The sequence below is a fragment of the Perissodus microlepis genome, chromosome 22 (genome assembly GCF_051167445.1).
Source record: "Perissodus microlepis isolate ML-2025 ecotype Zambia chromosome 22, ASM5116744v1, whole genome shotgun sequence".
NCBI classification, from domain to species: Eukaryota; Metazoa; Chordata; class Actinopteri; order Cichliformes; family Cichlidae; genus Perissodus; species Perissodus microlepis.
The window spans coordinates 32,754,429-32,826,517 of record NC_140481.1 but is presented as its reverse complement, the minus strand read 5'-3'; the positions used below and the strand labels follow the sequence as shown (position 1 = coordinate 32,826,517).

At 42.9% G+C, this 72,089-nt stretch overlaps 1 protein-coding gene and 1 pseudogene across 1 annotated transcript; both read right to left on the bottom strand.

Moving 5' to 3' along the window:
- Nucleotides 1-20,251: 20,251 nt before the first annotated feature.
- LOC146363610 (uncharacterized) lies at nucleotides 20,252-32,750 on the bottom strand. The gene is made up of 6 exons (XM_084918998.1): nucleotides 32,708-32,750; nucleotides 27,085-27,508; nucleotides 26,147-26,556; nucleotides 24,174-24,535; nucleotides 22,832-23,093; nucleotides 20,252-21,747 (listed from the first exon to the last, which is right to left on the bottom strand). Exons 1-6 carry the CDS (start codon nucleotides 32,748-32,750, stop codon nucleotides 20,273-20,275), a joined length of 2,976 nt encoding a protein of 991 aa, XP_084775124.1. The 3' UTR covers nucleotides 20,252-20,272.
- A 4,765-nt stretch (nucleotides 32,751-37,515) lies between these two features.
- Nucleotides 37,516-50,543, bottom strand: LOC146363609 (uncharacterized; annotated as a pseudogene).
- Between the last annotated feature and the right edge of the window lie 21,546 nt (nucleotides 50,544-72,089).

Sequence of the window (72,089 nt, the reverse complement as noted above, 5' to 3'; positions counted from 1 at the left end):
TAACGCAGTAACGCAGCGTTCCTACGGGAAAGTAACGGTAATCTAATTACCGTTTTTGCAATAGTAATCCCTTACTTTACTCGTTACTTGAAAAAAGTAATCGGATTACAGTAACACGTTACAAGTAACGCGTTACTGCCCATCTCTGGTGGTGAGGTTAAGCTTCATGCAGGCATTGAGACTTCATCCGTTAAACGGGATCGTAGGTCGGTCTTAATGTTCTTTAGATGTGAGAAAGACTGTTCACATTGTCAGTACAGCAATTCTCACACGCTGAGTGTGTGGTTTGTGACGGGAAGCGCGTACCAAGTTTTGACAATCAGCAGGTCCGTGGGTTGAAGATTTTTCATTTTCCCTCATTTGTGTTAGTTCGCCAACTCTGCAAGTTTTTTCAAATCTTCATTCAGTGACTTGATCTTATTCACCCACATGTCTGAGGCCTTCAGGTCAGCAGCTTGTAGCTCAAAGTCTCTGACAGAAACACTGGGGATGCAACTCAAGTCGGCGCTGTCCACTCATGTGGATGGGTGATGAACTTAAAAGGATGAGTGCGCTCACGAAATTCAGCTAGCTGAATGCAGATTTCACTTCAAGGTTGTGTAGTAAAACTGTCATGGCTGACTGTTAGTTTCAGCTGCAGGGAGTTTAAGTACAACGTGGACAGTTGCTAGCAAGAAGAAAAAACATTATTCTTGGTCCACATCTCCTAAGTAAAACTCAACTCAATCTATCTACTATTTTAATATTACTCTTCCAGTTATTTTTTAATAGAGCTGTACCAGTCTGGACAGTTACTCAGGGTGTTTTGCAAATTCTAAGCATTGTTCTGATGGTCAGATGAGGAATTTATTGACAGTGGGGGTCTGTCTGTCATAAAATGAGGAGTAAGAGCTGCCTCAGCCAGATAAACAGGAAGTCACAATTACTAGTATGGGGGAGGGCAACACCCCCAGACTGAACAATAGAATTAGTGAAAAACTACGGAAGAGGGGTGACACAGGGCAGCCCCCCCACGTACTCTATATATGTGTGTGTAAGAGGAAAGATCCTCAGATCCACTTGATGCTTGCTGTGACTGCATGTAGTAGGATCTCCCAATGCGCATTGGTAATAAAGCTCTGATGAAAAATACTCCAGCCTCATCTGACACGTCTTCTCCAGCTGTGATATCAAACGGATCGGTGAGGTCAAGAAGAAGTGAACCTCAACACCATCATGCCCTGAGGTACTGTAGCCACTGAAACAGCTGGCTGTGTTTGGACGTCAAAGAGAGTCATGTTTAAATCAGACAGATATCATTTATGTAGGCCCTCGAATGAGTTATGATGTGATATGCATGAGGCCTCAGGTTATGTTGTAAAGCTGGGAAAACCAAAATGTCTTTTGACTGTGGTCAGAGTGAAAGGATTACTCTCCTGCTGCATATTGAAGGTTTGTGTGAGAACAGTGAGCTGTCTGGAGCACAGAATGTGAAGACCAGCACAACAATGATAAACAACAATGCCTGTGTGTGTCATGGTCCCCGTGTCTGCCCGGCCAGCTCCATGAGGCCACATGTGTTTTGTGTACATTCTCCTCTCTCCTCCCCGCCAGGGCGAAGCTCACTGCAGGCTCCCGCCCTTGGCACACACACCTGCATCTCGCCAGGCTCTAATTATGGGCTGGGCTCTTAAGGCCGGGATGCAGACAGCCTCACCGCTGGATGATTGTGCTAGACACGTCAGTAAACCTCAGCCTGGTATCCTTAAGCGTTGTGGACCTGCTGTGATCTCTGTGTAACCCTCTTTTCTCCTGTGCACAGTTTCCCCGGACCCGTGACCAACCTGTTGTTTGAACCGTCGTAAAGAAGAAGAGCTAGCGTGTATGTGACTCTTATCCCGGACTTCCCTTTCGGACCCAGGACCCCCGCTCCCCTCACTGTATATATCTGCACCTGGTGATTGTGTAAATAAACGTTGTTTTCCCCTGAACTCTGCTCTGCGCCTGAGTCCTACCACACCGCATGACAGTGCACATCAGAGCCAATGACAGGCTGTCATGTGACTGAGGACAGGTGATGCTGTTACAGTTACTTCTAAATCACATCTATTTACTCAAAAAAGCTTCATTTAAAAATAAAATAAATTATGGTTGCACAGTCCTTCCTTATGAAACTATAATGAAATCAACCCAGGCTGGTTCCAGACGGCAAAGCTGACTGTTCAATTAAGGCCAAACATTTGATGCATTTCCTCTCACATTAAAGTGACTCACAGTTAACAAAAGAGAGCACAACAGAAACACCTGCTAGTTTGGGAGTTTCTCTATAAAGATACATTTTTTGCCAAGTTATTCTCTGAGTTCGTCTTCATGAAAATAACAGCCATTTAATAATCTTGCTGTAACTGAACTTGGTCCCTGGTCATTTTCCATAATTGAACATAAAGGATATTTAACGCTTCATAAACTTGAGTAATTTACGTTGTGGCAGCTGCAAATTCTTTAAATGCTTTTGTCGTGCACCAAGTGAGAGCCTCATCGTGACTAAACTGAAAGCAACATTTCAAGGATGTGTTTCACAAACCAGACTAAACAAAGTCAGAGTCCAGTGCTCATATTTGTCATAGAAACTCTCATTCTTTGGTTCCAGGAAAGTTGATCAGTGTTTGTCCAATCAATTTATTCTCAGTTAAGCAAGTGAATTAGGCCTAATGGAAGGTGAAATCACTGCCGATACCATGATTCACCTTGGCAACAGGTAAATAAAGAGGAGAAAGCCTGTCATCTCACATTTGCAATAAGGTTTCATTTTACCACTGGACTTTGTTATTGGTTTTCATTGGATGGATCCCAGCTCTGCACTCCTCCAATTAGTATGAATGTCTGAATTTTAAACTGCTCAAATAGATGACAGACACCAGAGGTCCACCTGAATTTAAAATTCATACAAGGACATGCCTGATAATATCATAAACACAGGAAATGACTTCAGTCTGTTCAATAAAAACCAGAGATGTACCTGTCTTTACTGTAAAGTGACATTTTTTATGTATTCTTTTTTATGATGTCTTCTTTTCAGTTGATGAAAGAGGTTTATTTTCAGTCTTATTTTTTCTTCCGGCCACCAAAGTTCATTAATAGATACCAAAAAGTTGTGATTTACAATTCCCACAAATAACAAGTGGGAAAATTATGTTTGCTGATAAAGTGTTTGAGAGCTGCCTGATGGGTCTGAATGTGACTGACAGCTCATTGTCATGTGACTTTGGTCATCTCTGCTTCATCGGTGTCACCTCGCGGAGTGTTACTGCTCTGCCTGCAGGATTTCAGGCATGTCAGTACAGGTCACATCTACAGTCCCACCACACAATGTAGATTTCAGGACTGACAGGATCTACAGCTTCATGTTGGTGCCTGATCACACAGAAGTTGTTAAAATGGTGAATGGAATCGATTGGTTCTTATATAGCCCTGTTCTACACTATCTGAGCACTCAAAGCAACTTTTGTCATTCACCCAAGTACTTTTTGTATTCCGTAGTCCTGACTATCTAACAGGCACTGTGATAGTTATGATATACAAAGATCACTGAAGCTCTGATGCAATCGGAAAAGCCCTTGAAATTCCTTGCATTTGCATATTTTCCTTAATGACTGGAGAAATATTAAACTTCCCTCTGTGTTCTAACTCATGTATCCCAGTTTACTGAGGTGTGAGAAATACATCTACAAACTTATTGGAAAAGAAACAGCAGAGAAAAGTGAGTTGGGCCGTTATGTGTGAGGAGCAGCGTAGCTATGCTAACCCTCATGTTGAGACGTTACATACCTGTGTGACAGCTGAACAAAAAAATCATTGAAGTGAATCCAAAGAAAGAAAAACAGGGATTTATCAGCCACAAAGGGGGTGACTTTATAATTTAGGTAGTGCTGTCAGTGTTAACACGGCAATTCAGCATTAACACGCTTACACTCCATTTCACAATCACGGATGTTTCGTAGTCTGTATCCTCCTTTCTTAGATTTATCCCCACTCATGATTGTGTCAAAGTATAGCAGTTTAACCCTAATACAACTCTTGAGTCTGGGGAAATAAACAGTAGGTGCCAGAGATCACTTTTTATGCGGCCATACTGTATTATGTGCCACAGGAATTCTTGAATGTACTTATTCTGTTTATTTATTTTTCACTCCGTGGCAGAGGTGTGGTCCCTGGCTCAGCTGCAAGGGAGGGGTGGTGCAGTGAGCTCAAGGGGGCAGTGCCGGGGAGACAGGTGAGGCCGTAGGTGGTGGCAATTGAACTAATGACTCTTTTTCCTTTATAGTGAAGCGAGAGACCAGGATGGATGGGTGCAAGTTGGCAATAAAAGCTGAAACTGTAAGCGAAACCATTGTGTGTGTTGGGTCCATATTACACACTCCCCATGTGTCTAAAAAGTATGGTTTCGTTTGTGTTGTCTTCCCAACACTGTTGACATTACACCATGACACACATTGCAGGAACTGTTGCTGCAAAAAAGCTGAACTGAATATGTGCACCACTGCTGACTGACTTTTATACAGAAAGGATTATCATGAGGATCTTAATAAGAGAATATATAAATAAAAGATAAAAAGATACCGGTGAGTAGTGGCAGCAAGTCGCGCCAGCGTTCACTCAACCGGAAGGTGTAAGAGCAACTAATAATCAGTGCTAAAAGACTTTATTTATGGCATTTTTGAAAAGTGGAATTACAAGCTCAGTGCTTAAACTGAAATTATCGTAAGACAATAATATTAATATTTGTCCTGGATGATATATACATAAACATTATTTCTAGGAGAAAAAACAAATTCTCAATTCTCAAATTTAAGATTTTCAGACACACAAACAATACATAAGAAATCAAATATGCTTATTCCAATATTTTAAATATTCACATCTATATCCTTCTGTTTTTATAACATAATTTACAGAAAGTGAACTAAAGGAAAATGTTAACAATATGAGATTAGTACATGTGACATAAGAGCCACAACTACTCAAAGGAAGCTGATGCTGTTGAAGATGGTAGAGGAGGTGGTTGTTGTTGCTGCTGAGGTTGTTTGTTGTTGTTGCGGCAGAAGTACTGGAAGAGCATATCGGAGAAGAATGCAACCCATACAGGAAACGCTCAGTAGCTAGTGTATCTAAGAGCAGACCACAGCAACCTCCCTAAACAGGGCCCAGTAATCATCACAGTGGCACAGAAGAAGTCCAGACGCTTTTCTTTGCGCTGATTCTGATTCATCAAGTGTCGGCCGAAATGCTGAACAGAGGGACAATGTAATCCAGGGGTCCCCAATCCCAGTCCCCAATCCCAGTGTCCCTGCAGGTTTTAGATGTGTCCTTGATCCATCACAGCTGATTTAAATGGATAAATGACCTGCTCAACATGTCTTGAAGTTCTCCGGAGGCCTGGTAATGAACTAATCATGTGATGGAGGTGTGTTGACTTAGGGTGAGATCTAAAACCTGCAGGGACACCGGCCCTCGTGGACTGGGATTGGGGACCCCTAATGTAATCAAAGAAAAGAAATAATTAAGATAACTGAAGTAAAAAAGAGTACAAAACATCCACATATACACACAAGCAAACTGTTATATACAAATGTCTATACAAGTGTACATATGTAGAGGTACACATGCACATACATATACGTGCATATATACATATATATATATATATATATATATATACATATGTATATATATATATATATATATATATATACATATATATATATGCACGTATATGTATGTGCATATATATATATATATATATATGTATATATATATATATATATATATATATATATATACATACATACATAGACACATGCACTGTCAAAAAGATCTGAAAGACTTGAAAAGGTCAATCTTGAAGTTCGATTTGAAGATTTTGAAAGAGGAAGAGAATTTTATAAAAGACGGAAGACTGTTTCAGAGTCTCGGAGCGGCGATGGAGAAAGGTTGTCACCTCTTGATTTTAACTAGAAGCCTGGAACCAGGAAAAGCATCTGACTGGAGGAACATAGAGTTTGAGTGGGTAGGCGCAGGCTAAGGTGATCTGAAATGTAACCTGGAGCCAAACCATAGAGGGCTTTAAAAACCAATAATAAAACCTTGAAATCACTCTATATTTAATTTGCAGCCAATGTAAAGATGCGAGTATCTGAGTAATATTCTCTCTCTGTCTCACGGTCATTTTGGTGTCCTGTCTTGTTTTCTATTGGTTCCTTTTTCCTCCTTTTTCCTGTCAGATGGATTTCCCCTCCCAGTCTAAATACTCACCTGGATCCACATCGCAGGCTGGAAGTGACAGCTTGGTCTGGTTCGACTGTGCACAGATCATAAAGGTTACCTTCTGTGTGTTGCATGACCACAGCTAGGTGTGACCTAAATGTCAGATAAAGTTTCTCTTTTTGAAATATGTTGAATTAACCCCAGACGTTTGGGTAGCGTTAACACTCAAAGGAAACATGCTCACTGTGACATCAGCAGATGCCATCGTTCAGGACTGAGTTACTAATATGACTAATGTGTGTGTCATGTATATGATGCTGTTGCTTTAGTTTCATATGTGAGGGGATTTTACTGCAGTGTGCAGTTATGGCTCACAGTCTCACTTTATATAAAATCTGCTGTTTCAGATTCCTTCATGTATACAGTGGACTGTATTTTCTGAGTTTATAGTCTCTCACTGCTGCCACTAGATGTCACCTAAGTCTTTTTGTTTCACTAGCTGGGCCCACGTCCTCATTTTAGCTTGGGCAGCATTTTTTAGTAGAGAACGGCGGATGGCTTAACCAAGAATTGAGCTATGGTTTGGGGAAGGCCTCATTGGTGACTGGCAGCGGCTCCCGGTCCTGACAGATCCCCGTGTACTAATGAGAAAAAAGGGGAGAGAGGGTGGAGCATAAAAACTAGAACGAACAGCTTGTAGAACTGGGGGGGGGGGGTCACATAAGACCTGGAACGGCCATGTTTGGAGGAGTGGTCCCGCTCCTGAAATTCAGATAATTAATCTCCAATTATTGTTCCTTTATCTTTGCCTTCATCCTACAGTCGCCTACGCTGCCCCACACATCTCACATATGGAGCTAAAGGCTGAAATCCATCTGCAACTTAACATAAATACAAATTTTTCAGTGTGCCCATCATAGTCTCAAATTGTTCCTCCCTCAGTGTTACATGAATGTGGTGGCTACTACACAGGCTCAGTCGGTTCAGTGGAAAGTCAGAGATGCTAGCATTATGGGTCTAATCTCTTCTTGGGTTACGAGTTAGTTTGAACATGTAACTGCTGAACAGCCATAAATCATGTTGGCTGAATATGTTACATGTTTATGATGGTGCCCCTTAAACTGAACACACGTCCAGCTGTAGATGATATTGCATTGGTGTTCTACTTTATACAACTTGTTTTATGAATCTTGTTGATCTGACGCTCAGTCATATGAGGTGTGGTTATTGAAGCTGCCTCTCGTTGCATAAACTTTCAGCCGCACCTCATAGTTTAGCCTGTTGTGCATTAACAGGCACTCAGAACAAGAATTTATTGTTTTGTGCATTGAAGTCAACAAACAACTGCAATCTTTTTCCAAAGGCTTAGGAGGTGGTTGAGTCCTCATTGAGGAACGCCACATATCCGTCAAAAAGAAGGGACACGTCACTGGCAGCTACGACACCATGAAACCTGTCCTGTCTGACCTTTAATCAGCTATTTCTGTCATTGGGTGTTTCTAAATTATGATTGAGACATAATAGTTTAATACTGACGATCTGTCAACAACATGTTCTAAAAAAAAGTCCTCAGGTCTTAAACTGGTGGAGTCCTGAACTGCAGGCATGTCCAGAAGATTTATCAGCAAAATTTTCTCTAATCACTGGTGGGAGATGCTATTGCTTTTAAGATGGTAATGCTTCATTACAAGTAAGAATCCCGAGTTGCACTTTGTTTTATGGTACAGAATATGGTGTCATTATTAACCTCATCTATGTGTTTTCAAATCCAAAATAGACAGTTATTACAAGACGTTATGACAAGACAATAAATCTAATGGACCTTTATTTAACATAGTTTTATTTCATTACAGGGTGATTTGTTGCTCACTGAACCGCAGGTGGACTCGTTGAGAAACAGGAACCTAGGCTCCACCCCGAGGCAACCATCCAAACACAGCAACCCAGTGTTGAATTATGGCAGATGGGCTGGATTTAGGGCTAAATTTCCACAGCACATTCATTATATATGTTAAAACAAGATCTAGAGTGTTATTAAAGTTCTTTTACATTTTGAGAGAAGCCAATTGAGTCAATTAGCATTACATCAATGTGTAAATCACCCACAATAATCATTTTATCTAAATCAGATAAAAAGTCTGAGAAATCAGACAGAAACTCTGTGTAAGGCCCAAGTGGACGATAGATGATAACAAATAAAAGTCTTTTACTGCTGGCGTGGACAAAGCTAATAGGTGCGGGTTTTGATGATCGATTTATCGATTAAAATCCATTCTGGCTTGGATGATATTAAAATCCTGAATCGATTTTTTAATAAAAATTTATTTTGCCCGAAATGCCAGAATCTCAGGTTAAACCTCACAAAATTTCAACAACCACCAAACAGCTAAAACAGTAAATGAGAGCAGGAACACGGATTCTGCACAGAGACGTAAACACGAAACACGATTCTGATGTTTCGGCGGGTCCGCGCTTTGTGTTTACGTCCTTTCTGCACTGATTCTGAAGCTGCAGGTTTGATCTCTCTCCAAACAATATTGACTGAGCCAGCAGCAAAAGAAGATCCAAACTATGCTTCACATAAACATCGTCATGAATTCACTCTGACTTTTGCTGTTTTGCTTCCACCAGGATAAAATCACACTTCATGCACAGCTCTCTCTCTCTCTCTTTCTCTCTGTACTTCAAGAACAGTTTTCTGCATTATTCGCTTGCTTATTGTGCACAAGTCTACCGTTGTTTACAGCGCTGTGGGCCATTGTTTGTTTCCTTTTACTTCTGAAAAGAAAGCCTCGTTTCTGCTGTTCAATACTGAACAAATTTAAACTTTTTAAAATTATGCAAAATTGCAAAACGCTCAGCTGTGTCTCTAATAAAACCTCAGCAACTTTGCTCTGCTTCACTTCAGCAGCATCAGCTAATGTTCATATGCTGATTAATGGTTTTCTTTCGTTTTTGATCTGCTGCAGAATATTTTTATAAATCCCAGGCCAGGAAAATCTCCTTCATGTTTTTATGTGTTTTATCCTCAGCTACTTTGACATAAAGGCATCTGTTGTGATGCTCACACCTTTGATAAAGTCTCGCAAATGTCAGCTTTCTTTTTATAGATATAAAAATATGGAAATGTACTGATGAGAGTCTGAGGCAAAATTTCCCCAATTCAAATCGAATCGAATCGTGGATCGAATCGATTCAGGACCTTGTGAATCAGAATCGAATTGATTCTAGAAATCAGTGATGATACCCAGCCCTAAAAACTAAGCATCGGGCTTTCAGATGAATTAAAACTCTGCCTGGGTCTTTGACTGACTAACAAGCTGGTGTAAAAGATTGCTTAACCCTCTGGGGTCCAGGGTATAACTGGCCGTTTCTGACTACTTTTAGTTTTACCTTTTTTACCTTTAAAAATATTTACTTTGCCTAGTTTGGTATCATTCTTTTCAGCACAACCTCAAATATCTGACATTGGAGTTACGTTTTCATTTTGACATACTGTATTATGACAATTGATCTAGGTTCAGACAAAAAAACTTAAATTCAGAGTAGAAAAAGTTATATTTTTTACTGTAAAAATCATAAAAATGTTTAACAAATCATTTTCATAACTTGAAATACAAAAAGAAGTTGTGTATTTCTAAAAGTTATACACACGTTTTGCAAACAACAAAGTAAAATGGTAGTATTTACCTAAAGATGCAGCCAAGGCCTCAGACGTTTTTTATATAACCATTTAAAACTATTTACAGAACAATCAGGTGTTCTGCATCAAATAAGAAGGCACTTAAAACAGTTTCTGACCACTATAAGACAGAGAAGCACACCACAGGGATAAATCCTGCGGATGTGACAACATGAGGTGCATCACTCCTGTTTTCCACCTGGAGACAGCGTTTACATTGCCATCTGCCTTTGGTGGCCTGTTTTAGAGCAGCAGCGGGCCGTCTGACCACCACCAGTAGGCAACGGGTGAAGTGTCTTGCCCAAGGACACAACGACCAAGACTGTCAGAGCCGGGGCTCGAACCGGCAACCTTCCGATTACAAGACGAACACCCAACTCTTGAGCCATGATCGCCCCACTATGTGTTAGTAAACCTCTCTGCATCGAATCATATCTGTTATTAACCTCTGTCTCTCTTCCACAGCATGTCTTTATCCTGTCTTCCTTCTCTCACCCCAACCAATCACAGCAGATGGCCCCGCCCCTCCCTGAGCCTGGTTCTGCCGGAGGTTTCTTCCTGTTAAAGGGAGTTTTTCCTTCCCACTGTCGCCAAAGTGCTTGCTCATAGGGGGTCATATGATTGTTGGGTTTTTCTCTGTATCTATTATTGTACGATCTACTGTACAATATAAAGCGCCTTGAGGCGACTTTTGTTGTGATTTGGCGCTGTATAAATAAAAGTGAATTGAATTGAATTAAAGCCTGCAGACAAATGGTGAGCATAGCTAACATCCTTTAATCAAAAAAAAGAACAAAAACCCAGGCTTGGTGAGAGAAGCCATCGCATGGGGCAAACCACTGGCAGAGTCTCTCCTGAACCCAGCACAGCCCTGCGTTTAAATTCCTTCTACAGAAACAAAAGGCAGTAAACAGCTGTTTCACACCTTTGTTATTCCCCCAAAAGAAAGAGTTCACACTTGCCCTTGCTACCTCTTACAGTTGTTGAAAACAAAAGACTCTACTACCTTTAGAATTGTCTGCTTTGCCCCAACTTCCTGAGATAAAATCACCCGTCTGTTCAATGCCATGAATAAGGTGTGAGACACTGAGACATGCTAAAACCCATTGGCAAGCAAAGCATTATACAATATGTGGATAATACATAAATAAAAGAAATTCCTGTACCAGCCCTTGATTCTTCAATCAAAATATTCCATTCATAACAGAATTTCTTTCCTGACATTCTTTATATCACATCAATATCATTGTACACTTAAAGACGTTTCACACTTTGCATCCTCACTTCACTGATCTCTCACCACCTTTTGTTAATCTTCTCACAATCTAAGCTCCCATATGTAAATGATAACAACAATGATACAAAGGAAAGACCCTCTCCAGAGTGTCAAACTGCGCATGGCAAAGTGAAACAGCAATAGGTGGTCATTCATGGGAAATTGCTGTCAGCCATTTCCAGTCAGGGTCATGGCTTCTCGTGTCTTGTGCTGTTTACAGAGTCATAATTCCATTGCTGATCTCTCTCTGCGCTGTCACTCAGTTGCACACTCTCTTCATCCCTCAGTTTCCGTTCCAACGCAGCTGTAGGTTGAATGGGCAGAGCACGTCATACAGCCCTGTTGTCTTCCTCAACGTCACCGCAGAGTCTCTTCCATCTTTTTTTTGGATTTTACTGTTGTTCAAAAATCTCTTCATGACAATTTCTAGGAAGCCAAATGGTACAGCCATCTGCCTTAACTCCTCTCTGGGTTGTCAGCTGTGCTGGAAATGGTCCCTGCTTCTCACTGGTCCTCTTCAAGCCTTCTCTCCCTGTCTCAGTCTGCATCTTATGGATGATCTCCTTCCATCACTTCACCTGTAATTTAAAAAAGCTCCCCCGGAAAGCCTTCTATTGCCACATGGTCCTTGCCCTGCGTCAACTTAACACAATTAGTAATGCACAAGAAAGTTACACATTGTCTCTTAAAGATTCCAGGGCTTCTGCCCTGGAGTAGCTCCGCTCCAGGCCTGTAACCCTGTGTTAAAAAAAACCCAAAACCATTAGCCAGTGATGTGTCCTGTTGTAAATCACGTGATTACATCATATGATTAACCTTCTGCTGTGGAAGGGTTAGGTGATGTAGATGTTAGCACAGTGCATCTATATGCACACTTTCTCACAGTGACCTTTGCATTGTAAGCAATACAAGGTCATGAATAAAAAACTGGTGGTAAATACATGCAGAGAGTGGCAACTAAAAGTTACTAAAAGACTGCACGGCCCACAAGCTCATGCAACCCTAGGATGTTGCTGTCACCTTTCTCCTCCTTTAAAAAACATACATACATACATCCGCCCTTTTGTCACGTCTGGGTGGACGTGCAATCTTGCGTATTGGTGTCAAGTCAATCAAGCTTTTGTCCCCCAGTCAGTTCCCCTGTTTATTGCTGATAGCAGAGCCTCTCGTGTCACATTAAGTTTCTACTGCCAGCAATATGACGTCATTTCAAAAAAGAAGTTTCAGACTGGATTGCCTCACTGAATCCTTGTAGACATGCCCATATAAGTGGTTTTCTCCAGAGCCCATTGTGATGTGGAGAAGCTCAAATTGCGATTGTTTCTGGTAAAAATGTTGTGTAGCGCTTTCAGTTCCAATCGTGCAGGCCTGCTTAAAGAGGAGAGATTACCAACCACAACTCTCAGTGGACTGTGAAAGTAAAAAAGAAAATAAGAAGGTCTAGTATAGGACATGTCCAAGCATACTTTTTCTTTTTAGGAGGGTAAATCAAACCAAAACTAATTGGCAGGTTCAACTTGGTAACAAAAGAAAATGTATCAGCAAGATAAATCCCCAAGACTTTTATGCATCAGCCACACACCACACAACACAACCGTAATGTCCTATTAGATAATGAGTTTCTTTCCAGGTAACCAGGTGTGTGCCATGGTGAAACCTTCCCCACACATGCAAAACAAGAAACTCAGTAATCTGTTAGTCTCACTCATTCAAACCCTCTCTTCAGCATTCTCTTTACCCCTGCTATACTTCAGAATTTCCTAATATAATACTAGTCCACTAGTTTACATATCATTTTTCATCCCACTAAGTGAACCGGACAAGATGATGAAACAGAAACACATGCTTAAGATGTGTGTCTGACTGTTGTGTACCTCTCCTCTTTGTGGTACAGACACTTTCTCAATTCTCCACTCCAAGGCAGTTGGTTTTCCTCCCCAGGTTCCCTAACCCAATTTGATCTCACACACTAAACAACAGTGTTCTTCCATGTGTCCTCCCTCTCCTCCTTCTGCTTGTGGTCTTGCAGCAGTTAGTTGCAGTCACTTCTCTTCAGCTTTGTCCTGTGTAATCCCACTGTCTCTTCCATTGCCATTTCACTCCAAACGTGGCAAATGTCAAACTCCCAAGGTCCGTTCATGCACAGTCAAGTTGCAGCTTTTTGGAAACACATCTCCATCCATCCAGTCCTGATGATGGTGTTTTCTCCATGCTAATGCTGTTTGCACATACTGCTGCTGCTGGACCTCTAATGGCTTAGGATAATGCTGTTGTCTGTTGATCTGCTGTCAGCTCTTGATGTCAAAAAAACTGCATTATTAGTTCTCAATTCAATAAAACTTTATTGATCCCAAAGATTGGCCTCGAAGGAAATTGGGTTAATGCTGCCGACCTTATGCCAGCGCCATCCTACCATACATACATTACACAAACATCACACGGGGGAGAAAGGTCAGAGAGGTATAACAATGGAAACTGCACAACATGAGGAAAGACGAGGATAAAAAAAGAACTCCCCCCAGACTGAGCTCCAACTGTTTGAGAACAGAAAAAAACACCTCAGCACATGAATCATCACATCTCAAAACACAGCAGACATAAGCTTCGAAGGCATTTGGAGGGGGTGGGGGGGTGAGTGCAGGTCTGTGTCAGTGTACATGCGTATGTGTGTGTGTGTGTGTGTGTGTGTGTGTGTGTGTGTGTGTGTGTCAGCGTGGGTGGCCTTGAAGGAGGGGGGAGAGAGTCACAACACAGTCTTGTTATCTAAGGGAGAATTTTGTTATTCCCGTCAGCTTTTGCCTTGAGCATCCAGCTAATGCCAGGGGGGTCACATGAGATGAAGATGGTAGTTGTTTTGGTTAGTGCGAACAAACTGCATCCAATTTTACAGTTGGTCTAATGTCTGTCACTGGTCACCAGGTCTCTCAATTCCTGTTGCAAAGCCATGAGCTTCTGCAAGATCTTATCCATATTGCAGTCTGAGTAGTCACAGTACTGCCCATCCTTCATCATGTCAGCCTTGTAGGATTTTGAACAGCTGTAATAACTTCTTGTTCTTTGATAATCCAGGTCCAAGCCAGCGGCAATAAGCCAGAACTCTGTTATCGTGGTTCTGAATTGGTAGATGTCATTCAATGTCCTCCATCGAGATTGTCGCCAGACACACGACGCAACCGACCGTTGAGTATCTGGCAGCAAACGTCTCCGCAGGACAATCGGGCTCTCCCAAGCCCCGGCTTGTCAATAAGAGGTTTTAGGGAGAGGTCAACGTCCTTGGAGCTTGCTTTTCAGGATGAGGAACACATGGAAGTGAAGCTGTAAAACAATTCAGCCAAAACTAGGCCTGGGTGTTTCTCGTGATGTTAACCTATTATTTTTCTCTGACCGCTACACGTGGAGATTGATCCAGGTCTGCTTTCCTCACCTACAACTAAAACACTGAGACATTTTGATCATTCTCATCACTGCTTAAACAACACATCTACCTTCTCTGGTTTTTAATTCTCCTTTCTTAAAAACCCACAGAACCGAGATTGTAGTTTTTCTAGGCCGAGAAACACAAAACTCTCTTCGTATTATTATTGCTTATTTTCATTAGCAACACTCCTCTTTTGTTTCTTTTGTGTCCACCTAGGTCAGCTGGTGACCTGCAGTGCCTCTGCATTATCTTCTCCCAGACAACTCCCTTCACACACCTTCACACTGTCTCCTCTTTTTCTTTTTCTTTTTTCTTGTTTTCAGTTTTTCCCCCCAGTTTTCATTGTTTTTGCCCCATTGTTTACAGTTTTTTACACCCCCACATCAACCTGTTAGTTCACTTCTTCAACATCTCTTTTCCTTTCTCTCCCACTGCTCTTCTAACACTCAACTGGTTCATGCTGAGTGAACCTTTTCCCCACACAACCCTTCTCTGTTATCTATCACACCATACTTTACCCACAATTCTAACCATATAGTCAAATATTCAGTTTTGTCCCTGGCCGCCCAGTGGAAAGCCCGCCGCCTTACTGGATCCATTTTCCCTTTACATTCAGAGCGTCCTCTGCAATGGCCTTCTTCCTTTCACAGCAGAAAAGTGCTAAAATACCATCACTCCACGCACTGTAGGACGCAGAAGTGATTATCCCCGACAGTGGACTCGAACCTCGATCCCTGTGATGGACTCGAACCAGACAGCCCTGGGGCCTCAAACACCCAGGATTTTCCCTCCGGACTCTGGAGTCGGCAGGCACTCCACTGCGGCCAGACAAAAAACTCTTAATGACTGTACATAAGTTAGCTACAGCTCATGCATCTGTCCTGCAGATAGGTTCCCTCAAAGTCGATGTTCTCGGTTGTGGCTAAAACACAAGGCTCCATGAATCCTTCATTTTCTCGCTTCAGCAGCCGGTAGGAAACAGGTACTAAAATAATGTGAATAATACATAAATAAAAGAAAGTCCCTTACACTTTTGACATGTCTTGTGCCCTATTGTTCAGTTACATGTCAACAATACACAATCAATCAAACATCTCTGTGCAATATTTAGCAAAGACTTCCTGCAAAACATTTTGACTAAACCTCATGAACCTTACCATCTGGCAATGCTGCAGTGTCATTAATAAACAAAGACCATTATTACTGTTTCTGAAATAAATACATTTATTAGAACATCTGGCTTCCGTGGAAGAATATATATATATATATATATATATATACATATATATATATATATGTTTTCTTAGTGCTTATTTTCTGATTATATCGTTTTATGTATTTTAATAATAAAGGCCTGTAAAGCAAGGCCAGCTTTGACTCATAAACCAAGTGCTCAGCCAGACTGAAAAACAGGAAGTTTAGTGCAGAGCTGCAGAGGCATATTAATAAAATACAGGAAACCAGTACAGGGAGAAAAAGCGGAACTATGTAACACACACACACACACTCACTCACACACACACACACACACAGTTGTTTTTATCAAAACTATGTGTGACATGTAAAGGACCAAAATAACACCTACATGATACACATTTTGGCTTCTAATGCTAGAGATCTGCAACTGGCTTTGGGCTGTGCACGTCTCTCTCTTCCGGAAGATGATTAAATAAATAATTATAAATTGACAACTGAGTCGGGTTTTTCTCTGTCAGTAAAAGAATACAAAGAACCAGATTCAATACTTCCCTTTTTGACTCTGAATAACACTTTTTCTGCTATCGTAAAATAAATCATATCATTTCATGTCACTTCTTACATTTTGTAAATACAAACAGTAAGAATATTAAGTACAGTTTTAATGATAAAATACATTTTCAGCTATCGTTTTTACAGACAGAATGACATGCAAATCTTAACAAATACAGGACCTCCACAGTGAAGGTAATTAGACAAATAATATTATGTCTCCACAAATACATGGAAAATAAAAAGCCTGAATAAATTCCATTCTGTAGAAACTGAATCAACATGTCATCTGACCTAATTAGCTAGGTCAGATGACAGTTAAGTTTTCCCATCATGCCCTTAGGTACTGTGGCCACAGAGACACCTGGCTGTGTTTGAACGTCAAAGAGAGTCGTGGTTAACTCTGACAGATATCATTTGTTGTGGGATGTATGGGGTTAGGCAGTCTTGAATAAGTTACATTCTGATGTTAAGTTGTAAAAGTGCCTTTTGAATATGGTCAGAGTTTATAGAATTGCATTCCTCATTTCGTGGTTTACTAAGCACAATGTGACAATGTAACAGGAAACAGTATTTCAAAATAAAAAAATAAAATTAATTTGAAATAAATCAAATATCTGTAGATTCCCTAATTAACAACATCAAAAAAAATAACAACCATTAAAACTTTACAAAATTGCACACTCTTTATTTGCTTCTTTATGCATTGATAACTGGTTGTGAAAATTCATCACAAAAGCCTAATTTAAAATGAAACAAAGTGCCACACAATTTTGAAGGTTTGTGTGAGATCAGTGAGCTATCTGGAGCACAGGATGTGAAGACCAGCACAACAATGATACAGAACGATGCACTGCACATCCAGAGCCAACGACAGGCTCTGGATGTGGCTGAGGACAGGTGACGCTGTTACAGTCACTTCTAAATCACATCTGTTTACTCAAAAAAGCTTCATTTTTATATATTTGACCAAATTGTGGTAGCACAGTCCTTCTTTATGAAACCATCCTATCTGATGGCTTCATAATGAAATCAACCCAGGCTGGTCCCATTGTAAATGTTTGCAATAAATTAACTTAAGCAGCAAAAGATAAGCTTTTCTTTTCTCTAAGTGTATCCAAGTAATTTTTCATAAGTGCAGATGAAGGAAATTCAAGGTTTAATAAAACTGGGTCATTTAAAATTCAGCAGCTGCAACTTCTTTAAATATTTTGGTAGATTTACAGGAAATGAAGAGTAAAAGGATCAAGTAAAAGCAAATTTTACATTCCCATCATGCCAGTCTTCAGACTCTTCCATACAAAATGCATTGATCAAAATGTCTTTGAGGTAAACTTTTTATAATCTCTTAGAAAAATATTCTATTTTTCTGTTTTCTGCCCTTCTTTGAATCCAGTTTCAATTCAAATCAGTTTTTTATACAAGCTATTTATAAAGCACATTTAAAACAACAAAGAGTTGACCAAAGTGCTGTACAACGTAATAGTCAAACAATGACATTAACATCATCAAACAGACAAGATAATTCGAATTAAAAAATTGGTAACTCTCATGCAGTACAGAAAGCCAAAGAGAAAAAATATGTTGGGGGTGAGAGAAGGAAGACAGGATAAAAGACATGCTGTGGAAGAGAGCCAAAGATTAATAGTAACTAATGCTTAAATGGACAGTGGTACAAAAGCACATAAATGATGTAAGCTAAATGCTTGAAGTCTATAAAAGAGTCCAGCTGTGCTAAATACCCTCATGCATCACAGGCTGAAATGTCTGATTTCATTTTCCATCTATTCCATCTATCATTTTCCACCAGTCAGAGACGCCTTCAATAAATAAAACTTCCTGAATGAAACCACTGCACCTGCATTTGGACAAACCACCCTGGGTTGTGCACCTCATCTGGACCCCTCCCTGTCAAGCTATGTCATACACCTCTAGTTGGGTGGGGACAATGGGACAAACCCAGACTGTGCCAGAGGCACTCTAACCTCGAACATACCTGCTTGTGTTGTGGAAATTTAAACAACAAAATCAACAGACAATGATGAGCAGTAGGCTAACACATTTTAATAAACACAAGTATGCTTGAGAGAGAGCCGCCATCATGGGACTGATAGCAGGGTCTCTACTGGTGAACAGCATAGCTCTGGTTTAAATACAGAAAAAGGGAGTAAAAGAGTTTTACAACCTTTATCTCCTCTTACTGTGTTATCTAAAGATCGCCCCCTGCCTCTTCCTGAGACATGTAAAAACTGGGTGTCTCCAGCTGTCTCCACAACACGCAACTGTGTGCATGCAATAAAGTTGAAACTTAATGGTATCCCACATGTGTACAATTAAGTGACAGAAAACTGATACTACTAAAACATGTGACTAATACATCAAATGAAAGAAATTCCATTACACTCAGTTCCCTGAAGCCACTCCAACACCTCCCTAACTTTCTAACTCCATTCAGAGAACATTAATACTACTGGACAATTATGATTCCATTACTTGTAAGCTGTCCACTACAGTGAAAGAAAGTGTTATGTTTTATGAGCCAGCGACATGTGATTACATCAACATCCAGATAAATATGTGCAGGTGGAGTAATGGTAGATATCGTCCTGGTTAAAGGTGTGTGCAGACACAGCTTGAATGCAAGTGTCTCTCTGCTTTTGTCCTCCTGAAACAGCCAACAACACTGACTGTTGCAGTGCTGTTTCACACATGCTCTGTGACATTTTTCAGAAGTGACCTGCTACATTTTACCGCTGTGACTGTGAACAGGTTCAGTCCTCTAATTAGAATTCTTGTACCTGCAGTAAGATTCGTATTAGTCTTCTTTGAGGTCTCGTTTATTTAAGGGGAAAAGTTGTGTCAGTTACCTGTTGCATTAAAGTGTGATGACAAAAGGTCCTGACCAAATGTCCATATATGGCGCGGTGGGAGTGAGACGCCTTCCGCTGAGCCCTTATTCTCAGTGTGTAATGTAATGTGTGAAACACTGTTTTGGGCTGAGGGACAGTGCTGTAAATCTTGTGCAAACACAAAGAAAGACAGAGACAAATTGTTTGTGTGAGTGAAACAAACACAAGATACTGACAAGAAAGTCTTATATGTTCAGAAGGGCTCAACACAAAGTTTCTGCTTACATCACATTCTTCTGCACCTCTGTGGTTGTAAAAGCAGCTGTATGTGAGTGTCAAATGTTAGTTGTGTTAGATTACCATTGTCAAGTTTAATAATCAAATTGGATATTTATGTTGATTGTTTACATTACAAGGAGATATCAGACCCCATAAAACCACAGACATATAGTCTGGATTATGCAGAATCACTCAGACTTTTGCTTTAAAATATCATAATTTTTATGCGTATATACTCTCTCTGTGTGTGTTTATATACAACTGCAGGATGTCACTCAATATTCTCCCACAGTTTGTGCTTATTTGTTTTGTCTTCCAAATACTGCACGGTCTTTAATTTACAAAATGTGATGAGAGAACTATTGTGAGTTGCAGCAAAATAAAAAAAAGTTGAATAAGTCAGTATTAACACTGACTATTGTAGAGAAATTATTATTATGAGAAATTATTCTCATCCTTAAAAAGTCAGGGGACATTTATTAATCAGTGCAAAAAGATTTTATTTATGATATTTTTGAAAAGTGCCATGATAAGATCGCAGACATTACAATATTTTTATCAGTTATCAAATCACACATGTTTGGATGATACATACACAAACATCATCTCGAGGAGGAAAACACTAAAACTGTTTAAATTAACTTTTCTCTATCAAACCAAAAGTCATGAACCCACAATGAAGACAAATTAAAATTTACATACTTAATTATTTTACATTTCCACATGTATTTTGGTTTGTGACTTCATTTAACGGATGTGAACGTAAGAGAAAAATATTAAAAATATGAGCTAAGAACATGTGGTATTAGAGCCAGAACTAGGGACAGAAAGCTGAAATTGTTAACAATAGCAGAGGAGGTGGTTTTTGTTGTGGCAGTTGTGGTTGATGCTTTAGTTGGGGTTGTTGTTGCTGTACTTCGGGTTGTTGTTGGTGCAGTTGTGGTTGTTGTTAGAGCAGCTGAGGTTGTTGTTGTTGTTGTTGTTGGGGAAGCTGTGGTTGTTCTTGGAGTAGCTGTAGTTGTTGTTGAACCAGCTGTGGTTGTTGTGGGTGCAGCTACAGTTGTGGCCGCAGTTGTGATTGTTGTTGGGGCAGTTGTGGTTGTTGTTGGAGCAGCTGTGGTTGTTGTTGGAGCAGCTGTAGTTGTTGTTGGAGCAGCTGTGGTTATTGTTGGAGCAGCTGTGGTTGAGGGTGCAGTTGTTGTTGTTGTTGTGGCAACAGTTGTGGTTGTTGTTGGAGCAGCTATAGTTGTTGTTGGAGCAGCTGTCGTTGTTGTTGGCGCAGTTGTGGCTGTTGTTGGGGTGGCAGTTGTGGTTGTTGTTGGAGCAGCTGTAGTTGTTGTTGGAGCAGCTGCGGTTGTGGCCGCAGTTGTGGTTGTTGTTGGAGCAGTTGAAGTTGTTTTTGGAGCAGCTGTGGTTGTTGTTGGAGCAGCTGCAGTTGTGGCCGCAGTTGTGGTAGTTGTGTGAGCGATTGTTGTGGTTGTGGTTGAAGCAGCTGAAGTTGTGGGTGTAGTTGTGGTAGTCGTTGGGGCGACAGTTGTGGTTGTTGTTGGAGCAGCTGCAGTTGTGGCCGCAGTTGTGGTAGTTGTTGGAGCGATAGTTGTGGTTGTTGGTGGAGCAGCTGCAGTTGTGGGTGCAGTTATGGTTGTTGTTGGGGCGACAGTTGTTGTTGTTCTTGGAGTAGCTGTAGTTGTTGTTGAACCAGCTGTGGTTGTTGTGGGTGCAGCTACAGTTGTGGCCGCAGTTGTGATTGTTGTTGGCGCAGTTGTGGTTGTTGTTGGAGCAGCTGTGGTTGTTGTCGGAGCAGCTGTGGTTGTTGTGGGTGCAGTTGTGGTTGTTGTTGTGGCGACAGTTGTGGTTGTTGTTGGAGCAGCTGTAGTTGTTGTTGGAGCAGCTGTGGTTGAGGGTGTTGTTGTTGTTGTTGTTGTTGGGGAAGCTGTGGTTGTTGTTGGGGCAGATGTGGTTGTTGTTGGAGTAGCTGTAGTTGTTGTTGGAGCAGCTGTGGTTGTTGTGGGTGCAGTTGTGGTTGTTGTAGTTGGGGCGACAGATGTGGTTGTTGCTAGCGCAGTTGTGGTTGTTGTTGGCGCAGTTGTGGTTGTTGTTGGAGCAGCTGTGGTTGTTGTTGGCGCAGTTGTGGCTCTTGTTGGGGCGGCAGTTGTGGTTGACGCAGATGTGGTTGTTGTTGGAGCAGCTGTGGTTGTTGTTGGAGTAGCTGTAGTTTTTGTTGGAGCAGCTGTGGTTGTTGTTGGGGCAGCTGTAGTTGTTGTTGCAGCACCTGTGGTTGAGGGTGCAGTTGTGGTTGTGGTTGGAGCCGCTGTAGTTGTTGTTGGAGCAGCTGTGGTTGAGGGTGCAGTTGTTATGGTTGTTGTGGCGACAGTTGTGGTTGTTGTTGGAGCAGCTGCAGTTGTGGCCGCAGTTGTGGCAGTTGTTGGGGCGATAGTTGTGGTTGTTGTTGGGGAAGCTGTAGTTGTTGTTGGAGCAGCTGTGGTTGTTGTGGGTGCAGCTGCAGTTGTGGCCCCAGTTGTGGTTGTTGTTGAAGCGATAGTTGTGGTTGTTGTTGGAGCAGCTGCAGTTGTGGCTGCAGTTGTGGTAGTTGTTGGAGCGATAGTTGTGGTTGTTGTTGGAGCAGCTGCAGTTGTTGGTGTAGTTGTGGTAGTTGTTGGGGCGACAGTTGTGGTTGTTGTTGGAGCAGCTGTAGTTGTTATTGGAGCTAGCTGTGGTTGTTGTTGGAGCAGCTGTGGTTGTTGTTGGCGCAGTTGTGGCTGCTGTTAGGGCGGCAGTTGTTGTTGAGGCAACAGTTGTGATTGTTGTTGGAGCAGCTATGGTTGTTGTTGGAGCAGCTGTGGTTGTTGTGGGTGCAGTTGTGGTTGTTGTTGAGGCAACAGTTGTGGTTGCTGTTGGAGCAGCTGCAGTTGTGGCCGCAGTTGTGGTTGTTGTTGAAGCGATAGTTGTGGTTGTTGTTGGAGCAGCTGCAGTTGTGGCCGGAGTTGTGGTAGTTGTTGGAGCGATAGTTGTGGTTGTTGTTGGAGCAGCTGCAGTTGTGGGTGTAGTTGTGGTAGTTTTTGGGGCAGCTGTAGTTGTTGTTGGAGCAGCTGTGATTGTTGTTGGAGCAGCTGTGGTTGTTGTTGGAGCAGCTGTAGTTGTTGTTGGAGCAGCTGTGGTTGTTGTTGAGGCAGGTGTAGTTGTTGTTGGAGAAGCTGCAGTTGTGTCCGCATTTGTGGTAGTTGTTGGAGTAGCTGCAGTTGTGGGTGCAGTTGTAGTTGTTGTTGGGGCGACAGTTGTGGTTGTTGTGTGAGCAGCTGTAGTTGTCGTTGGAGCAGCTGTAGTTATTGTTGAACCAGCTGTGGTTGTTGTGGGTGCAGTTGTGGTAGTTGTTGGGGCAACAGTTGTGGTTGTTGTTGGAGCAGCTGCAGTTGTGGCCGCAGTTGTGGTAGTTGTTGGAGCGATAGTTGTGGTTGTTGGTGGAGCAGCTGTAGTTGTTGTTGGTGCAGTTGTGGTTGTTGTTTGAGCAGCTGTGATTGTTGTTGGAGCAGCTGTAGTTGTTGTTGGAGCAGCTGTGGTTGTTGTTGGAGCAGCTGTGGTTGTTGTTGGCGCAGTTGTGTCTGCTGTTAGGGCGGCAGTTGCTGTTGAGGCAACAGTTGTGATTGTTGTTGGAGCAGCTGTGGGTGTTGTTGGAGCAGCTATAGTTGTTGTTGGAGCAGCTGTGGTTGAGGGTGTTGTTGTTGTTGTTGTTGGGGAAGCTGTGGTTGTTGTTGGGGCAGCTGTAGTTGTTGTTGGAGCAGCTGTGGTTGTTGTGGGTGCAGTTGTGGTTGTTGTAGTTGGGGCGACAGATGTGGTTGTTGCTGGCGCAGTTGTGGTTGTTGTTGGGGCGATAGATGTGGTTGTTGGTGGAGCAGCTGCAGTTGTTGTTGGTGCAGTTGTGGTTGTTGTTTGAGCAGCTGTGGTTGTTAATGGAGCAACAGTTGTGGTTGTTGTTGGAGCAGCTGCAGTTGTGGCCGCAGTTGTGGTAGTTGTTGGAGCGATAGATGTGGTTGTTGGTGGAGCAGCTGCAGTTGTTGTTGGTGCAGTTGTGGTTGTTGTTTGAGCAGCTGTGGTTGTTAATGGAGCAACAGTTGTGGTTGTTGTTGGAGCAGCTGCAGTTGTGGCCGCAGTTGTGGTAGTTGTTGGAGCGATAGTTGTGGTTGTTGGTGGAGCAGCTGTAGTTGTTGTTGGTGCAGTTGTGGTTGTTGTTTGAGCAGCTGTGGTTGTTGTTGGAGCAGCTGTAGTTGTTGTTGGAGCAGCTGTGGTTGTTGTTGGAGCAGCTGTGGTTGTTGTTGGTGCAGTTGTGGCTGTTGTTAGGGCGGCAGTTGTGGTTGACACAGTTGTGGTTGTTGTTGGAGCAGTTGAAGTTGTTTTTGGAGCAGCTGTGGTTGTTGTTGGAGCAGCTGCAGTTGTGGCCGCAGTTGTGGTAGTTGTGTGAGCGATTGTTGTGGTTGTGGTTGAAGCAGCTGAAGTTGTGGGTGCAGTTGTGGTAGTTGTTGGAGCGATAGTTGTGGTTGTTGGTGGAGCAGCTGCAGTTGTGGGTGCAGTTTTGGTTGTTGTTGGGGCGACAGTTGTGGTTGTTCTTGGAGTAGCTGTAGTTGTTGTTGAACCAGCTGTGGTTGTTGTGGGTGCAGCTACAGTTGTGGCCGCAGTTGTGATTGTTGTTGGCGCAGTTGTGGTTGTTGTTGGGGCAGCTGTGGTTGTTGTCGGAGCAGCTGTGGTTGTTGTGGGTGCAGTTGTGGTTGTTGTTGTGGCGACAGTTGTGGTTGTTGTTGGAGCAGCTATAGTTGTTGTTGGAGCAGCTGTGGTTGAGGGTGTTGTTGTTGTAGTTGTTGTTGTTGTTGGGGAAGCTGTGGTTGTTGTTGGGGCAGCTGTAGTTGTTGTTGGAACAGCTGTAGTTGTTGTTGGAGCAGCTGTGGTTGTTGTGGGTGCAGTTGTGGTTGTTGTAGTTGGGGCGACAGATGTGGTTGTTGCTGGCGCAGTTGTGGTTGTTGTTGGGGCGACAGTTGTGGTTGTTGTTGGAGCAGCTGCAGTTGTGGTCGCAGTTGTGGTAGTGGTTGAAGCGATAGTTGTGGTTGTTGTTGGAGCAGCTTCAGTTGCTGGCGCAGTTGTGGTTGTTGTTGGGGCGACAGTTGTGGTTGTTGTTGGCGCAGTTGTGGTTGTTGTTGGAGCAGCTGTGGTTGTTGTTGGCGCAGTTGTGGCTCTTGTTGGGGCGACAGTTGTGGTTGTTGTTGACGCAGATGTGGTTGTTGTTGGAGCAGCTGTGGTTGTTGTTGGGGCAGCTGTAGTTGTTGTTGTAGCACCTGTGGTTGAGCGTGCAGTTGTGGTTGTGGTTGGAGCAGCTGTAGTTGTTGTTGGAGCAGCTGTGGTTGAGGGTGCAGTTGTTGTGGTTGTTGTGGCGACAGTTGTGGTTGTTGTTGGAGCAGCTGCAGTTGTGGCCGCAGTTGTGGTAGTTGTTGGGGCGACAGTTGTGGTTGTTGTTGGAGCAGCTGTAGTTGTTGTTGGAGCAGCTGTGGATGTTGTTGGCGCAGTTGTGGCTGCTGTTAGGGCGGCAGTTTTGGTTGGCGCAGTTGTGATTGTTGTTGTAGCAGCTATAGTTGTTGTTGGAGCAGCTGTGGTTGTTGTGGGTGCAGTTGTGGTTGTTGTTGGAGCAACAGTTGTGGTTGTTGTTGGAGCAGCTGCAGTTGTGGCCGCGGTTGTGGTAGTTGTTGGAGCGATAGTTGTGGTTGTTGTTGGAGCAGCTGCAGTTGTGGCCGCAGTTGTGGTAGTTGTTGGGGCGACAGTTGTGGTTGTTGTTGGAGCAGCTGTAGTTGTTGTTGGAGCAGCTGTGGTTGTTGTTGGCGCAGTTGTGGCTGCTGTTAGGGCGGCAGTTTTGGTTGGCGCAGTTGTGATTGTTGTTGGAGCAGCTATAGTTGTTGTTGGAGCAGCTGTGGTTGTTGTGGGTGCAGTTGTGGTTGTTGTTGGAGCAACAGTTGTGGTTGTTGTTGGAGCAGCTGTAGTTGTGGCCGCAGTTTTGGTAGTGGTTGAAGCGATAGTTGTGGTTGTTGTTGGAGCAGCTGCAGTTGTGGGTGTAGTTGTGGTAGTTGTTGGGGCAGCTGTAGTTGTTGTTGCAGAAGCTGCAGTTGTGTCCGCATTTGTGGTAGTGTTTGGAGCAGCTGCAGTTGTGGGTGCAGTTGTAGTTGTTGTTGGGGCGACAGTTGTGGTTGTTGTGTGAGCAGCTGTAGTTGTCGTTGGAGCAGCTGTAGTTATTGTTGAACCAGCTGTGGTTTTTGTGGGTGCAGTTATGGTAGTTGTTGGGGCAACAGTTGTGGTTGTTGTTGGAGCAGCTGTGGTTGTTGTTGGAGCAGCTGTGGTTGTTCTTGGTGCAGTTGTGGCTGTTGTTAGGGCGGCAGGTTTGGTTGGCACAGTTGTGGTTGTTGTTGGCGCAATTGAAGTTGTTTTTGGAGCAGCTGTGGTTGTTGTTGGTGCAGCTGTAGTTGTTGTTGTAGCACCTGTGGTTGAGGGTGCAGTTGTGGTCGTGGTTGGAGCAGCTGTAGTTGTTCTTGGAGCAGCTGTCGTTGTTGTTGGAGCAGCTGTGTTTGTTGTGGGTGCAGCTGCAGTTGTGGCCACTTTTGTGATTGTTGTTGGGGCGACAGTTGTGGTTGTTGTTGGCGCAGTTGTGGTTGTTGTTGGAGCAGCTGTGGTTGTTGTTGGAGCAGCTGTAGTTGTTGTTGGAGCAGCTGTGGTTGTTGTTGGAGCAGCTGTGGTTGTTGTTGGTGCAGTTGTGGCTGTTGTTAGGGCGGCAGTTGTGGTTGGCACAGTTGTGGTTGTTGTTGGAGCAGTTGAAGTTGTTTTTGGAGCAGCTGTGGTTGTTGTTGGAGCAGCTGCAGTTGTGGCCGCAGTTGTGGTAGTTGTGTGAGCGATTGTTGTGGTTGTGGTTGAAGCAGCTGAAGTTGTGGGTGCAGTTGTGGTAGTTGTTGGAGCGATAGTTGTGGTTGTTGGTGGAGCAGCTGCAGTTGTGGGTGCAGTTTTGGTTGTTGTTGGGGCGACAGTTGTGGTTGTTCTTGGAGTAGCTGTAGTTGTTGTTGAACCAGCTGTGGTTGTTGTGGGTGCAGCTACAGTTGTGGCCGCAGTTGTGATTGTTGTTGGCGCAGTTGTGGTTGTTGTTGGGGCAGCTGTGGTTGTTGTCGGAGCAGCTGTGGTTGTTGTGGGTGCAGTTGTGGTTGTTGTTGTGGCGACAGTTGTGGTTGTTGTTGGAGCAGCTATAGTTGTTGTTGGAGCAGCTGTGGTTGAGGGTGTGTTTGTTGTAGTTGTTGTTGTTGTTGGGGAAGCTGTGGTTGTTGTTGGGGCAGCTGTAGTTGTTGTTGGAACAGCTGTAGTTGTTGTTGGAGCAGCTGTGGTTGTTGTGGGTGCAGTTGTGGTTGTTGTAGTTGGGGCGACAGATGTGGTTGTTGCTGGCGCAGTTGTGGTTGTTGTTGGGGCGACAGTTGTGGTTGTTGTTGGCGCAGTTGTGGTTGTTGTTGGAGCAGCTGTGGTTGTTGTTGGCGCAGTTGTGGCTCTTGTTGGGGCGACAGTTGTGGTTGTTGTTGACGCAGATGTGGTTGTTGTTGGAGCAGCTGTGGTTGTTGTTGGGGCAGCTGTAGTTGTTGTTGTAGCACCTGTGATTGAGCGTGCAGTTGTGGTTGTGGTTGGAGCAGCTGTAGTTGTTGTTGGAGCAGCTGTGGTTGAGGGTGCAGTTGTTGTGGTTGTTGTGGCGACAGTTGTGGTTGTTGTTGGAGCAGCTGCAGTTGTGGCCGCGGTTGTGGTAGTTGTTGGGGCAGCTGTAGTTGTTGTTGGAGCAGTTGTGGTTGTTGTTGGAGCTTCTGTAGTTTTAGTTGGAGCAGCTGTTGTTGTGGGTGCAGTTGTTGTTGATGTCGTTGTTGGGGAAGCTGTGGTTGTTTTTGGGGCAGTTGTGGTTGTTGTTGCGGTGACAGTTGTGGTTGTTGTTGGGGCAGCTGTAGTTTTTGTTGGAGCAGCTGTGGTTGTTGGTGCCGTTGTGGTTGTTGTTGGGGCAGCTGTGGTTGTTGTTGGAGCAGCTGAAGAAGTTGTTGGAGCAGCTGTGGTTGTTGTTGGGGTAGCTGCGGTTGATACCGCAATTGTGGTTGTTGGTGGGGCAGCTGTGGTTGTTGTTGGAACAGCTGTGGTTGTTGTTGAAGCAGCTGTGTTTATTGTTGGGGCAGTTGTGGTTGTTGTTGGGGAAGCTGTAGTTGTTTTTGGAGCAGCTGTGGTTGTGGGTGTCGCTGTTGTCGTTGTTGTTGGTGTGGCATTTGTGGTTGTTGTTGGGGCAGCTGTGGTTGTGGGTGCAGTTGTGGTTGTTTTTGGAGCTTCTGTATTTGTTGATGGAGCAGCTGTGGTTGTTGTTGGGGAAGCTGTATTTGTTGTTGGGGCAGCAGCGGATGATGCCGCAGTTGTGGTCGTTGTTGGGACGGCAGTTGTGGTTGTTGTTGGAGCTTCTGTAGTTGTAGTTGGAGCAGCTGTTGTTGTGGGTGCAGTTGTTGTTGATGTTGTTGTTGGGGAAGCTGTGGTTGTTTTTGGGGCAGTTGTGGTTGTTGTTGCGGTGACAGTTGTGGTTGTTGTTGGGGCAGCTGTGGTAGTTGTTGAAGCAGCTGTGGTAGTTGTTGGGGCAACAGTTGTGGTTGTTGTCGGAGCAGCTGTGGTTGTTGTTGGGGCAGCTGCGGTTGTACTTAGTGGAGTTGTGGTTGTAGCTGGTTGAGCTGTAGTTGTTGTTGATGTTGATGTGACTGTAGTTGTAGTTGTAGTTGGTGCAGCTGTTGTTGTAGTTAGTGGAGCTGTGGTTGTAGTTGGTGCATCTCTTGTAGCTGTGGTTGGTGATGTTTCAGTTGTAGTTTCTGTAGCTGTGTTTGTTGTTGTAGCGTTTGCACCACCTAAGCCAGTTTGAGATTGATATTGTTTTCACGCTATTTCTTTTTTTATTCAATAATAGTCTGTAAGGTTTTTTATAATTAACTTACCAACAAACAGAAATAAGATGACAACGACCCTCACCATCATTTTGGGAAAATGTTACAAACCTTCAAAAGCAGAATCAGCACTTCAATATTTAAATTATCATATATTTCATAATAAAATATCTTTTATAACATCCTAATCATAATTACAACAGCATTCTGAATTTGTTCTCTTATGCTTATCTATAATTTTCTTTATAACTGTACAATCTGCTCATGAAAATTACAAGCTTCTAAAACGCTACAGTGCCATATCTAAAGAGAAACACCTTTTGAAAAAAACAAAACAAGCTAAAGTGCAGCTAATGCCCTAAATGCCTCAGCATGTTTGGACTTTATAAGAACACTTTTGTAGACCTTTTATATTAGCTTTTTTTCACAGAAAATTACTCAACTGGTCAAAGATAATTAATAAATATAAAAAATAATAAACAACTGAATATATTTATAGAATATATTTAACATCTTGTAACAAATAACTGAATCATTATTGTGAAATTAGGACATATATTCAAGATTTATTTACAAGTTACTTACAAGTTACTTGTGGTTCTAGGTAGTCTTTGCTGATGTTATTAAAGTTGTAATGCCCACTGATTCCAACTGTCCAACTTTTTATGTCACACAAAACAGGTTTGGTTCCATCACACCATCAACAAAGAGGTAAAGTATTTACATACAGTGTATCCGGAAAGTATACACAGTGCTTCACTTGTTCCACAGATGATCATGTTACAGTCTTATGGATTTATTATCACCTCAAAATCCTACAAAATTTAGTAGATGATGGGCATTTAGGATGATTAGGAAAAGCACACACCTGTCCATATAAGGTCCCATAGCAGACTGTCCATGTCAGAGAACTAACCAAGCCATGAAGTCCAAGGAAATGTCTCAGACTCAAAAACAGTTTGGGCTGTAAATGATTATGTAAATATTGTATTTTTATCTTATCATTTCAATAAATTTACAAGAATTTAAAACAAACTTTTTCACTTTGGTATTTTGTGTGAGACAACTTAAACATTAATAACTAAAGTCTTTCTTTTTATTGTTTTTATCTGTTTTATCGTTTCTTGTAGTCTTTTATTGATTTGAATATGAACAATGTCAATAAGAAACATTTTTCCTATTATTGTTTACATGACAGAAATAGCTATGTATAGCATTATTATCACCTTGATCTTCAGATCAATTTGTTGACCTTGAAGGAGAGGTCAGAGGTCAAATATGACATGATATTTTAAATCTTTAAAAAATAATTTTATATGCTGAAAATACACACCAACTGTAAGAATCATAGTTTCTAAGTCAATAGGCATTTTGTCATTTTTCAGCTGATAAATTGTTGCTTTTCTATAAAAGAACGAGTCTGTTTTCTTTTCTACTCTACCTGAGCACTCAGAACACTTTATGCAACTCGGTTTATTCGGAATTCATTCCCAACATTGTTGAGATATTGCATTTACAAACAGAATGCTACTACCTTTTTTTATTTGAATAGGTGAGATCAGTGGAAAAAGATTGCTCTGACACCCAGCTTTCCAATGTTTGCATTTTAAAGGGGAAGTCCACCAACAACCACACCTCCAAGTATAAATGTAAGTGCAGATGAAAATAATCATCTTCTTTTAACTAAAAGACTAAAAAATGTTGTAGGATCAGCCTGTTTTCAGCTCTGAGTTTAATAAACAAACACATTTTATGTGAGAATGACTCACAATAAATAGAATAAACTATACACAGTGCTTTGCGGTGGCTTTATTAATGGGTGTTCCAGGTTGTGGGTTGTGTGGTAAGACTTTGGCATGATCTCTGAACCTGGAAAGTAAACTACTCTCAGCAGTCTCAAACAATAATTAATCGAAATGAAAACGAGTGATAATTATCTGTGTCATAAACAGGCTAGTCCATTTAAAAAATATGGTTTCATAAAGCATAAAATCCCACCTCAGCTACAGGCTTTTGTGACAAAGCTGCAGGAAATCATGAGTGATGTTCCAAAATGTCAGAGCTCAGTGGTCGGGTCACATTAGGTCACATCTTATTATGCAATGCCAAAGCTGTGGCACCTCCCACCTGTCAAAGACAAAGTTAGAGACACTGTGGCAGCTGACAGGTTCAGCCTGTTTACAGTTTTCTTAATCATTTCTTTCTCACGTTAACAGAACAAAGATAAGATTACCTTTAATAATCCCAGAGATTTCAAATTCTGGGCGGGACAGGAATAAGTAAATAGGCGCAGCATACCTAATAGAAGAAAATAGAAGAAATTATATGCTATTCAAGGTAGAATTTTATATATATATGCCTCCCTCTTCCCGCTCCAACACACCCACCCATACAAGTAGGGCCTTGGGGTGCGGGTGTGTCACCAGGGTGCATGGGAGGCACCCCCCCGTCCCCTTCTGGCTGCCTGTGCCTCAATTTTATTCCACAACTTAGACATCCACATTACTCACACTCTCATAACACATACATATAGGGCCTTGAGGGTGGGCACGTTAATGGCGTCCAGTGGACGGTCTGTGTGTTCAACCCCACCTCAGGCGCCGGTGCCCGCCTCTCAATTTTAAATCCATGTAGACATTGAGGGTTCTCGGGAGGGGCCGTGCTAACACCTGCTGCTCTCTGGGAGCAGCACCATGCTCTCCCTTGTTTTAAATGCACCTTAGAACAACACGCAGCAACACTACACATGACCGAGATTAGGGAGGTTTGGGGTCTTCACACACCCCTGTTCTCTGCTGGCCATTGGGGCGGGGGGGCTGGGAGGAGGTGTTGGCCGTCCGATTGGGATCTGGGATGCGGGCTCTCCCTGCTCCTGCAGAGCCTGGGGCAGTCTGCTTGCCTCCACCCCAGGGGAAAGGGTAACATCTCCTGGGTCTAGGTGCCGTTTCCCCCTCCAGGGGCGAAGGTACCTGGACCTGGGGGGAGTTTGTTTGGGGAGTGTGATTGTGTGTACAGTGTCCATGTATGTCTATCCCTATGTTGGGTGAGTGCTGAGTATTTGTATATGTGTGCATGAGGGTGGGAATGCATGTTTGTGCCTGTGTGTGCCTGTTTGTCTGTGTTTATATGTCAAGTCGGGTCTTACACTCCACCTCTCTGGGGACTGCCAGGTCCTCCAAAGGCCTATCTCCCCTCACCACACTCCCTGCCAGTAACTGATGCCCTCAGGGGTCGGTGCGTTGGTGGTTCTTGGTGTCCGGGGCTGGGCGCTCAGGTATGTACCAGCTCACTCCCGGTGACTACTTGGCGGGGCCTGGTGCTCGGTCAGGGCTCTTCCGGGGCAAAGGGGACCCTCGGGCCTCCGGCCTCTGGGCCTGCGGCTCAGTTCACTCTGGCAGAGCTGGCTGCCGGCGGGCACGCCACTGCAGCCCCCTCTGGCTTCTGCTCCGTGGCTACTGGGTGACCCCTCATCCGGGGCTCTCCTCAGCTCTTCCCAAGGAGGGTGGCACAGATGCCCCTCCGGTGGTCCTCCTTGGGCTCTCGCACTCTGGGGCCTCTGGATGTCTGGAGCCTGGATCTCCTCCATGCCTGCTTCATGCCCTGGGGGACGGGGCTATGGCTCTCTACATCCTCTAGCAGACCATTACTTGGGGAAACCTTTTGAATACAAGCGCGCTGATCCACACATGTGTGCACATGGGTGTTCACTGTTCATAGACATAAACTACACCTTTATTGGCTGCTATTTCCAAGCACATTGTGCGCTGTCGGTCCTGCGTGCTGCACAACAACATTCAATATTTAGTATTTACTGCTGTTACACTTAGTTAGATTAACGTGATGGTGTTGTGTTTAGTATGTTGTTCTGGTTTTTTTTGCTTGTTTTCTCTTCTTTTTCTCTCAACAGGTGATCCAGGAGATTTTTTTTCTCTTCTTTCTCTTTTTAAGTGCCCTTTCTCACTGTCCCTCTTCCCTTCTGTTTTTCTTTTGGTTCATCTTTCTTTCTCCCTTTCCTATCCCTCAGTCATGTCTGTCCCGTCTGTAACAATATAGATATATATATATATAAATTCCCCACTCGCCCCTGTGGGCGGTCAATCCTTCAAGCTCGGGTCCTCTACCAGAGGCCTGGGAGCTTGAGGGTCCTGCGCAGTATCTTAGCTGTTCCTAGGACTGCGCTCTTCTGGACAGAGATCTCCGCTGTTGTTCCCAGGATCTGCTGGAGCCACTCGCCTAGCTTGGGAGTCACCGCACCTAGTGCTCCGATTACCTCTGGGAACACCGTCACCCTCCACATCTTCTCGAGCTCTTCTCTTAGCCCTTGGTATTTCTCGAGCTTCTCGTGTTCCTTCTTCCTGATGTTGCTGTCATCCGGAACCGCTACATCGATCACTACGGCCGTCTTCTCATGTTTGTCTACCACCACTATGTCCGGTTGGTTAGCCACCACCATTTTGTCCGTCTGTATCTGGAAGTCCCACAGGATCTTAACTCGGTCATTCTCCATCACCCTTGGGGGCATCTCCCATTTTGACCCCGGGACTTCCAGGTTATACTCGGCACAGATGTTCCTGTACACTATGCCGGCCACTTGGTTATGGCGTTCCATGTATGCCTTGCCTGCTAGCATCTTGCACCCTGCTGTTATGTGCTGGATTGTCTCTGGAGCATCTTTAGACAGCCTGCACCTGGGGTCTTGCCTGGTGTGATAGACCCCAGCCTCAATGGATCTTGTGCTTAGTGCTTGTTCCTGTGCTGCCATGATTAGTGCTTCCGTGCTGTCTTTCAGTCCAGCCACTGGTAGGATTTCTGGATATCAGCCACCTCCTCTATCTGCCGGTGGTACATACCGTGCAGGGGCCTGTCCTTCCATGATGGTTCCTCGCCTTCCTCTACTTTCTTGGGTTTCTGCTGCCTGAGGTATTCACTGAGCACGCTGTCAGTTGGGGCCATCTTTGTGATGTATTCTTGGATGTTCCTTGTCTCATCCTGGACTGTGGTGCTGACACTCACCAGTCCCCGGCCCCCTTCCTTCCACTTAGCGTACAGCCTCAGGGTGCTGGACTTGGGGTGAAACCCTCCATGCATGGTAAGGAGCTTTCTTGTCTTGATGTCCGTGGCTTCTATCTCCTCCTTTGGCCAGCCTATTACCCCAGCAGGGTACCTGATCACGGGCAGGGCGTAGGTGTTGATAGCCCGGATCTTCTTCTTACCGTTCAGCTGACTCCTCAGGACTTGCCTGACCCTCTGCAGGTACTTGGTGGTTGCAGCTTTCCTGGCAGCCTCTTCATGGTTCCCATTTGCCTGCGGGATTGCCAGGTACTTGTAACTGTCCTCTATGTCTGCAATGTTGCCTTGTGGTAGTTTGATCCCCTCCGTTCTGACTACCTTCCCTCTTTGTTACCATCCGACTACACTTCTCCAGCCTGAACGACATTCAGATGTCATTGCTGTACATCCTGATGGTGTGGATCAGTGAATCAATGTCTCGTTCACTCTTGGCATACAGCTTGATGTCACCCATGTACTGGAGGTGGCTGCAACTGATCCATTTCGTAGTCAGTATCCGTAGCCAGTCTTGTCAATTATCTCACTGAGGGAGTTAAGGCCTATGCAGACATAGGTAGATCCCGCACTTGATGCTATGGGCAAGAGGTTGGCCTCCAGTGTTGTCCGCCATTGAGTTCCTGATGAAGGCTCTCAGGGTACTGTTGATCTTATATAGTTCTAGGCATTCCAGGATCCAGGTGTTGGGCATTGAGTCATAGGCCTTCTTGTTTTGTCTTCCAAATACTGTAGGGTCTTTAATTTACAAAATGTGATGAGAGAACTACTGTGAGTTGCAGCAAGATAAATAAAAGTTGAATAAGTCAGTATTAACACTGACTATTGTAGAGAAATTATTATTATGAGAAATTATTCTCATAAACACTGAATCTTTGGATAAGTCATCTTGAATGTAATGATTTTTCTCTCACACCTTTTATTCTAATTGTAATTTGGAAAAGAATCTTAATGTAAGACCAAAAAGACACTGAAAAATATCACCCAGAGCCACCATTCTTTGACCATACTAATTATCATTACAGGTTATACTGCACAGAGCTGTATCATATTACCCTGCAGGCTGGTTTGGCATCACATTTCTTTTCTGCTACCTAAACCTGCTGAGCAGTACTGAGTTGGAGAAGCGACAGCATACCAACGAGGCTCCGCTGACAGACAAGACTCAGTACCAAAGGTTTGTTTGTGGTTTCTTCATGACAAACAAAAGGAACTAAGCACGCTCCTGTGGTTACACAGGAACGCTTCATAAAGACACTCATAAATATTTTGTTTTCATTTTTTATTAATATTGAGTTTGTCAGTAAACACAAAAGCCAAACCAAAGCCAAAAATATTGGTAAGCGGTCCTGGGTGTTAGGTCTGCGCTTGCAGGCCCCGCTGATTCAGAGACTTATCACTGTGAACAAAGCAAGACAAACAGTGGTCGATCATTTTACCCTGCGCAAGGGGAGTCCAGTCGGAATTTCAGAGCAGCAACTCTGCACCTAACCTCAGACGACTCCGACTCCTAGTGTCCCCTTGCCGCCTTTTATTCAGTGACAAACAGTTTCACAAACACTCATCGTAAAACCCCTGTGGTGCTGCATAAAACTAAGGCACTGTGTGTGTGTGTGTGCACGTGAGTGAGGGTGTGTGTGTTTGTGTGTGTGTGTGTGTGTGTGTGTGTGTGTGTGTGTGTGTGTGTGTTTGTGTTTGGGGGTGCGTTTGTGTGACCCTGACAAGGATTGACAAGAACTAACATTGCATATGAGAAATATTGCACATAGAAACTAACATGGTGTATTGTACGCTGCAGGTAAGGAAGGAAAGTAGCCTTGCAGGGAAGGAAAGACCTGAATCTCTCATGGTTGGGGGTTGGGGGAGGGTGTGTTTGCACAACAAAAGCAGGAGAACAATGGAGCTGAAGACCTGTGAAAATCTCAGCGGGGTGCCAAGAGGTGTTAGGGTCGGGGGAATTTACGCAAATTTGCGCAGGGCTAGTAAATCTAGTAGTAGGGACTTGCACCAGGGAAAAAAAGGCTCAGTAATTCTAGTGTTAAAATATCATAATTTTTATGCGTATATACTCTCTCTGTGTGTGTTTATATACAACTGCAGGATGTCACTCAATATTCTCCCACAGTTTGTGCTTACTTGTTTTGTCTTCCAAATACTGTAGGGTCTTTAATTTACAAAATGTGATGAGAGAACTACTGTGAGTTGCAGCAAGATAAATAAAAGTTGAATAAGTCAGTATTAACACTGACTATTGTAGAGAAATTATTATTATGAGAAATTATTCTCATAAACACTGAATCTTTGGATAAGTCATCTTGAATGTAATGATTTTTCTCTCACACCTTTTATTGTAATTGGAATTTGGAAAATAATCTTAATGTAAGACCAAAAAGACACTGAAAAATATCACCCAGAGCCACCATTCTTTGACCATACTAATTATCATTACAGGTTATACTGCACAGAGCTGTATCATATTACCCTGCAGGCTGGTTTGGCATCACATTTCTTTTCTGCTACCTAAACCTGCTGAGCAGTACTGAGTTGGAGAAGCGACAGCATACCAACGAGGCTCCGCTGACAGACAAGACTCAGTACCAAAGGTTTGTTTGTGGTTTCTTCATGACAAACAAAAGGAACTAAGCACGCTCCTGTGGTTACACAGGAACGCTTCATAAAGACACTTAGGTGATTTCCAGCTGTACAGCAATTCTGATGTCACAGAAAACAAAGAAAGCTCATAAATATTTTGTTTTCATTTTTTATTAATATTGAGTTTGTCAGTAAACACAAAAGCCAAACCAAAGCCAAAAATATTGGTAAGCGGTCCTGGGTGTTAGGTCTGCGCTTGCAGGCCCCGCTGATTCAGAGACTTATCACCGTGAACAAAGCAAGACAAACAGTGGTCGATCGTTTTACCCTGCGCAAGGGGAGTCCAGTCGGAATCTCAGAGCAGCAACTCTGCACCCAACCTCAGACGACTCCGACTCCTAGTGTCCCCTTGCCGCCTTTTATTCAGTGACAAACTGTTTCACAAACACTCATCGTAAAACCCCTGTCGTGCTGCATAAAACTAAGGCACTGTGTGTGTGTGTGTGTGTGTGTGTGCGTGCACGTGAGTGAGGGTGTGTGAGTGTGTGTGTGTGTGTGTGTGTTTGTGTTTGGGGGTGCGTTTGTGTGACCCTGACAAGGTTTGACAAGAACTAACATTGCATATGAGAAATATTGCACATAGAAACTAACATGGTGTATTGTACGCTGCAGGTAAGGAAGGAAAGTAGCCTTGCAGGGAAGGAAAGACCTGAATCTCTCATGGTTGGGGGTTGGGGGAGGGTGTGTTTGCACAACAAAAGCAGGAGAACAATGGAGCTGAAGACCTGTGAAAATCTCAGCGGGGTGCCAAGAGGTGTTAGGGTCGGGGGAATTTACGCAAATTTGCGCAGGGCTAGTAAATCTAGTAGTAGGGACTTGCACCAGGGAAAAAAAGGCTCAGTAATTCTAGTGTTAAAATATCATAATTTTTATGCATATATACTCTCTCTGTGTGTGTTTATATACAACTGCAGGATGTCACTCAATATTCTCCCACAGTTTGTGCTTACTTGTTTTGTCTTCCAAATACTGCACGGTCTTTAATTTACAAAATGTGATGAGAGAACTATTGTGAGTTGCAGCAAGATAAATAAAAGTTGAATAAGTCAGTATTAACACTGACTATTGTAGAGAAATTCTTATTATGAGAAATTATTCTCATCCTTAAAAAGTCAGGGGACATTTATTAATCAATGCAAAAAGATTTTATTTATGATATTTTTGAAAAGTGCCATGATAAGCTCAGTGTTGAGATAGCAGACATTACAATATTTTTATCAGTTATCAAATCACACATGTTTGGATGATACAAACACAAATATCATCTCGAGGAGGAAAACACTAAAACTGTTTAAATTAACTTTTCTCTGTCAAACCAAAAGTCATGAACCCACAATGAAGACAAATTAAAATTTACATATTAAGAATATGAGCTAAGAACATGTGGTATTAGAGCCAGAACTAGGGACAGAAAGCTGAAGTTGTTAAAAATAACAGAGGAGGTGGTTTTTGTTGTGGCAGTTGTGATTGATGCTTTAGTTGGGTTTGGAGCAGCTATAGTTGTTGTTAGAGCAGCTGTGGTTGTGGGTGCAGTTGTTGTTGTTGTTGTTGTTAGGGAAGCTGTGGTTGTTGTGGGAGCAGCTGTAGTAGTTGTTGGAGCAGCTGTGGTTGTGGGTGTAGTTGTGGTTGTTGTTGGAGCAGTTGTGGTTGTTGTTGGGGCGGCAGTTGTGGTTGTTGTTGGAGCAGCTGTGGTTGTGGGGGCAGTTGTGATTGTTGTTGAGGCGACAGTTGTGGTTGTTGTAGGAGCAGCTGTGGTTGTTGTTGGGGCAGCTGTAGTTGTTGTTGGAGCAGCTGTGGTTGTGGGTGCAGTTGTTGTTGTTTGGGAAGCTTTGGTTGTTGTTGGAGCAGCTGTGGTTGTGGGGGCAGTTGTGATTGTTGTTGAGGCGACAGTTGTGGTTGTTGTCGGAGCAGCTGTGGTTGTTGTTGGGGCGGCAGTTGTGGTTGTTGGTGGGGCAGCTGTGGTTGTGGGTGCAGTTGTGGTTGTTGTTGTGGTTGTTGTTGGAGCTTCTGTAGTTGTTGTTGGAGCAGCTGTGGTTGTGGGTGCAGTTGTGGTTGTTGTTGGGGAATTTGTGGTTGTTGTGGGAGCAGGTGTATTAGTCATTGGAGCAACAGTAGTTGTTGTTGGTGCAGTTGTGGTTGTTGTTGGGGCGGCAGTTGTGGTTGTTGTTGGAGCAACTGTACTTGTTGTTGGAGAAGCTGTCGTTGTTATTGTAGTAGCTGTAGTTGTTGGGGCAGCTCTCGTTGTGGGTGCAGTTGTGGTTGTTGTTCTAGCAGCTGTGGTTGTTTCTGGAGCAACTGTAGTTGTTGTTGGGGTAGCTGTGGTTGTGGGTGCAGTTGTGGTTGTTGTTGGGGTGGCAGTTGTGGTTGTTGTTGGGGTAGCTGTGGTTGTGGGTGCAGTTGTGGTTGTTGTTGGGGTGGCAGTTGTGGTTGTAGTTGGAGCAGCTGTGGTTGTGGGGGCAGTTGTGATTGTTGTTGAGGCGACAGTTGTGGTTGTTGTCGGAGCAGCTGTGGTTGTTGTTGGGGCAGCAGTTGTGGTTGTTGGTGTGGCAGCTGTGGTTGTGGGTGCAGTTGTGGTTGTTGTTGTGGTTGTTGTTGGAGCTTCTGTAGTTGTTGTTGGAGCAGCTGTGGTTGTGGGTGCAGTTGTGGTTGTTGTTGGGGAATTTGTGGTTGTTGTGGGAGCAGGTGTATTAGTCATTGGAGCAACAGTAGTTGTTGTTGGTGCAGTTGTGGTTGTTGTTGGGGCGGCAGTTGTGGTTGTTGTTGGAGCAACTGTACTTGTTGTTGGAGAAGCTGTCGTTGTTATTGTAGTAGCTGTAGTTGTTGGGGCAGCTCTCGTTGTGGGTGCAGTTGTGGTTGTTGTTCTAGCAGCTGTGGTTGTTTCTGGAGCAACTGTAGTTGTTGTTGGGGTAGCTGTGGTTGTGGGTGCAGTTGTGGTTGTTGTTGGGGTGGCAGTTGTGGTTGTAGTTGGAGCAGCTGTGGTTGTTGGTACAGTTGTGGTTCTTGGTGGGGCGGCAGTTGTGGTTGTTGTTGGAGCAGCTGTGTTTGTGGGTGCTGTTGTGGTAGTTGGTGGTTCGACAGTTGTGGTAGTTGTCGGAGCAGCTGTGGTTGTTGTTGGGGCAGCTGTAGTTGTTGTTGGAGCAGCTGTGGTTGTTGTTGGAGCAGCTGCGGTTGTTGTTGGGGCAGCTGTGGTTGTGGGTGCAGTTGTGGTTGTTGTTGGGGCAGCTGTAGTTGTTGTTGGTGCAGCTGTGATTGTAGTTGATGAAGCTATAGTTGTAGTGGGTGAAGCTGTGGTTGTAGTGGGTGGAGATGTGGTTGTACTTGGTGGAGCTGTCGTTGTAGTTGGTGCAGCTATTGTTGTAGTCGATGAAGCTGTGGTTGTAGTTGGTGTGACTGTAGTTGTAGTTGGTGGACCTGTGGTTGTAGTTGGTTCAGCTGTTGGTGTTAATGAAACTGTGGTTGTAGTTGGTGCAGCTATAGTTGTAGTTGGTGCAGCTGTGGTTGTAGTTTTTGTGGAAGCTGTGGTTGTTGTTGATGTTGATGTGACTGTAGTTGTAGTTGGTGGAGCTGTTGTTGTAGTTAGTGGAGCTGTGGTTGTAGTTGGTGCAGCTATAGTTGTAGTTGGTGGAGCTGTAGTTGTAGTTGGTGGAGTTGTGGTTGTAGCTGGTTGAGCTGTAGTTGTTGTTGATGTTGATGTGACTGTAGTTGTAGTTGTAGTTGGTGCAGCTGTTGTTGTAGTTAGTGGAGCTGTGGTTGTAGTTGGTGCACCTCTTGTAGCTGTGGTTGGTGATGTTTCAGTTGTAGTTTCTGTAGCTGTGTTTGTTGTTGTAGCGTTTGCACCACCTAAGCCAGTTTGAGATTGATATTGTTTTCACACTATTTCTTTTTTTATTCAATAATAGTCTGTAAGGTTTTTTATAATTAACTTACCAACAAACAGAAATAAGATGACAACGACCCTCACCATCATTTTGGGAAAATGATACAAACCTTCAAAAGCAGAATCAGCACTTCAATATTTAAATTATCATATATTTCATAATAAAATATCTTTTATAACATCCTAATCATAATTACAACAGCATTCTGAATTTGTTCTCTTATGCTTATCTATAATTTTCTTTATAACTGTACAATCTGCTCGTGAAAATTACAAGCTTCTAAAACGCTACAGTGCCATATCTAAAGAGAAACACCTTTTGAAAAAAACAAAACAAGCTAAAGTGCAGCTAATGCCCTAAATGCCTCAGCATGTTTGGACTTTATAAGAACACTTTTGTAGACCTTTTATATTAGCTTTTTTTCACAGAAAATTACTCAACTGGTCAAAGATAATTAATAAATATAAAAAATAATAAACAACTGAATATATTTATAGAATATATTTAACATCTTGTAACAAATAACTGAATCATTATTGTGAAATTAGGACATATATTCAAGATTTATTTACAAGTTACTTACAAGTTACTTGTGGTTCTAGGTAGTCTTTGCTGATGTTATTAAAGTTGTAATGCCCACTGATTCCAACTGTCCAACTTTTTATGTCACACAAAACAGGTTTGGTTCCATCACACCATCAACAAAGAGGTAAAGTATTTACATACAGTGTATCCGGAAAGTATACACAGTGCTTCACTTGTTCCACAGATGATCATGTTACAGTCTTATGGATTTATTATCACCTCAAAATCCTACAAAATTTAGTAGATGATGGGCATTTAGGATGATTAGGAAAAGCACACACCTGTCCATATAAGGTCCCATAGCAGACTGTCCATGTCAGAGAACTAACCAAGCCATGAAGTCCAAGGAAATGTCTCAGACTCAAAAACAGTTTGGGCTGTAAATGATTATGTAAATATTGTATTTTTATCTTATCATTTCAATAAATTTACAAGAATTTAAAACAAACTTTTTCACTTTGGTATTTTGTGTGAGACAACTTAAACATTAATAACTAAAGTCTTTCTTTTTATTGTTTTTATCTGTTTTATCATTTCTTGTAGTCTTTTATTGATTTGAATATGAACAATGTCAATAAGAAACATTTTTCCTATTATTGTTTACATGACAGAAATAGCTATGTATAGCATTATTATCACCTTGATCTTCAGATCAATTTGTTGACCTTGAAGGAGAGGTCAGAGGTCAAATATGACATGATATTTTAAATCTTTAAAAAATAATTTTATATGCTGAAAATACACACCAACTGTAAGAATCATAGTTTCTAAGTCAATAGGCATTTTGTCATTTTTCAGCTGATAAATTGTTGCTTTTCTATAAAAGAACGAGTCTGTTTTCTTTTCTACTCTACCTGAGCACTCAGAACACTTTATGCAACTCGGTTTATTCGGAATTCATTCCCAACATTGTTGAGATATTGCATTTACAAACAGAATGCTACTACCTATTTTTATTTGAATAGGTGAGATCAGTGGAAAAAGATTGCTCTGACACCCAGCTTTCCAATGTTTGCATTTTAAAGGGGAAGTCCACCAACAACCACACCTCCAAGTATAAATGTAAGTGCAGATGAAAATAATCATCTTCTTTTAACTAAAAGACTAAAAAATGTTGTAGGATCAGCCTGTTTTCAGCTCTGAGTTTAATAAACAAACACATTTTATGTGAGAATGACTCACAATAAATAGAATAAACTATACACAGTGCTTTGCGGTGGCTTTATTAATGGGTGTTCCAGGTTGTGGGTTGTGTGGTAAGACTTTGGCATGATCTCTGAACCTGGAAAGTAAACTACTCTCAGCAGTCTCAAACAATAATTAATCGAAATGAAAACGAGTGATAATTATCTGTGTCATAAACAGGCTAGTCCATTTAAAAAATATGGTTTCATAAAGCATAAAATCCCACCTCAGCTACAGGCTTTTGTGACAAAGCTGCAGGAAATCATGAGTGATGTTCCAAAATGTCAGAGCTCAGTGGTCGGGTCACATTAGGTCACATCTTATTATGCAATGCCAAAGCTGTGGCACCTCCCACCTGTCAAAGACAAAGTTAGAGACACTGTGGCAGCTGACAGGTTCAGCCTGTTTACAGTTTTCTTAATCATTTCTTTCTCACGTTAACAGAACAAAGATAAGATGACCTTTAATAATCCCAGAGATTTCAAATTCTGGGCGGGGCAGGAATAAGTAAATAGGCGCAGCATACCTAATAGAAGAAAATAGAAGAAATTATATGCTATTCAAGGTAGAATTTTATATATGTGTGTATATATATATGTGTGTGTGTGTGTGTGTGTGTGTGTGTGTGTGTGTGTGTGTGGCATATAAGTTCTGTTTTTTCTTCTGCTTTTTATTAACAGGTACATATATCATATTTGTATATATGTACTATTGTATCATATTTATACATACATATATAAAGATGCAAGTATCTATGTATATGCAAATATGATACAATGGTACAAGTAAGTAGTAGTAGTTCAATAAATATGCATCTTTAAAGCAGTTGAGAGCCAGTTGGTGATGCAGTTTTGTAATTGTATGACCAGATACGCAGCAGACAGCTTGAAGAGAGGAGCTGTGCTGTCAACTTGTCTCCACCTGGTGGTGAGCTGAAGCAGGTGAAGGTGGATGCTGGGTAGGAGTCCGGGTGGGGCCAGAATGATCAGTGCTCGGTTTAATGATATTTGTGTCATATTTTCTTTTCCATGAACATGTGCATGCTATTGAGAACAAAGCGTCAACATTAAACCTGAAGTATTAACTGTAGTTCTGTCTGCTGTTACCTGCTGACCTGTGTGTGTGTGTGTGTGTGTGTGTGTGTGTGTGTGTGTGTGTGTGTGTGTGTTAGTTGTGTGGGTGTGTAGAGGGTGTGTGCAACTCTAAGTGGGCAGAATGCAAACAAAGATTTCTCTTAGGTTACGCACATGCAAACACATTTTTTCTGTATCAAGAAAAGCTGCGTTACGACCCAGCCAGCTGAGTGTTACTCAGCTCTGTGGATGTTCATGGAGTGTTAATTTATCTAAAGTGTACAACTGATGTAAGTGTTGTGTCATTAGTGTCATTTCTGGGTCCAAACAAACCAACATGCTGATGGATAAAAGGTTAACACAGCAGTTTGTCAATATGGAGTTCAAACAAAGTACTTTAAACTTTAAAATGACTTCAATCGTATTTAACATTTGAAATATGATGGAAACAGAAAGGCACCAACACAGTAGGTTTAAATTCCGTTTTATGGCAGCCATTAATCAAATGTGAGGCTGTTGTTTTCTTTAAGAAGATAATAAACACTGAATCTTTGGATAAGTCATCTTGAATGTAATGATTTTTCTCTCACACCTTTTATTGTAATTGGAATTTGGAAAATAATCTTAATGTAAGACCAAAAAGACACTGAAAAATATCACCCAGAGCCACCATTCTTTGACCATACTAATTATCATTACAGGTTATACTGCACAGAGCTGTATCATATTACCCTGCAGGCTAGTTTGGCATCACATTTCTTTTCTGCTACCTAAACCTGCTGAGCAGTACTGAGTTGGAGAAGCGACAGCATACCAACGAGGCTCCGCTGACAGACAAGACTCAGTACCAAAGGTTTGTTTGTGGTTTCTTCATGACAAACAAAAGGAACTAAGCACGCTCCTGTGGTTACACAGGAACGCTTCATAAAGACACTCATAAATATTTTGTTTTCATTTTTTATTAATATTGAGTTTGTCAGTAAACACAAAAGCCAAACCAAAGCCAAAAATATTGGTAAGCGGTCCTGGGTGTTAGGTCTGCGCTTGCAGGCCCCGCTGATTCAGAGACTTATCACCGTGAGCAAAGCAAGACAAACAGTGGTCGATCGTTTTACCCTGCGCAAGGGGAGTCCAGTCGGAATCTCAGAGCAGCAACTCTGCACCCAACCTCAGACGACTCCGAGTCCTAGTGTCCCCTTGCCGCCTTTTATTCAGTGACAAACTGTTTCACAAACACTCATCGTAAAACCCCTGTGGTGCTGCATAAAACTAAGGCACTGTGTGTGTGTGTTTGTGAGTGTGCGCGTGTGTGTTTGTGTGTGTGTGTATGTCCACGTGAGTGTGTGTGTGTTTGTGTGTGTGTGTGTGTGTGTGTTTGTGTGACCTCCTGCTCACCAAAAGGGTCATTAAGGCAGGAGGTTTACTAAACAAGAAAACAGAACCCTCACATAGGATGTGTCCCTATAATAAAACACTACAGCCTCCCGCACCATTCAACAGGCTGGGGATGGGTCATTGATCGTATACTTTGAACAAAGACTTACAAATTTAAGTACAATAATGGCAACATTTAACAATTTGACTCCAACAGTGTGTGTGTGTGTGTGTGTGTGTGTGTGTGTGTGCGCGAGCACGTGTGTGGCTGGTGTGTGTGTCTTTTTTGACAACATGTACTTGATAATGAGGGTGGGAAGCCCAAGCGTCTCGAAGACCTGTGCCCTCACATCTCGATAACAACTGTGGATCCATCCCAGCAGAGGGGAGAGGTCCAGAGAACCAGAGGCAACGGGCAGCTGATCCCCGTCCGAAGCCGGCCACCCTGGCACAAGCCGAGAACTGCAAAAGCTGACAGGGTTTAAGCCATTATCAATGTATTTTCATTGAAACATGAACTTAAACATAAACTTGTCTGGATAGAAAAAGGGATCATATCGATATGTGGTATTATAGAGGAAGATGAAATTATGAGTTTCCAAACTTTAAAGCAAATCTTTCATTTAGAAAACCAAGACCACTATAGATATCTCCAGTTAAGAATCTTTTCTACTCGAAACATTACAAACCAAATACCCACTGCAGCGAGGCCATTTATCCAACTCTTTATAAATGCTTGTTAGAGATTTGGCAAATCATTTGTTCTTTTCATTGGAAAAGTAAAAAATCACATGTATGGAAGGAGTTTAAGTAAAAACGCACTGAACACAGGAACCACCAACATTAAACAGCTGGATTTATGTAACTTTAGAGATTTAAAAGATGGAAAAGATTGCTTTTTAGTGAATTTTAAGTATGAGAAAATTGTAAAACACTGGGGAAAATGGCTTTGCTATGTGAGTTCTATAAGGCCGGACAAAATTCACGGTTCGGTTCGATACTTTGGTGTCACGGTTCGATATTTTTTCGATACAAAAAAATGTTCATGCCTTTTTAATTTGTCATTTATTAAAATTACAAATATATATTTTAACTCAAAAGTACAGTTTTTAAATTTAATGTTGCTGAAACAACAAAGTAATAAAAAAAATAAATCTATCTGATCGAGAAATCACTCATCTTTGGAAAAGAGAGTTTATTACAGAGAAATGTCTCTTTCCAAAATAAAAGCTATACTATACGCTTCTTCTGGGCTATATTCTCAGCAGCATATTAAACATATCAGGTCCCCATAAGGAGAATCCTGTGCTAACGGCTGTCTAAGTGACTCGGGTAAAGTTTGTAGCATGCGTGCTTGTTGTTTTTGTCTGCTTCCACTTGTCTTTGCACGAGGACGATGTCGGCGTAAATGTGCAGTCATATTCGTTGTGTTCCCACTAGTGCTGTCAGCGTTAATCTGAAATAACGTTAACGCCACAACACGGCAAATCTCCGTTAACGAGCTACCCCCGATCGCCCCGTGCTGTGGGGCTGGACGTCAACACGTTAACGAGCTAACTGCGCTAAAGCAGTAGTTCCCACCCATGTAATTGAGCATTGCGTGGCACATCCGACATACTGTTTTACTTTAGTCCATGACGCGCTTACCTTCAGGGTCATACTTCACATGAAGACCAAAATAGTTCCAAACGCCAGATCTGAATGAGGGTGGGGGAGGTTCAATTTGCCATGTTGCAAGGAGAGCTTAGCTTCTGTCTGGCTAGCTTGCCCTGCGCTCAGTGAATCTGCGTTCGACTACTCCACCTAGGCTGCACTGTCGAGTGCAGATCCACTGAGCTCTTAACACAGACAGCATCGTCAGAAGAAAAGTTGATAAAAGAAATTAAAAATTTTATATTGTTCGATACATATGCGTACCGAACCGAAAGCACTGTATCGAACGGTTCAATATCGATACGAGTATCGTTGCAACCCTAAAATATATATATATATATATATATATATATATATATATATATATATATATATATATATATATATATATATATATATATATATATCTCATGTACTAATGCTGTGTCACCATCTGCTACTGAGTGTGGTGGCTTTGTGATTGCCCTCTCTCTGGATGTATATAGTTACAAACTGTATCTATCTGTACATATGTTTGTTTGTGTTTTTTTTCTCCCTCTCTTTTTTCACACCAATGTGAAGGAAAAGTACTTGAATTGATGGTGGACATCTAGACTACTATGCTCCCCTGTACATATACGAGTCTTAGAACAAAGGAAGCCATCAAATGATGTACATTTTATTTTATGCATAACTTCAATAAACATTTAAATCTAAAAAGAAAAGAAAAAGAAACTTGGTGTGGCCCCCGAGAGTGTGTTGCTTCCTCTAATCCCTCCATTAATGAGTCCTCGAAGATCTTATTCAAATTTTGAGAAAGGCTAAAAAAGCAGTTTTCTCTGTCTCTCAGTGCTGTCTTACAGATCAGTGTCCTGTGCGGGGACTTTTTCACCATCATTAATATCCTCTCACTGCTCTACAGGTTTAAATGACCTTTTGTAGCACTACAAAAGGCAGTGGATATTTGCTCACTGCATGAAAAATGGACACAGAGGAGACCTGGATGTGTCTGACAAATCAGTCAGACCTGGGACTGTCAAAGCAGCAGCAGCATACGCAACACACTGAAACGTCACAGCAATTTTCCACTGGGGACGAACAAACAAAGTGCACCTGCTCATCGTATTTCTCTCAAACCAAAGCTTGAATGACAAAAAGATCATTGTCCCCATGACTCATCTCCCGTTTCACTGTGGAGTCAGTGCTCAATCTGCAGGGACATAAAGCAAGGCAATGTGAAGAAAAATCCAGATCACAGCAGTTTCTTCTGCTTTTTATTAACAACAACAGGCCACGGGTCTGAAGTCTGTCTGCTTGACATTAGTCAATCACAACTACCAAACACCCAGTTCTTATTCCAGGACATTAAATACTGTTTTTCTGCCAGTGTTGTTTGGCAGTGTGACGTCCACATTCACACAGGGTGATGGTGGAGGCATGACTTACAGCACTGTCACCCAGGCTTTTTTCAAGCACTGCGGTCCATCAAACAGTTCTGCTCAGATTAGCTTAACCAGTATTTGGTAACTGGTTCACTTAACCCTTTAAGACCTACCATAGAACCAAGTCCTCCAGAGCTTACTTTATATTTTTACATGCTGTGGAGCCATTTTTGGGAGCATTTCAAGTTCATCAAGTTTCAAGTACATCAATACAACCATTATAGCTCACATTTTAATAATATGTCTGCATTAAGTGCATAGTAATTACATAAATTGCAAAAAAGTGCAATAAACTACAAAAAATTGAAAATCGTTTTTGTTTTTTTAACATATATTTCTAGTTAGAGAAATTTAAGAGGCTTATCCCTCAAAACTGTAAATACAAAAAAGTTTCACAAAATAGTTTCCCACCACAGGAAATTTATTTTTGAGTGTCTTCATAGTTTTATTTTTGAAATACACCAATTTTTATATACTGCAGGAAAAACGAAGATAAATATTATAATGCAAATTTGCAAAAAAAAAGACAGCATGTGCATCAAAATAAACTATTTCCAGCAGTGCAATTTGAGTTCTAAGCATCCCAGAAACGACACAGAAAGTCATAAAGTCAAACATAACTTTTAAAAACACCAGTATAGGCTCATGAGGCCCTGATGGAAAAAAAAACTACATTTCCGCAAAATGACGTCACTTCCGGTTTTGGGCAGAACATGGCGGACATGCGATAGTTCGCGCTGATGGACGTAGGAAGTGTTATGAACAGCTGATCAGATCGGCAAAGCCTGTTTCTGGAATATTATGTTTTTATTGCTGCAAGTGCTTTTTATGCAGTTTTTGCAAAGCTATATGTGGAAGGAAACCGTGACCGAGGACAAGCTGATGGCATAAGATGTAAGTACAACTCCTCCGGTTTCATATGCAAAAAAAATTATTGCGCTAGCTTACGTGGTTGCAGTGCTACCGGGATTTAAAAATAGTTATACAAAACGGAGCGTGCCCGCTCCGACCGGCTTTAAAGGGTTGAACTGGCAGGAAAACAATATTTTTGTAATTACGCCAAGGAAGGAGGGTCCGAAACAAAAAACCAAGGAGCACAAGAGTCCAGAACACAGGAAAACAGATTAACAACAAAACCAAACTAGAGCTCAACAAGAGTCCATGAAAAGTTCAGGGGGTCAACCTGGAGGTCGACAGCACAGAGCAAAAAACAGTTCAGGGGGCCGGCCGTGCGGACAGCAACGGCGGCGACGGGCAAACAGTTCTGGGGGCCGACCGTGCACACGGCAACAGCGGCGGTGCAGACAAAACCAATCAGGAGGCCGGCCACTTGGAAGGCAGTGGCGGCCAGCGGTGGCGACGAATTCTCTCCAGAGGCCGACCTTGACGGCCATAACACCCAACTAGAGGCCTGGAAGGCGGCCGGCAGAGGCGAGGCGGAACAGGACAAGCTGGGTCCAATGGCAGTGTGGCAACCGCAGGGCCAGACGAGGCAGGGCCAGACGAGGCAGGGGTGGATGAGGCTGACGCTGCAGGCGTGGATGGAGACACTGCTGCAGAACCGGACGGCAGCGTAGCGGCTGCGGAACCGGACGGCAGCGTGGCGGCTGCAGAACCTGACAGTGGCGATGCTGCAGGCGACGATGCTGCAGGCGACGATGCTGCAGGCGACGATGCTGCAGGCGGCGATGCTGCAGGCGGCGATGCGGATGCAGCAGGCGGCGATGCGGATGCAGCAGGCGGCGATGCGGATGCAGCAGGCGGCGATGCGGATGCAGCAGGTGGTGAGGCTGCAGGCGGTGATGTGAATGCTGCAGGTGACGGTGTAGAAGTCACAGGGGATGATTCAGCAGGTGACGGCTGAACAGACTTCCCCGGACCGTCAGCTGATGTGAGGATGTGCTGGCTGGGTCCTCCAGGACCCCCAGCAGACGAGGCGTGGTGCTGGGTGGGCTCCTCGGACCCACCAGCTAACTTGGCTTGAAGCTGGACGGGCGACTCAGGCCCTCCAGCAGACGTGACTTGAGGCTGGACGGGCTCCTTGGGCCATCCAGCAGACGTGGCATGAGGCTGGACGGGCTCCTTGGGCCCTCCACCAGACGTGACTTGAGGCCGGACGGGCTCCTTGGGCCATCCAGCAGACGTGGCTTGAGGCTGGACGGGCTCCTCGGGACCTCCAGCTGAGATAGACGGCTGAATGGGTCCTTCTGATCCTCCAGCAGAGGACGGAGGCAGAAGGGCGAACTCACTGGAGCTCTCAGCAGGGATGACGGCTGAGACTGCTCAGAAAAGTTCTCGGGTGAAGTTGCTGGAGCTGGTGGCTTAACCTCCAGGGGTCCAGAGTTGTCTGGCGACTGAGGGTGGTGACTGAATGAAAGAGTGGTCAGGCTGCTGAACTAGTGGCAACTGAGCTACAGGTAGCAAAGATGACGGTAATGGAGGTGTAACAGGTGGTGGAGTGGCTGACTGAACTGCGGGCAGCTGGGCTGCTGACTGAACTGCTAACTGTATTGCAGACCCAACGTTAGACTGTGGTGAAAGTGTGGATGGGAGAACATGATCAGGAAAAACTGTTTCGGTGAGGTTTACAGCTTCCCCTGAATGAATCAGTGCAGGTGAAAAAGGGTCCCCAACACTTCCATTCTCTAAATTCATAATACCAGGCTTGGAAACAACAGAGTGGAAACAGTCATTAACACAGAACGTGGGCTCAGGACGCGGCCATAGAAAAACCACTATCATCTTCAGTGGAAACACAGAGAATGGCCCCAGAATAAATTGTCCTTGTTTCTGGCAACGCAGAAACAGTGTCCCTCTCACTCACCACTGTTGGTGGCTTACATGTCCCGACATCCGGCTGTGGGGTGCTACGCCGACGGCGCGAACGTCGCTTTCTTTTTGGAGACGGCTCCGACAGGCCGGGTAATTCCTCGTCCGGCGGTTCGGACGGCACGTCCTCCGTGGAAGTGAGCGGGCGAGCGGTAGCAGCGGGGGGATGAAGGTGGAGTTCGTGGAGAATGAAGTTTTGTACCAGCGGGTGCAGTGAGTCCAATAGCCAGGGATAATCGGAAATAAGCTGTTGTAGCCTGACTTGCCTGAGAAACGCTTCTCCCTCATGCTCTAGCCACAGGTTGATTAATTTTGAAGCTGAGTCCGTTATGAGCTCTCGAAGCTCCGTGGGTGGGGTGAATGCCGCTGGATCCATATCTGGCTGGTCCGTACTGTCACGGCAAGTGAGAAGAGCCGTGTGGAAAAGGTAAAGGAGGATCCAAACGCAGGCAGTCGTGAAGGTGTGAAGGTGATTTATTGAACACGAAATATAGATAGGCAAATGGCAAAATGGAGAACTAAACTATACTGGGACAATTAAACTACTGAGCATGAACAAGAGCATGAACAAGAACACGAACCTGGACATAAAGGAAGGAAGACGATGGTACATGATGATGACGGCAGGGAGACACACGAATGAAACATGGTGGATACACAGACAGACCAGCAACTACAATGACAGAGGACACGACTTAAATACACACAGAGAAACACAGGGAGATTACACACAGGTGGTGGACACAGCTGGGAGTAATTAACGAGACGAGACAAGAGGTAAAACTGAACACATTCACATGAGACACAGACCTTCACAATAAAACAGGAAACAAGAGATCACTACACGAGGACGCAGACAGGACACAGAACTAAACTCACACAAAACATGAGAACACAAATCCTTAACCACGAGTAAACAGAAACACGGAACTCAAATAGTAACCAACAAATCACAAAGGTAACACAACGATCATTCAAGAGATAAACCAAGACATAACAAACTCAAAATGCTGGGTCGAACCGACCCAGAACCGTGACAGAGACAGAGGACAGCAAAACAGAACCTGACGCACACAGACTGAAGACTACCAAAGTAAAACAGGAAATACACAGACTCAAGGACACAGGCTTCACACAGGGACACGACTGACCTGAAAACAGAGAAAACCAATGGGACTAAAATCAAAGATCTAGAAATACAAAACCAAAACACAGACAGCAATAACCCCACAAATAAATCAAATCAAAACACTGGGCCACAGACCCAGGACCGTGAGGAGGTTTTATGACGTTGTAGATGAGGCACTCAGACTACTTCAAATAATTCGAGCCTGCACTGTGACATCTCTTAACACACATTTAGCCACTTTATTATTATTGATTTTCTTGTAAACACACACACACCTTTCATCCGATGATAGCTGGCACAGGCTCCGAGCTGAGGTTAAGTTAATGATGGTTTGAAAGAAATTTTTTTTTAAAGGACATATAGACAGACATGTGTGGGTGTTTGATGTGTCTATTAAAAAACAAACAAACAAAATGATAATAAGACAGCCCAGTTGGTTTTATTCAGTCCTGAACCTGCCCAACATTTCTGACTGAACCATCACAGCGATGTTCATCTGTGAGTGGATGGGTAAACACACCGTCTATGAGAAACTCTCCATTGGAGACAAGCAAACAAAGTGAACCTGCGCAACAGATTGCTCTCAAACATTGGCTCAAATGACAAAGGAATCATTTTTGCGAGCTAATGAATCCCATATCCTCTTTCACCACATGTCAGGAGTTAATCAGCCGGAGCATAAAGGGAGACACAGCTTTGACTGCAGCTCTAATGGAAATGAAACAACAAACGTCTGGCTTAGTTTCTGTTAGTTTCATGTTTTTAAATTTAGACTCCGAGTTTTATAATAAACAACAAGAAAAACATACCTTACGATTAGTTTTTACAACAGAGAGGCAGTGAAATAATATCATTCAGAATTAATAAAGAAATAGTTTGATCAGTATTTTGAGTTCTGGATTTCTTTGTGGAATAAATGAAACTGATGTCATTGAAATTGTAAATAAATAAATGAAATAAAAGATTAAAGATGAACTGAAGGAATCAGATTATAGTAATCAGATTCAGAATACTTTCATAATCCCTGAGGAAAGTATGTGGGTTACAGATGCTCCAAGACAAAAGCAGTAACAGACTGAACTTATTAAATAATACAATATGTTACAAGTTTACAAAATATCAGAAACAGCTCTTATGTATGTGCAAATAGCTCAATTATAAATATCCAGAACATTACAGAGGTGAAATATATATATGATTGTCATTTTACTCTAAAAACTTTGATTTATATCCATATGTAATCAGTATTTTCTAATTATATGAGATTAGCTAAGGTAACTCCATTTTTTTAAATGGAGAGCGACACTACATGAATAACTATAGAGCGGTATTATTTTTTGCTGACCTTTTAGAAATATTCTGAAAATTATCTGTGAAACCGTAACCCTTGATTGGATCTGTTTATTGATAAATATAAAGTACTGGATGAACACCAGTGTGGGTTATGTGTGAGAGTAGGATTTTTTTTCTTCTATTCAGATAGATATATAATGTACTAGATATATAAGTGCTGCTTCTGCATGCGCCTGTCACTATTTGTTATAAAGGTTTTGGATTTTATATGAACTGTTTCACATGTTCAGTGTCATTTTTTTCCTGTCCTACTCAGTACTTTAGCAATCAGAATAGTTGTCTGAAGGAAAGATGCTCAACATATTTATTTTTCCAAGTGGACCAATATGCCAATGCCATATTAGTCCACTTGATTGATCTGTGTGTGTGAATGGGTGGATGACTGGATGTGTAAAGCGCTTTGGGGTCTTTAGGGACTAGTAAAGCGCTATACAAATACAGGCCATTTACCATCTATATTACTGTTGTTTATTAATTTATTTTATTTTAAGGTATAACAAATTGGACAGGCAGTTAGAGAGAAAGGGAAAAAAGAAAGAAAGAAAGGGAGAAAGAAAAACAGAGGGAAAGGGGGACAGTAAGAGAAGGCCCTGAGAAAATCTGTTGGATCAGCTGTTAAAAGAAGAAAAATAAAAACAAACAACAAGAGAACACAATACAGAGATCAAAGCAACAACCTAGACATGTGTAAGTAACACTAAATACTAAATATTGAATGTTATTTAGCAGCACACAAGACCGACAGCGCACAATATACTCTGAGAAAGTCTGTGATCACCTGTGCGCACATCTGTGTGCACATCTGTGTGTGTGAGCCCGCTTGAGTTCAAAAGGTTTCTCCATGTAACGATCTGCTAGAAGGTGTGGGGAGCCATAGTCCTGCTCCCCAGAGCGGGAAGCAGACATGGAGAAGACCCACCAGAGGGTAAAAGCCCAAGGAAAACCACCTGAGAGGCAACTGCACCACCCTCCTGGAAAGAGCTGAGAGCCCCAGACATGGGGTCACCCAGTAGCCACGGTGCAGAAGCCACAGGGCACTGCAGTGACGAGCCTGCAGGCAGCCAGTCGCACCAGAAGGACCCAGCCCCGGTCCCAGAGGCCCGAGGGCACGCCACCCCCCTGGAAGGGGCCCGAACCCAGCCATGTGTGCCAGGCCCCACCAAGCAGCCGCCGGGAGTGAGGTACATACCTGAGCGCCCAGCCCGGACACCAAGAACCACCAACGCACCGACGTCTGAGGGCAAGTGTGGTGGGTGGAGACAAGCCTCCACACCTACGGGGGCTTGAGATGTCCCAGAGAGGCAGAGGTGGAGACTCAAGCTGGCACATGGACATAGACAAACAGGCACACACACGAGTCCAACATCATCATCAAGTTTGCGGATGACACAACCATCATAGGCCTCATCACAGGCAATGACGAGACGGCCTATAGAGAGGAGGTGATGGCGCTGTACGAGTGGTGTCTGGAAAATAACCTGACTCTCAACATCAGCAAAACTAGAGAGATGATAGTGGACTACCGGAAACGACCAGTCAGGGAGCACCAGCCCATCCACATCAACGGTGTCAAGGTCGAAAGGGTCACCAGCTTCAAATTCCTTGGAGTCAACATCACCGAGGACTTCTCCTGGACCCTTCACACAGACACTGCTATCAGCAAAGCTCGCCAGCGGCTTTACTTCCTGAGGAGCCTGAGGAAGTTTGGCATGAACGCCAACATCACCTCAAATTTCTACAGGTGTGCGATCGAGAGCTTGCTGACGAGCTGCATTACAGTTTGGTACGGAAGCTGCTCTGCCAGCAGCCGTAAATCACTACAGAGGGTGGTGAAGGCAGCAGAGCACATCACTGGCACGAGGCTTCCTGCCATTCAGGACATTTATCTTCAGCGATGCCTCCGTAAAGCACACAGCATCATCAAGGACCACAGCCACCCAGCACATCAGCTCTTCTCCTTGTTACCATCTGGCAGACGTTACAGGAGCCTGTCTGCTCGGACTACAAGACTTAAAAACAGTTTTTACCACCAAGCCATACGACACCTCAACCACAACACTTAAACACACACACACTCCACAGGACGCACTCAGAAGCTACCCTGCAGCTTCACAAGTACTCTGTTTAATCTGCACTGGTCACTCCACTTTATTGTTATATTGTTATATTTAAAAAGTGCAATACTGTAATTTTCTGCTGCTCATTCCTGTGCAATATCCCATCTGCCCCCCCCCCGTCATATCTTATTTAATCAGTAGTGTACATATATTTATATTTATAGATACATATATATTTAGTCATCTTTTCTCTTTCACCACGTCTCTCTAATATTTTGCTCTTTACTATTTTTCTATTTATTTATTTTTATTATTTTATTTTATTATATTTTCTTCTACTGTACCATGCTGCTGAGTGACTGCTGCTCGTCAAACACATTTCATTGCAATGTTGACCCTGTGCTAACTTGCATATGACAAATAAAACTGAAAACTGAAAACTGAAACACAGACACAAGCATACATTCCCACCCTCATGCACACAAATACAAATACTCAGCACTCGTCCAACGTGGAGATAAAGAGAAATGAGCACGACACACCCATTGACACTCCCCAAAGATATTCTATACTCCCAGGTCCAGGTATGACCGCTCCCAGGGGGGCAATCAAGCCCCAGATCCAGGAGATGTTACCCTTTTCTCTGGGGTGGAGGCAAGCAGACTGCCCCCGGCCTGGCAGCCACAGGGAGACCCACCCCAGCCAGACTGCCAGCTCCTCCTCTCAGCCCCCTGCCTGATGGTGTACAGAGAACGGGGGTGTAAAAAGACGGAATCGTCCCGTGTTCAGAGAAAATATTATGCGTTTTGTGTTGAGCTGAAACACACAGTTTCTCCCGAACTTCAGGTACAATGAAAAAAAACACACAAAGCTGGAGTTATTCTGTCGTTACGCTGTCAGCTGCCTCTTCTCCTCTCATTCTCCCCCCTCCCTCTCCTGTTGCTCCTTCAATCATGAAACTGATCAATGATCAGCTGATCGTCTCTCGTGTTTGTTTATCGCCCACTTTGCGACAGAAAGAGGAAACCAGCGGATGTCGCGTTAAACAACAGCAGCACGTTTAAGCTTGATCAGCTGTTGTTAGAATTTATTTAATATTACTTTCTAGTATCAGCTGATGTTTGCTGGAGCCACAGCTGTAAAGCTGCTGGTCATGATGTCGGTTTGGATATGTGGTGAGAGGGAAACATGAAGATGAAACCAGGAGATGTCCTTACTGAACCATCAGAGCTGAACAGGTGATGGAGAAACAGGTTTACCTTTTAGGTGACATGAATGAGTTGAAGGGAAGTTATAAGGGAAGGAAGAAATGCACAGATACATCCGTAGACTCGAGACAGAATTCACAATGCGTTTTTGGGACTTTCAGGTGTTTGGACCACTGTTTTATTTTCTGATCAAACCAGAAAGCTTTAATGAGCAGCTGGGTTTGTCTCGCATTAACTGGCTGAGTTAATGCCAGTTAAATCAACATCGAAGCAGCTGGAATCCACAGCTGTGTGTGTTCATGGAGCTGCATGTTCACCTGCTGGACATCACTACCTGACAAGTTTAACTGTCTTCAAAGCATTGCAGAGGCCTTATTGACAGTATTTGGCTCTACATGTCTGTGTGAGCAGATTTTCTCTCACATGAGTCCTCAGCCGTCTGAAAGCTGGACGCTCGGAGACCTGTGTCTCTGAGTGGGAGACACAGGTGGTATGATTTTATTTTTTTTAATCATACCGTGCTCCCCAGCAATGGCTCTGGACAAACAGTCTTGTTACCAGGCTCTCCAAAAATTATAGCTTCACCAGACTAGCAAGCTTTAACAGAACCAGAGTAAGGTAAAGAGTAGCAGAACAAATTACTTTCATCAATGCATAATTAAGTAATGAACTGCATTACATTTAAGAAAGGTAATGAGTAATACATTACCTTTTTATTAACAACCCCAGCACAGGTCATGAGTCACCCTTCATGTCTTTATATTTTTCTTGAAAATTGAACAAAGTGCAACATCTTATTTAATTATGTGCAGCCATACATGGAAATACAGAATAAAAAGGCAAAAACAGAGTTTCTGACAAGCTTGGAAATAAACATTTTGAATGATCACCTTAGTTTTTCAGCATAGCGAATCTTTTGAGAAAGCTTTCTGTCATTTCTGTAAGTAGTTTTTAGGACAATGTCTCCAGGCTTCTTTAGGTGTGCCTTTTGTTGCCATTTCAATAATGCCAGTCATTCCACTGTGTGTTTTTTACTGCATGTACTCATCACAGTCCTGGGTCTGTCAACTAGCATCTATTCAATTCAATTCAATTTTATTTATACAGCGCCAAATCACAACAACAGTCGCCTCAAGGCACTTTATATTGTACAGTAGATCCTATTCAATTCAATTCAATTTCAATTCAATTTTATTTATATAGCGCCAAATCACAACAAAAGTCGCCTCAAGTCGCTTCATAGATACAGAGAAAAACCCAACAATCATATGACCCCCTATGAGCAAGCACTTTGGCGACAGTGGGAAGGAAAAACTCCCTTTTAACAGGAAGAAACCTCCGGCAGAACCAGGCTCAGGGAGGGGCGGGGCCATCTGCTGCGACCGGTTGGGGTGAGAGAAGGAAGACAGGATAAAGACATGCTGTGGAAGAGAGACAGAGGTTAATAACAGATATGATTCAATGCAGAGAGGTCTATTAATACATAGTGAGTGAGAAAGGTGACTGGAAAGGAAAAACTCAATGCATCATGGGAATCCCCCGGCAGCCTACGTCTATTGCAGCATAACTAAGGGAGGATTCAGGGTCACCTGGTCCAGCCCTAACTATATGCTTTAGCAAAAAGGAAAGTTTTAAGCCCAATCTTAAAAGTAGAGATAGTGTCTGTCTCCCGAATCCAAACTGGAAGCTGGTTCCACAGAAGAGGGGCCTGAAAACTGAAGGCTCTGCCTCCCATTCTACTTTTAAATACTCTAGGAACAACAAGTAGGCCTGCAGTGTGAGAGCAAAGTGCTCTAATAGGGTGATATGGTACTACAAGGTCATTAAGATAAGATGGGGCCTGATTATTTAAGACCTTGTATGTGAGGAGCAGGATTTTGAATTCTGGACTTAACAGGAAGCCAATGAAGGGAAGCCAAAACAGGAGAAATATGCTCTCTCTTTCTAGTCCTGTCAGGACTCTTGCTGCAGCATTTTGGATTAGCTGAAGGCTTTTCAGTGAGTTTTTTGGACATCCTGATAATAATGAATTACAGTCGTCCAGCCTGGAAGTAATAAATGCATGAACTAGTTTTTCAGCGTCACTCTGAGACAGGATATTTCTAACTTTAGAGATGTTGCACAAATGGAAGAAAGCAGTCTTACATATTTGTTTAATATGTGCGTTGAAGGACATGTCCTGGTCAAACATGACTCCAAGGTTCCTCACAGCGTTACTGGAGGCCAAGGTAATGCCATCCAGAGTAAGAATCTGGTTAGATACCATATTTCTAAGATCTTCAGGGCCGAGTACAATAACCTCAGTTTGATCTGAATTAAGAAGCAGAAAGTTAGCAGCCATCCAGGTCTTTATGTCTTTAAGACATTCCTGCAGTTTAACTTGTTGGTGTGTGTTATCTGGCTTCATGGACAGATAGAGCTGGATGTCATCTGCATAGCAGTGTAAATGTATGCTATGTCTTCTAATGATGCTGCCTAAGGGAAGCATGTGTAATGCAAACAGAATTGGTCCTAGCACTGAACCCTGTGGAACTCCATAATTAACCTCAGTGTGTGAAGAGGACTCTCCATTTACATGCACAAACTGGAGTCTATTAGATAGATATGATACAAACCACTGCAGCGCAGTACCTGTAATACCTACAGCATGTTCTAATCGCTCTAATAGGATATTATGGTCGACAGTATCGAACGCTGCACTGAGGTCTAGCAGGACAAGCACAGAGATGAGTCCACTGTCAGAGGCCATAAGAAGATCATTTGTAACCTTCACTAAAGCTGTTTCTGTGCTGTGATGAGCTCTGAAACCTGACTGAAACTCTTCAAATAAGCCATTCCTCTGCAGATGATCTGTTAGCTGTTTGACAACTACTCTTTCAAGGATTTTTGATATGAAAGCAAGGTTGGAGATTGGCCTATAATTAGCTAAGACAGCTGGGTCTAGAGATGCTTTTTGAGTAAAGGTTTAACCACAGCCAGCTTGAAGGCCTGTGGTACATAGCCGATTATTAGAGATAGGTTGATCATATTTATGATTGAAGCATTAATCAATGGCAGGACTTCTTTGAGCAGTTTTGTAGGAATGGGGTCTAAAAGACACGTTGATGGTTTGGAGGAAGTAATTATTGAAGTTAACTCAGAAAGATCAATTGGAGAAAAAGAGTCTAACTTAACATCAATGGTACTAAGAGTAGCTGTAGATAATATTACATCTGTGGGATGATTACTGGTAATTTTTTCTCTAATGATTAAAATTTTATTCGTGAAGAAGTTCATGAAGTCATTACTAGTTAACGTTAAAGGCGTGTAAGACTGCAGCTCTGCTTCCTGGTCCCAACTCTGGATAGTCATATTTTGGGGGGTTTAATAAATTTGTCCATATTTCTAGCTGCTCCATCCAAAGTGGGATGGATGCCGTCTCTCCTAACAAGACCAGGTTTCCTCCAGAAGGTTTGCAAATTATCTATGAAGCCCACATCGTTTCTGGGACACCACTCAGACAGCCAGCAATTTAAGGAGAACATGTCCCTCCTGGTCTGATTGGGGAGGGGACCAGAGAAAACTACAGAGTCCCACATTGTTTTGGCAAAGTTGCACACCGATTCGATATTGATTTTAGTGACCTCCGATTGGCGTAACCGGGTGTCTGCCGAGGGTGTCTGCCGAGGGTGTCTGCCGAGGTGAATTATGATTTTACTGAATTTACGTTTACTCTTAGCCAGCAGTTTTAAATTTCCTTCAATGTCACCTGCTCTGGCCCCTGGAAGACAATTGACTATGGTTGCCGGTGTCTCATGTCTGAGAACAGAATCACCAATTACCAGAGTTTGACCCCCGGCGGGTGTCTTGCCGAGTGGGGAAAAACGGTTAGACACATGAACAGGTTGGTGGTGTACCTGGGGCTTCTGTTTAGGACTATGCTTCCTCCTCACCGTCACCCAGCCGCCCTCTTTCCCCAGCTGCTTGGGGTCTGCCGGGGAACAGCTAGCGGGGCCTACGCTATCTTCGGCTGCACCAGCTACAGGGGCCTGGCTAGCTACGGGTGAATGAAGGGTGCGAAGCCGAGTATCCAATTCAGTAATCCTGGCCTCCAGAGCTGCAAATATGCTACATTTGTTACAGATATCATTACTGCTAAAGGAGGCCGAGGAGTAACTAAACATCTGACACAATGAGCAAGAAAGTGCAGGAGGGACAGGTGAAGAGGCCGTGCTGCTAACGAGTCGGCTACGAGCTAAGCTAAGCTCTTTCTGGGATAGTGGCGCGGCTGCCCCTCTGTTGGTCTTCCTTGGTCTCTTGTGTTCTGAGGGCCTCTGGATGTCTGGAGTCTTGATCTCCTCCATACCTCCTTCATGCCCTGGAGGACGGGGCTGTGCCCCCCCCCACACCCTCTAGCAGATCATTACATGAAGGAACCTTTTAAATACAAGCGTGCTCATGCTCACAGGTGTACACACGGGTGCTCACACACACAAACTACACCCTTTTTGGCTCCTACCTCAAAGCACACTGTTCGCTGTCGATATTACGTGCTGCACAATAATGTTTAATATTTAGTATTTACTGTTATATTCCCATAGATCATCGTGATGTTGTTTATTATGTTGCTATCCTTTTTTTGCTTGTTTTCTCTTTTTTCTTTCTCAACAGGTGATCCAGGTGATTGATATATGTATGATTTGTCTGTCTGTTTTGTTGGGTTTTGTTTTTTGCCCTTTGCCACCGTTCCTCTTCCCCGCTGTTTTTCTTTCCCTCTTTCTTTCTCCCTTTTCTTTTCCCCAGTCAAATCTGTCCCGTATTTAGCAAGTGAAAATAAAATAAAATAAACAATAAAAGGTGAATCAAATAGACCAATACGGCAAGGCTGGGATGGTCCATTTGGTAAAGTAAATCCGTTGGGCATCTTTCTTTGCCTTTAGACAATAATTCTGATGGCAAAAGAACCAAACGGGACAGGCAAAAAAAAAAGTACAGTAAAGACACAGTGAGTGAATACTTTGGCTATAAATTAGGTAGTGAGTACACAGAAAGTGTGCTTTGGATGAAGCACGTGAAGATTTTACTATGAAAAAAGAATGTATCCAAAATGTCTGTGAAGGTTCTCGGTCATCCAGGTCATCGTAGTCAATTGGGACCCACACCCAGTTTCACACCTTGGCTCAGGCAATTAGAGGATCATCAGGGGGTCCTTTTGTCCCTCTGTGGGGGGAAACTCCCACTAGGTTTAAATCTGGGACTCTCCACCATTTGACCTTAGAACTGAAGAAGCTTCTCGGATGAGAGGTGAAACGTCTTCAAGCAACTTAAAAAAGTCCAGACACTTTTCTTTCCAAGCTTCCTTAAATGTATCCAACAGTTTTTAATTAAATTGCTAAGCAGATAAGCTACTCAGAAACACCACTGTGTTTGAGCAGGAACAGGAAGTGATACTCTACCACAGAGAGAGCGAACACCAAGTGACAGCGCCACCACCTGTGTTTGGACTTTTGGTTTATTAAATATTCCGAGGTTAAAATTCTTTTCCTTGTTTTGGTAATTTTAGCTTTTATGGCGTCCTTTTAATATTCGTATTCTGAGGTCATGCCTCCCCTCTGTTTTAATGCCCCATGTACAGTCATGTCTCTCTGGCTGTTTATATTTACAGTGTGTCCCTCGCTCTCTCTCTGTTTACTCAGTCTCGTCTCAGTGTTTGTTCCCACATCTCATTGGATAGATTATTGTCCAGCTGTGTTCCGCAGATGTTTCCTCTGTGTCCTGATTCCCTGTAAATGATGTATGTATTGTCTGTATCTCTTTGTGTTCCTTGTCACGATCTCCCTCTTGCTGTGTTGCCTCCAGTGTTTGTTTCCACGAGTACCTGCCAGTTAGATTTAGTTATTTGTGTTTTCCAGAAACAAAGCTGTTAAGTTCAGTCCAGCTGAGAGTGCTGTATTTGGATCCTAACCTGCCTGCCACACACAGCGTTATGACAGTATTGTCAGTTGAAGCCATTGCTAATCAAACTATTTCCAGATGGTTTTACATGATGGTACTTTTCTGCGTTTACAGTTCTATAAGGATTTGACAAGATCTTTAACCCCATTGGCTGAAACCCAGCACCGAGCCTGAAAGAGCCTCTGCCGTGTGATGGCTGGAGACTCGCTCACTCTGTTCACAGCCATCAGTAAAAAAAAAAAAGTAAAAGTACATCTAATATCACATTAACACGAGAAGTCACCCAACCAGTTTTCCTCCCTGTGTCTTTGTTCAGCACCTGATGTCACGGTCAGCCTTCTGTGGGTATAAAACGACTGAAGAACATCAACAATTAAACAGTTGGACTCTGTGAGCATCACATTTTCTATCTCAGGAGGGAAGCCAACGAAACCTGTAAGTTCATTCATCCTGAATATTTTACCAAATTTAACCTCAGTGAAAACTGCTGGCTCTGTCTTTGTTCCATTATATTATTTAATAGAAAATAATAGAAAAATAAAGAAAGAAATAACACTTTAGTTATTATGACAGTACTTTGCGTGCTTTTGTTTCTGGGAGAAAAAGGTTTTTATAGTTTTACTCCTTAAAAAATAAAGTCTAGAGTTATTTTTCTCCTTTTTAACAAAGGTTTGTCATAAAAATCACTTATTACTTATTGAGCTGGTCAACACATTTATTTTATTTTACTTCCCTTGTATCTATATAATTATGTTTTCTGTTCTTCAGTTATTCCAACTTAGTTAAGCTATGTTGTTATAGGTTGTGTTTAATGTTTTGGTTATTTTAACGTGGGAATTTCCAAAGTTAGGATAAATGCATATCCTCTCTCTCATGTTTTATATCCTTTTTTTTCAATAATAATAATAATAATAATAATAATAATAATAATAATAATAATAATATGACGTATGAGTAGGAATAATGACAAATGTGAGGGTACATTGAACACTTCTGAATGTTACATCATACTATGACCAATCATTTTATCTTTAAAACAAGGATCTTTCCACAATGACGACCAAGATCTTTGCCATCCTGCTTCTGTTTGTTGGTAAGTTTACGCAAAATATCACAAATTCTACTTTGTACAGGAGACGGGCCTGAAATGTGAAATAATTTCATCAATGTTGCTCTTGAACACCTTTAGCCGACACACAAACCACAACCACGGATGCAGCCACTAGTGCAGCTACTCCAACCACGACCACAGCTGCTCCAACCACAACCACAGCTGCTGTTCCATCAACAACCGCAACCACAGCTGCTCTATCCACAACTACAGCTGCTCCAACCACAACCACAGCTGCTCCAACCACGATCACAGCTGCTCCAACCACGATCACAGCTGCTGTTCCATCAACAACCGCAACCACAGCTGCTCTATCCACAACTACAGCTGCTCCAACCACGATCACAGCTGCTCCAACCACGATCACAGCTGCTCCAACCACAACCACAGCTGCTCCAACCACGATCACAGCTGCTCCAACCACGATCACAGCTGCTGTTCCATCAACAACAGCAACCACAGCTACTCCAACCACGACCACAGCTGCTCCAACCACGATCACAGCTGCTGTTCCATCAACAACCGCAACCACAGCTGCTCTATCCACAACTACAGCTGCTCCAACCACAACCACAGCTGCTCCAACCACGATCACAGCTGCTCCAACCACGATCACAGCTGCTGTTCCATCAACAACCGCAACCACAGCTGCTGTTCCATCAACAACCGCAACCACAGCTGCTCTATCCACAACTACAGCTGCTCCAACCACAACCACAGCTGCTGTTCCAACAACAACCACAACCACAGCTGCTCCAACCACAACCACAGCTGCTCCAACCACAGCTGCTGTTCCAACAACAACCACAACCACAGCTGCTCTATCCACAACCACAGCTGCTCCAACCACAGCTGCTCCAACCACAGCTGCTTCAACCACAGCTGCGCTAACCACAACTACAGCTGCTCCAACCACAACCAAAGCTGCACTAACCACAACCACAACTGCTGCTCCAACAACAACCAGAACCACAGCAGCACCCACGGCAGTAGTAGCGGGGGCAGGGGTTAATGAAGTCAGCCTGGTTTCTGTCACAGTGGCCATCATCGCTGCTGCACTTCTATAAAGAGCAACATGTGACTGTAATTAATCTGCAATGAACAGCAGACGTATTTACAGTTCTAGCTCATCTTTTCACTTCCAGTCTAGTTGTGTTTTATGTACAGGGAGTGCAGAATTATTAGGCAAGTTGTATTTTTGAGGAATAATTTTATTATTGAACAACAACCATGTTCTCAATGAACCCAAAAAACTCATTAATATCAAAGCTGAATGTTTTTGGAAGTAGTTTTTAGTTTGTTTTTAGTTTTAGCTATTTTAGGGGGATATCTGTGTGTGCAGGTGACTATTACTGTGCATAATTATTAGGCAACTTAACAAAAGACAAATATATACCTATTTCAATTATTTATTTTTACCAGTGAAACCAATATAACATCTCCACATTCACAAATATACATTTCTGACATTCAAAAACAAAACAAAAACAAATCAGCGACCAATATAGCCACCTTTCTTTGCAAGGACACTCAAAAGCCTGCCATCCATGGATTCTGTCAGTGTTTTGATCTGTTCACCATCAACATTGCGTGCAGCAGCAACCACAGCCTCCCAGACACTGTTCAGAGAGGTGTACTGTTTTCCCTCCTTGTAAATCTCACATTTGATGATGGACCACAGGTTCTCAATGGGGTTCAGATCAGGTGAACAAGGAGGCCATGTCATTAGTTTTTCTTCTTTTATACCCTTTCTTGCCAGCCACGCTGTGGAGTACTTGGACGCGTGTGATGGAGCATTGTCCTGCATGAAAATCATGTTTTTCTTGAAGGATGCAGACTTCTTCCTGTACCACTGCTTGAAGAAGGTGTCTTCCAGAAACTGGCAGTAGGACTGGGAGTTGAGCTTGACTCCATCCTCAACCCGAAAAGGCCCCACAAGCTCATCTTTGATGATACCAGCCCAAACCAGTACTCCACCTCCACCTTGCTGGCGTCTGAGTCGGACTGGAGCTCTCTGCCCTTTACCAATCCAGCCACGGGCCCATCCATCTGGCCCATCAAGACTCACTCTCATTTCATCAGTCCATAAAACCTTAGAAAAATCAGTCTTGAGATATTTCTTGGCCCAGTCTTGATGTTTCAGCTTGTGTGTCTTGTTCAGTGGTGGTCGTCTTTCAGCCTTTCTTACCTTGGCCATGTCTCTGAGTATTGCACACCTTGTGCTTTTGGGCACTCCAGTGATGTTGCAGCTCTGAAATATGGCCAAACTGGTGGCAAGTGGCATCTTGGCAGCTGCACGCTTGACTTTTCTCATTTCATGGGCAGTTATTTTGCGCCTTGGTTTTTCCACACGCTTCTTGCGACCCTGTTGACTATTTTGAATGAAACGCTTGATTGTTCGATGATCACGCTTCAGAAGCTTTGCAATTTTGAGACTGCTGCATCCCTCTGCAAGATATCTCACTATTTTTGACTTTTCTGAGCCTGTCAAGTCCTTCTTTTGACCCATTTTGCCAAAGGAAAGGACGTTGCCTAATAATTATGCACACCTGATATAGGCTGTTGATGTCATTAGACCACACCCCTTCTCATTACAGAGATGCACATCACCTAATATGCTTAATTGGTAGTAGGCTTTCGAGCCTATACAGCTTGGAGTAAGACAACATGCATGAAGAGGATGATGTGGACAAAATACTCATTTGCCTAATAATTCTGCACTCCCTGTATATTTTTCATTTTATATGAAAGTGTCGAAAAGGAGGGGATTGCAAATAAAAGTGTGGGAAATGTATCTTTGATTCTAGTAGCTGGTAAATATGTGTACTTGCTCTGATTATTTTCACATGAGTTAACTGCATTTGTCCCATCAGAGCAGAGGGTCAGCATTTAGATGAAATATTTAACTACAAAAGAAAGATGTTCAGTTGTGTAAATATTATTTATCTGATCATTTATCCTAACTTCTGTCTGTTGTATACTGTGAAAACAGCTGCGTTTAACACTATATTGTAGAATTAATCAATAAATGACATTAACAACTGTATTTTTGTATTTTCATTCTTTCTAATTCAGTCGACTAACTTAAAAACAGGCTATTTCTGTATTATTCTATATTAAATGTAATTTGTGTGAATTTTTATTTATTGCACTGCTTCTGTTATGTTCATCTGTGCATGTGTTGTAGACACTGGACAGGTTACAGGTAGGCTCAAAAATATCTCCAACCTTTTGTTCCTGATGTTTTTGCCTTGAACTAAATCGGAAGAGCCGTGTGCTGAGAATAGATGCAGGACATAAGTCCACAAAAACACATCTGCTTTCACTACATAGGTGAGTTTCATCACAGCATCCCTAATAAGAACTATAGAAGTAGTAATAGTAGTAATAGTAGTAATAGTAGTAAAGTGCGAGAGAGCAAAAAGAAACAAAATCAAAGTGGTCAAAATTAAATTTATGCATAAACAGCTACTGACACAGAAATAGGCAGAAATCAGTCTCTGTTCTGCCAACTCCATAAGTTCAGTTCAGAAACATATTCACATCATATGATTGTTGGGTTTTTCTCTGTATGTGTTACGGTGGGGTCTACTTTACAATATAAAAGGCGACTGTTGTTGTGATTTGGCGCTGTGTAAATAAAACTGCAAAGGAAGCATGCCATGAACTGTCAGGACCAGAACTGAGACTCTCAGAAGCAAAGTAAACTAACACTAACCTTTTATTGAAAGTAAAGTGTACATGGCTTGTTGTAGAAAGCACTCTATACTGTGTCTCATGCTTAATTGCCACTTACCTGAAACCACCTGCCAGATCATTGCATTACTTAGTTTGGTAAAGCTTGGTTTAGAAATGGGTCATTTAGTGTTGCTTTGACTAATCCCTGCCTGTCCTCTTCCCTCATAGGAAGCTTTTCCGTGTGCAGCCTTGTGTGTTCAGCGTTTGCATACTTCCTGCCTGCTCACTCTCAGTGTGCCTGAGAGCTTTCCCTGGATTCTGCCCCTGTTTCCCAGCACATTATTGCTTGAATTGTCTTGGACTGCTTATAACAGACACGGTGAATTATTTTGCCTTTATCATGCTTTAGAGTCCACAGTATAAAAACAGCATGTCACGAATAGTCTCATTATCAGCTTTCACACGGAGAAGGTGCAAATGATATGCTGATTTCTCGGGAAACGGACAATGAAAGCTTTCTGTGTAACCAGTCTTCCTTTTCCTTTCATGCTTGGAGGACCTGGACACCGATCAACAAATTCCTCGGACATAAATGCCTACCTGTTTATATTTCCATTAATGGCAGCAGACAGCACAGAAGCTATGTTAGAATTAGAATTTGAATAAGAATTTTGGGGTGAAACAAAATAAAATGCAGAATAAAACGTCCACCACAGCAGTCATTTTATATTTTCATCTGTTTTTACACACACACATTTTTTCACCTGTTCCAAGCGAAACTATACAAAGATGCATGTGCTGTGAGATGATGAATTATAAGGTCCTCTGCCTATAAAGTTCTTACAGTGTCCAGTCTTTCTTCCTGTGACTGTAATCTCACAGGGGTGTGGTTTCGTTTAGCTATTTCTCACCTGTTGCCACTTCCCTCATTACCTTTTGTGTAAATCATCTCAAGCTCTCGTTGTCCTTTGTCGCGTCCTCTCTCTAGTGTTTCCCGGTGATTCCTCATTGCTTTTGGCTTTTGGTTTTCTTTTTTTGTTCATTTAGCAAGAAACTCTTTTCAAATTAACATCCATTTGCATCTGAAGGCAGCATCTTGAAACAGTAATTGTAAAACAGTTTGTTAGCGATAGATCGTCCACAGTTTTCAAGACTGTGTCATTATGTCATTGTTTGTGTGATGGTGGATGCCAATAACTAATCCAGCTGATTTAATTTTTGTGAAAATTGAGTCAAGGTTACATCAGATGTGAAAATCAATTTAATATTACTCAGTTTTATATGTATCGTCTATCAACTTCACGAGATATACAACTCTATAAAAGGAAATGGAGAGAGTACAACAGCCTTTCTTTTAATACGATTTGCTACAACGTCACAACGACACCATGAAATTTGACAACATCACACACAATATCTCAAAATCTATAAGATTTTACAACTAGAAGCCAAAGATTTCAGCCAGTTCTGCTCCAATCATGTGGGCAAAGATAATAAAATACTAGGTCAAAGGTCAAAACTCATGGTCAAACGAGTAAGGAAAAAGCTTTAGCTTTCACTGGATAAACTGCTCCAGTGGAGAGGGTGCAGTCCTGCAAGTATCTTGGTGTCCACGTCTCCTCAGACCTGACATGGGCTGCCCACATTCAGGTCCAGACCAAAAAGGCTAGGCAGCGCCTGTATCACCTACGACAACTGAGGAAGTTCAGGGTCTCTCCAAAGATCCTCAGGATTTTCTATACAGGCGCTGTGGAGAGCATCCTCACACAGAACATGACATCGTGGTTTGGGAACAGCTGTGTGAAGGACCAAAAAGCTCTCCAGAGAGTGATCCGTACAGCAGAACGCTGCTGCAGGATTGCTCTCCCCCCGCTTCAGGACACCTACACCAGGAGATGCCGGACTAGAGCAGCGCAGATACTGAAGGACCCGTCCCATCCTGGCAACAAACTGTTCCAACTTCTGCAATCTGGTAGAAGGTTCCGCATCATCCGGGCAAGGACAGAGAGACTCAAGAGGAGCTTCTATCCCCAAGCCATCCGGGCCCTAAACACACACACCCGCCCTCTCACATCATCTATAATTGACTGAGACAGGACTCTCTTCCAGACACTCTAAACCCATCGGCACAATGTACATTCCAAATTCCTTTAATTTTAAATATGTTTATATTGTCTATTCTGTAAAATAGTCAGATGTCTATTCTCATTAATGTACAGAATTCACCTGCTTGCTGCTACTACTGCACATTCACCCAATGTATATACTATATATATAGTATATACATTGTCACGGACCCGGCTCTGGGGACTCGGGGTCCGTGGGCAGTGGGGACTATGACTGTTGTTATTGTTATTATTATTATTATTATTATTATTATTATTATTATTATTATTATTATTTGGTGTGTTGTCTGCACTGCCCCTGTGCACATCTGTATGTAGGCAGGTATGTGTGTGTGTATTGCCTTTCTGCTGTGGCCAAGTTACAGGCACCTTCAGCCCTGGGGGCGTGGCCTAACTTGAGGGCTGGCCACACCCGAAGTCCTGGCCGCACACCTGCTCCTCATCTGGGCTCGTCGGGGGAGCTATTTAGATGAGCGATGGAGCTTCCACCAACGCTGGATTATTGCGTTTGACTACACGTCAGTCTTCAAGCACAGTCAAGTGTGAGTGTATGCCTGCTGGGATAAGTGTGTAACGGCTGCCTCTATTGTTTTCCCCTCAGGAGGAGTGTGGGACGAGAAGGAGCAGTGAGCACGGGGAGTGCAGGGACACTGGGGCAGAGAGCACTACACGGGGACTTTTGGGAAGAAGACACTACACGGGAGTCTGGGAAACTGGGGATTTATTGTTGTTTACGTCACCACCTTGTAAATAAACACTGTTGCACTGAAGAGTCCGGCGTTTGGGTCCTATTTCCCCATCTCCCCACGGTCTGCCAGCCACACCGTGACATACATTGCACATGTCGAGGAGCGTGTCAGGTTACATTTCACTGTGTGTTATACTTGTATAACTATGCATGTGACAAATAAAGAACCTTGAACTGGATAAACTTACAGCAATGTATTAGTCACTGGGGGACTTTCTTTGTTTGATATCTTTAAATCATTTGTTTTTCAACACAACATTTATGATGTCAGAATGACCCAAAGATTAATATATTGCACTAGATTTCCCCATTAACAATGCTGACATCAGCGTAAAAATCAAAGTTGTAGTGGAGCCCTTGCCCATCGGGAGAGGTCTGTTTCCTGAATGCTCTTATTTGAAGAGTTTCAGTCAGGTTTCAGAGCTCATCACAGCACAGAAACAGCTTTAGTGAAGGTTACAAATGATCTTCTTATGGCCTCTGACAGTGGACTCATCTCCTTGTACAATGACAATAAAAGCTTTCATATATTCTTCTTCTGTTCCCAGAAAGATGACTCTGTTCTGTTCTGGACGCTGTGTTTTCAGTGGGACAAACATTTAGTCATCCAAGTGACTTCTTCAGTCACGCTACGTCCAGATGAACAGAATCAGCTTCCTGGGATTTCCTTACATGATGGAGCATCAGGACACTGTTGACTGCAGAACTCATAAGAAAGTGGATGTTTAGATAGAGCTTCCTTTCTTCATACCCTCCAACAGATAACTGCTGCCAGAACAGCGTGAGAAGTGTTAAATATCAACACTTCACCGAGTTCTTTTGATTCCTCATATGCATCCGATGAAAGACAAAACACTGCTCAGTAGACCATTTCACATTTTATTCTCTTTCACATAACTTCTAGAAGGGAGATGTCCTGCATGACACGGTGCTGCGGATCTCATTATGGTGGTGTGCCCCTGACAGTTTTATTACAAGCTCTGTCATTCAGTCTAAACAACAGTGTCTCAGTAACTTTCCACTAGAAGATGGTCCCGTTATCTACTTTTTCCCAGGCAAGCATGAGCGCGAGTCTAAACGATTCTACCCCCCAAGGACACGTAGTCTCATGCCTTTATTTTCAGAGCCGTGTCACTTAATACTACACTATATGATTATATGGCAGTTTAGTTAATATAAAGCATAGAACTGAGGCATTTCAAATAATTTCATCTCAACAGAAGCCAAATGACCAAGAAGACCCTCTGTGTTCATTAGTCTAAAGAAAGAGCTATGTGGGCCAGTGTCCTGAGCCAGGTCACATTTACCATCTTTGCGAGCCCTTGTATCTCCTCTACAAGGGCTCGCAAAGATACCAAAGGTGTGAGAGAAAAACACAGCATCTCTAAATAAAAGATTTAAGAAGAAAGAAGAAACCCCAGAAAAATAGTTCTAGAAACATCTAAGAGTACAAATAAAGTACTTTACAAGACCAACTGTACATCAGACATAAATGAATCCTCAACTCTCTGCACAGTGAGATGGAAGAGCCAGCAGGAGAAGACAAAGTCCATAATGGTGTTGACATTGAACCTAAGACACGTGTTTAAAGACAGGCAATGATTGTCAGTTGAAGAAAATGTTGGGAGAATCACTGAGTCTGAGTCAACCAGGAGGCCCCCATCAGTACGGATGATAGATGCTGTTCCAACAACGGAAAACAGAGTGAATAACGTCTTGATGCATTCTCAATCATCCAGGAAAGTAAATCTCCAAAAGTTGATTCTGTTCATCTGGACGTAGCGTTTTGTGGGAAACGATTCGTCACTCATCCAGGTGACTTCTTCAGTCTCAGCTGACTGCAGGTTTTATGGGCAGAAATCTGTGTCATCAGAAACTGAATTTGAATAAGTTAAATTCGAATTTGAATTGCTCGGATTGAATCTGAATTGTAACTTGAATAAATGCTTTTAAAAACTGAATATGAATTAGCCTAATTTGAAAATGATCATCACTAAATTGAAATTGAATTTTATATTTTGAAAATGAATTCATTTGCTTTGAAACTGTATTTTATCCTTTAAAAATTTAGCTCTCGCAAAATCAAGGATGGGTTTGACCCCACATGTGACCGGTGCAAACGAGAGCCTGCTTCCCTATTTCACATGTTCTGGGCATGTCCAAAACTGGGTAGCTTTTGGAAAAGCATATTTGAAACCATGTCCAACATATTTGGTGTTCCAATTGCACCCTGCCCGTTTATAGCTATTTTTGGGGTGACGCCTTGTGATGCCAGTCTTTCCAAATCACACTCTGATCTTCTGGCCTTCTGCACTCTTTTGGCCCGTAGAATGATATTATTGAAATGCAAAGCGCCACTTCCACCTGTATGTGGGCAATGGGTTAAGGATGTCATGTACTATACTCAGCTGGAAAAGATCCGCTACACTGTAAAAGGTTCGGTTCGGAGGTTTTATGACACATGGCAACCTTTTCTTACTTACTTTGAAAGACTAAGTCCGGATACTATTGCTTAATGTGCGTGCGAGAGGGTTTTTTTTTGTTTTGTTTTGTTTTTTTTGTTGTTGTTTTGGTTTTT

Excerpts from the sequence above, each read along its gene's own strand:
- LOC146363610 (XM_084918998.1), bottom strand. The coding sequence starts at position 32,750 with ATGTGGAGGGTGACGGTGTTCCCAGAGGTAATCGGAGCACTAG. Across the intron at positions 27,509-32,707 it reads AGAGGTAATCGGAGCACTAG|CTGCTCCAACAAAAACTACA; the intron begins GTGCGGTGACTC and ends CAACAACCACAG. Across the intron at positions 24,536-26,146 it reads GCCAACAACAACCACAACTG|CAACAACAACCACAACTGTC; the intron begins TCGCCCCAACAA and ends CTGCAGCTGCTC.